At 51.0% G+C, this 60,948-nt stretch overlaps 1 protein-coding gene across 1 annotated transcript; it reads left to right on the forward strand.

Annotated features, from left to right (window-relative positions):
• Nucleotides 1–18,300: 18,300 nt before the first annotated feature.
• On the forward strand, nt 18,301–58,667 carry ALX4 (ALX homeobox 4; the record flags this gene model as incomplete). The annotated part of the gene is made up of 4 exons (XM_080619145.1): nt 18,301–18,700; nt 47,289–47,599; nt 55,739–55,867; nt 58,353–58,667. The coding sequence occupies 4 exons, from the start codon at nt 18,301–18,303 to the stop codon at nt 58,665–58,667; spliced, it is 1,155 nt and encodes a 384-aa protein (XP_080475271.1).
• Between the last annotated feature and the right edge of the window lie 2,281 nt (nt 58,668–60,948).

The following is a 60,948-nucleotide window of genomic DNA, read 5'->3' on the forward strand; positions in this document are numbered from 1 at the left end:
TATCGTGGTTTTCCTTTAGCCCCTTAAGCTTTCTAATAATCCTGAATTGCCTATTTGGCAGTTTTTAAAGACGATACCACTATAAACACAGCTCTTTCTGTATATGCATGCACATATATATATATAAGTATATATATTCCAAAGGCAGGTTATAAACTGCACCAAGTTGGCAGCTGTCAGGAAGGTTATTTGTGAAGCGAGCACTTTAGCCTAGGGACGTAGTGGGCTCTTAATAATAAGCGAGAAGGGGGAAAAATCCATGTTTTCTTTAAATTAAGACTCAACCAGAATTGTTTTAATGAAGATCTTGAGCTCGCAGAGGAACTCACAGGCTCCAGTTTGCTCCTACTCCAACAAAATTTCCTTTGTGGTTTTCACTGTAAGATCAAAAGGACTCAATTAACTTTCCTATAAGGTAAACAAATGGGAAACTAGAAATATCCCCGTAATGATCCGGCCGGCGCGCTCCAGCCTTTTGTTTTATTCCCGGGGTTTTCTTGGTGCTATTTCCCACATTGCTAGGACAGGGAGATGGGGGTGTCACAGACACTGGGGTCCATGGGGATCAGAGCAGAGGCTGTGCAGACTGGTGCCCGCTTTCACCTCCCTCCAGGCTGATAGCACCAGCTTGGAGAAGCCCAAGGCAGGACAACATGTCGCTTACGCCAGGCTCATCCTATCTTTTTAGATGCAGGATGCTCTTGAGCTCTACAAGGAGGATAATACAAACTGAACCGACTGCGTAATGGGGGAATGAGAGTATTTCTTCACCCATACAAGCTGCGGTCTGTCCCCTACCCGCTCGCTTCAGAAGCTTACTAAAGCCTGTGAAGTTCCACTTAAGCATAAGAGCCCAGGCAGGCTGAGTGACCGGGGCACAGCTTGTCCATGTACATGAGAGGGCACACACTGGGAGTGCTCCAGGGAAATCTGGGGTGGGTGAGAAACAGCGGGTTCAATGGCAAACCCAGAAACAGAGGGGCAGGGGTGAGGGAACCATAGAATCATAGAACAGTTAGGGCTGGAAAGGACCTTAAAGAGAAACAGAAAGCACGAGAGCAAATTTCAGCCAAATTCGCTTCAGTTTTCTTCACACATTGTAAAAAAACCCAGCAAAACACCACAGAAGTACGCAGATCCTGGCCCACACCTTGCAGGTAACCAGGAAACCTGCTCTCTTTAATTCTTTTCTTGCAGGGTGTTTGCTTTGCTCCCTAACGCTGCCTCGCTTGTCCAGTGAGCAGCTGCGCTGCTATCCCAGGCTCAGGATTGTGCCTCTCCATAGGGAGCACCATGCTGACCCCCCAAGCCAGCTCTGGGTAGCAACCACTGCTCCCACTATCCCACCATCCCTGCACTTCAGCAAAGTCACTCTGCTTTTAGGCAGCACCAGCTGTACTAATAAATACAAAGAGCGGAATAAAATCACATCTCCCGGGAAAAAGAGGCGGCTTTCTGGAGCTCGGCAGTGATTTTTAACTGAAGTGGCCATTTTGTCTTTGAAAGAGCCACCAAAACGGAATGTCCCATGGGTGGGACAGAAGGATGCTTGGTTTTGATAGGATTACAGAAAAGCAGATTCTTCAGGAAGGCAGCAAGCTGTGCTGGTGCAAACACTTTGCTCCCGAGCTGAGATACCTCTAATCCCCACCACCTTGTGATGTGGGGTTATGGGTGCTGGTTTGGAAACAAAAAGGCTATGAATCCAGCCCTCCCAGCCCCAAAAGTATTGCAGCATGGGAGAGCAGCTCCAACATCAGGCATCAAAATATCGGGGTGTAGAAGCCCCAGGAGTTCCAGTGAGCACAATGTGTTACCTTAGATCATACAGTCAGAGAGTCTGGTTTTGCAAGGCAAGTAGGTCTTGGGCATCCCTGCAATCTGATATTCATTGTCTTGCAGTGTCAGAGCTAGAGATAGGAGTAAACTCCTCGTAGCAGTGACACCGAACTCCTCAGCTCTTGGGATAGATGCTGGTTGGATGGGGCTTGGAGCAACCTGGTCTAATGGAAGGTGGCCCTGCCCGCGGCAAGGGACTGGAAATGGATGAGCTTTAAGGTCCCTTCCAACCCAAACCAGTCTGGGATTCCATGCTGCAGTCGCCAGCACCATGGAAATAGAGCAGATGATAGACAGGCTGAAAGATGCCAGGACGCAGATGTGACTCACATACTTTATCACTGTATAAATATCCCAGAATACTTCCAAACCTCTGAATAACACAGAAATACAACCAGCTCTGAGATGGGGGCAGCAGGCAGCAAACTGGAGCATTACAGAGCAATGGCAGGAAGGAAGGATTTGGCAAGCTCCTGCTCTCACCAAAAGGCATCTGTGGTGTTTGGTGTCTGTGCAAAGCTCTCTCCTGCCTTCTGGTAGCACCAGGAAACTGAAGAGCCATCTCCATCTGTGTGCCAGTCTTCAGTGTTGCCAGCTCTGGGATCCTATAGAATAGTTTGAGTTGGAAGAGACCTTAAAGCTCATCCAGTTCCAACTCCCTGCAATGAGCAGGGACATCTTCAACTGGATCGATTTGCCCAGAACCACATCCAGGCCTTGAATGCCCCCAGGGGTGGTGCATCCACCATCTCTCTGGACAACCTTGCTGGCTTTCGTTTTCAGTGCAACAGCCTCAATGAACAAACGCAGAGAGGAAGGAGAAGGTTCTCCTCATGCACACACGGTTCAGGAGCACACAGAGGGCTGGGTCCATCCAAGTGCTTCTACCCTGAGCAGTGCTTTAGGGAGAGGGGGAAGCAGGGTGATGACTGCATCCAAGTGAATAGATTGCTATTTTAACCCCCAAATGGGTTTCATTACTAGCTTTTTTCTTTCTTTTTTCCCCCTATTCCAAGGGGCAGCTAATGGTTTCTTGGGTTTTTTAGAACAGGCTTTCCTGATCGTGTCACCAGTAAGTGAAATTAAGAGTTTCTCTACCCCCAGCCCCCACATCTTCCTGCCAGATCCCTTTGGTAGGGAAGGAGAGTTAGCAATATTCACAGATCCCAGTCATTAGGCCTTTCCTGCATAAGAAAGGGGTAGGGAAGGGGGGGGTAAAGAAAAACCCCTTTATTGTGCTGAAGCTCATAAATTCACTGCAGGATGATTTATAGCAGCAGAGCATAGCACCTAACTCAAGTCAATGCAAGAGGTTAATATGAAAGGTTAAGGAACTCGGTTCTGGCTGATTTATGGTTGGTCTGTCGGCTTTTATCCTGACCACAGCTCTGCAACTGTAGCTTGGGACTCTACAAAGCACAAGAGGGGGTGGTGGTGTTAAAAAAATAATGTGTATTTAGACATTATCCCTGCCTATAAAATAAAGACCCCAAAATGCTTAAATGACCAAGGAGCTTTCGGATCACCACATGCCGCTGCAAAAGCAAAGCACCTCCACTCTTTTATTCCCAGCCTTCCAGACCAGAAGGGACTGCTGTGAACATCTTGTTTGCTTCCCATATTACTCAGGCAATAGGGTTTTCCCAGAAGCTGGGTTAAAGTGTCTCTTTCCAAAAGCTGCCCAAGCTTACAGCCTCCATGTACCAGGAAACCCCTCTACCCCCACGACAGGCAGAGATGCCTTTAGTGGCAATAACACGATACTTAGCCCTAAGGGTGAATTTGTTTGACTCCAGCATCCAACCATTGCATCTGATGCTGCGTTTTTGCTTGCAGGGTGGAAAAGCCCTGTGTACGCAGAGATTTCTGTTTGCAAGCATGCACAGGCAGTGATCTCCCAACCTTTCCTTTCTAATAAGATGAATGGATCACGTTCTACACAGCCTCCAGCTACGAGATTTATTTGCTTACCTTGCCAAAAATCTTTTCCACTTCCTCCACCACTTGTACAGTGAGAGGAGAGCAGAACTGGGTGCAACAGTTGAGTTGCCTTACCAAGCACTGTACAACCTCTCCTCCCAGAAACACGCGTTAGTAACAGCGACACAACTGGGAGCATTTCCACTAAAATCCACAAAGAAATTTGCTTTTACTTCAAAATGTTCCATTCTAACTCCACACACTACAAGTTTTTAATCTGGCAGTATTAAAACAAGCATTAAAACGAGCAGGGAGATTTAATGTAAGTTGACTTTACCAAGTCAGGATGTATTCCTGTTGGAAAAAGACAAGCAGTTCCTCTTACAAGACCCATTCCTGTGAAGCCATGTGCTGGCGAAAGACTTTTGTCAACGCTGTTTACCATAACCGTTGCACTATTTAATCCATGACCGATATCAGACTACCCTGTCTATAGCTGCCCGAATCTTCTCTTTCAGTCCCAGACTTAGTATTGTTTATTCTTGGAGCCTTGTGGATTTGCCCTAGATTTACCTCTGTGTAACTGAGAGCCCAGTCTGGGCAACTGGGAGCAGTTCTGTCTAACTGTACGTGCAGGAGAAGAGACATAGGGAGGATACTTTTGCAGTAATACTTGGCAGTATCCAAACCCACAAGAAATTCCTGTGCCTGTAAATCTATTACTTTGTTAGAGAAAATTGGGTTTGTCCTTCGATTTTTCTTTATAAGAGCATCTGTCTGTCAGGTTTTGAGAGCTGGGCTGCGTTAGGCTCCAGCTCTGTACTGGCAAAGAGGTTTTCCCACTTGGAATGACCGGGAGCCTGAGGCACTGGTTCTTCCTTTCCCTGCCGTGCAGGGCTGGGGGTAACTCAGCTGCCCCAACCAAGGCACAGGGTCCTCACAATGAATGCCAGAGCCTTTGGCCATCCTGATCTTCACCCTCTCCCACGGTTGCCATTCCCAAGCTGCTTTTCCAGCTGCTGCCTCCCAGCACGGCACTGAAGGGATGTTCATGTACCAGCTGGGCAGCAGCGCGGAGGGGAGAGTGTCACTCTCTGTTTGCAAATGCTCTAAGGATACGCTCCTGGTCAAAAATAGCCTTTGGGTTTACATGCTTTGGCTAAACAAATCATAAAGCTTTTAACCCCACTTGAAACCTAAATCTCCTGAGGATCTCTAATCAGAGAGAGAGAAAGGTACCCTTACGTGCTTGGGAAAGACGTTATTTGTTTCTTAGCTGAGTAACTAAGCTTTTTGTTTTCACTTCATTTTCCTTTTGCTCAATTATGGTTGAATGAGCTCAAATCTTAATATCTGCGTGTTTATGCTACTAGCCACTGCTCCTGCTGCTTCTGGAGAATAGAGGGATATTGGTTTATGGCTCATATGAGGCACAGAGAGAGAGAGATTGAGGAAAGATAGTTAGCTTTAACCTTAGACTACTCTTTGCCAGTTTTTGAAGAGCAGTTCATGGGCATATTCCTGCTTTTGGCTCTTAAATGTTTTGCATAATATTCAAAAGGCTGAAGATACACAAATATCTTTAAGAGCTATTGTCAAAGGTGAGGTACGGAGTAACTTTGCCAAGTTATCCTGATGTGGGAAGGTAGATAGCATAAAAAACTCTCAGTTTTGTACACAGGGGTCTTAAGATGCTTAAATATATAGTATTTCAAGTAAAAAAAATCATCTCTCCATCTTCTCTCACCTTCCCTATCATCAGTTGACATCAGTGTTTAAAGGCCTTAGCAGAAAAACTAACTCACAGATAGAAAAGTAATACAAACAGAAAGCCTAATCCTGCTGTCATGGAGTTGAATAGCAAAATTTTATTGACTTTAGCACAGGCCACATTGGTCCCAGACACACAGAAATTAGGACAAGTAGTTATCTAGTTTTTATGAGCCAACATAATGCAGTCTTGGGACATGAGGGAGAAGATTTCCCCTTAGAAATACATCCACTCAAACGTTTGAACTGCTGGAGTTTCATATGACTAAGAGGAGGAGATAGCTCCCAAAATCAACGTCCTTCATAGACATGGACACGTTTCCTGGACAGCTCCAAAGAATACATATATTTCACTTTTTAGCAGGTAGAAAAACAAACTTTAAAGCCCAGCCTGTACCAGTTGCACATCCATGCATTTCTACTTCATCTAGAAAGATGTGCTGGAGAAAGGACGTTTCTGAACGCTTGTCAGAACTGTTGCATGCTCTTGCACCCCTCAGCTCAGATATCTCTTCAAGTCACTGGTTTAATACCATGAGCAGCCATACTGCTGTACATGGTCCTTTATACTCTTATCAGAGAAATCCCTCAAGAGTTTTACAAATCAGTACAAAGACCTTGAGTTGGCCTCTGGTTCTGTAAGGAGACAACACAAGAGGTGTATCCTCAGCAGACCTGACTAGCAACATCACTGCACTTAGCTTTAATGAAGGGTTTTTTTCCTCCAGGAGCTTAATTGTATTTCCAATAAATTCAGTTCCCCATGACCAGATTTGCAACTCAAACAGGGCACAATCTTGCAGCCCTGGTCAAAACCACACCACCTTTCTTTGGCTGCTGTAGTTATCTAGGAATTGCAAAGGAGGACAATCTTCCAGGCCCATTGTAAGGCTGTTGGACTAGATGAACTTTGATGGTTCCTTCCAACCCAAACTATTCTATGACTCTAAAAGGATCAGTTTAGCAAACTCAGAGTAGCTTCTGGTAACAAACCAAGAGAGTGCCTGACAGCCTGTCATGTGCAGGTATGAAACAGAGGTCAGGGACAAGCATCCAAAAGGACACCACCACATCATCCCTACTGCTCCTGAAGCAGGTTTCCTGGGCAGTTGCCAAAGCCAAGGCACCAGCTCAGCCTGGTTTGCACCCCAGGTAACACAGAAGTGGTGTCCTTGGGGAAGGGGAGCTGGACACGATGCAATGTATAGAGTTTCATTTCATCCTCGACCGTGGAAGCAACCAGACTCTTGTTTCTGCGGTATCTGTGAGGTCTCTGTTCATCCGTGCAGCTCAGTGATCTCATCCTTGCTGCTTGTCCCGAGGTAAAATAGATTTATGGCTTGAAGGCGGCTGAAGGTTTTTAAAACAAATCTCTTCTCGTCCCTCAAGAAATCTAACAAAAACCATCATATTTCAGCTTTCTGTTTTGTTTAAATGGCATCACACAACTCCTTTGCCCTCCCGGAAATATCACCCAAGAGCTGCCTCAAATATGAGCTGGAAGAGTGCTGATGCAGTAGAAGTAAATCACGCCGGTCATCCAGAGTGAACTGTTATTCCCATTCTCCTTATAAAAACCATATTAACCTAGTAAAGGAAAAAATAATAATGATAATAATCCAGAATAAAATGCTGAGTTTCTTGGAACTGGCTATCGGTCCACTGGGTCAATTTAAGGTTTTTAGTGTATGTATTTCCTTTGTGCTGCTTGAGGCCTTGAAGAGGAATTACTATACCTCTTCCAATATTCAGCAGTGCCATGTGTCGTATAAAAGAAGAAGTCAGATGGACACATCCCTGGCCTCTCGTCTCTTGGCCAGGCTGGCTGGGAATCTTGCTGATTCTGTCTGTTGGAATGAAATCAACCCAGATCCATGCAGCCCTCCTTCAGAACAACATTATCCTTTTTAAGCATCATTAGATTTCCTCTTTTTGGAACAGAAACAAATACCAAGGAGTTAAATGCCTTGTGTGGAATAGCCTGGATATTCAATGTGCCAGGCTTTAGAGAATTCTGCTGGGAAAGAAGATGTGAAAAACACAAAACAGATAAAAAGGTGTATCTTAACCCCTTAGAAACAGCAGGTTCCTATTTCAGACCCATGGGGTCACAGACTGATGCATTTCTTCAAATGAGTCGAAAAGTCCCAGATCCTATTCACTGAGCAGATGTTCTCCGGTTAATAGCAAAGACATGTTTGATTAATACCATTTTGCCAGCATATTTAACACCCTACAGAGCTGTAGGCTGCTCAACTAAATTTCTGCTCAAGAGAAGAGTGGAGAGAAAGCAAAGCACCAACTTCTAGGTGTAAAACTGGTGTTATCCTTATTGAAACCACTCATCAGCACTGAAGTCAATAGAGTTAAAAACTTGAAGTAAGGGAAAAATTACATCTGGCTGTAAATACGGTTTTGGCCATCACTGGCAAGGAGCTAAGAGCTGTTTCTGTGAGCAGCGAGCTTGCTGGTGAGCAGCTCACCATCACCGTGAGCCTATTGCTTCCAGTACAGTAGTGTGAGTTCACACACACCTTATGCATGCTTTGTGTGACACGTGTGTGACAAGGACTAATTCAAATGGAAACGATCTCATTAGCTCAAAAACGGACATCAGAAAGCCTTATGAGCAGTGATACCTGTACTCTAATCAGAGTGCTCAGGACCAAGTCCTGAAGCTTGTTCCATACCACTGGAACAGCAGAGGCCCGCTGGAAGGCTCTGTATGAGCTATATATTCTGGCTGTCTGTGATTTGAACTTGGGGGTTCCTGCCTTCAATTGCATGACATTGTAGTGACAGGACAAGGGGTAATGGGTTAAAACTTAAACAGGGGAAGTTTAGATTGGATATAAGGAAGAAATTCTTTACTGAGAGGGTGGTGAGGCACTGGAATGGGTTGCCCAGGGAAGTTGTGAATGCTCCATCCCTGGCAGTGTTCAAGGCCAGGTTGGACAGAGCCTTGGGTGCCATGGTTTAGTGTGAGGTGTCCCTGCCCGTGGCAGGGGGGTTGGAACTGGATGATCTTAAGGTCCTTTCCAACCCTGACTATTCTATGATTCTACGACATGACTGGATGTTATGTAGAAGTCCCCTCAGATGTCATGGAAATTTCAGCAAGTCACAGACAGCACAAAATCCCCTTTAAGAGAATCAGGATTCATTCCTCTGAAGGTGCTGTGGACACTTCCTCACAAATCTGTCATTTACATTGAAATATAAGAATTAGCATAGATCACTCCACTTCTGGAAGTCATGACCATGACATCTACCTTGGTACCACTTGCCCAATGAACCTAATGTTATGAGCATCACAGTGGAGGTTGAATCTACAGAGTAATTTTGTCCATGGAAACTCAATGTTGTACATGAATCAAGAGTGAGGTTGGTCTGACCACAAGAAGGGATTAAAATAACTTTTGTACCACCATAGCAGAACATGTTGGTGACAATTCAACATCCTTGACCCAGGGCAGTGATTCTCCTGGATTTCCCTGCTGAAAAATGGGGAGATGTGAATACCACGTATAAGTACTCAGAGACCAGCTTCTGGTCTGCTGCACAAAGATGGGTTTCACATGCCCTGAATATGCAGTTCTCCAAGCTTAGCTCATGAAGAGTCCATATACACTCCTCGCTGCAAGCCTGGGACACATCTCTCACTAGTTAGCAACCTGGTTACGTAGTGCTGCTGCTCTCAGCACGTTTTTGTTAACCACATCTGAATCAAGTCGAACTCAAGGGTTGCTGCTTCTGGGTAAGCAATCAGGACTTCGCATCGCATCTGGGTAAATATTCACCATTGGATGAGGGTTTAAGTTGCTGTCACTGGAGTCACAGTCATCTCTCTGCACGCTGGTTAGGACATTGGCTTGTCTGAGTGAACTGCTATTGGTGTCCATGGTTTCACCCTTCTTCAGTAGCAAGTATGGGCTTAGTGCTGGTGCATGTGAAAGCCTGGTGGCTCCATAGAGAAGCAGGTGATCTGAAAGCTTTAAATAGCTCTGCCACGTACTTCAGACATGACTGGCAGCACTCCTCATGTTCTGCCCTGCGTTATTTGGCCAAGAAGACTCAGTCTTACTTCCAGGCTTGGCTATTTAAACCTTGAGCCTCCATATGTCTCAAACCTTTGGAGCATCCCACCACTGAACGTTGCTTAAAACAGGTACAGCTCCCTGGGGTTCTGTTCAAACATGCCAAGGGAGGAGGCCATAATGAGAACCCATGGCAGGACATCTGTAATTTAAGCCAGGATTTGAACCCAGGCTTTGGCAGATGTCTAGGAGAATTTTGCCCAAGTGTGCTTGTTTTCCTCCTTTCTTTTTTCCAAGTGTTTGTTTCCCAGTTTGCACTAAATTTTATTGAAAACATCAGGCTAATAGCAATGGGGAGAGCGGCTGAGTCGATTTTTGCCTCTTTTTTTCCCCTTTTCTTTCTGGAATGCAGCCATCAAAATAAACATTAAATACAAAATGCTGGGGCTTGAGTTATTACTTGTGAGGGTGCTGGGAGGGAAATTTATAGCAACATTACTGTGTTTTGCTAGAAATCTCTTAATGCACCAAAGTGGAGAGGTGTGTGTGTTTTTTATTAAAATGTGACACCCTATAAATCTCAGCAGCAGGGAGGACACAGGTGGCCCTGGGGCTCAGCTGACCGCACTGTCACTGCTAGCTTGGGCAAGGTCTGACTGACTGTCCTCCTGCCCCATCCCAGCATCAGCGCAGCCGCAGGCTGTCTCCGTCCCAGACTGCTCTGCATTGGTTTCATTATAGCAGCCTAAAGGGGGTCTGCACAAAAGACGGAGAGGGGATTTGTACAAGGGCATGCAGTGATAGGACAAGGGGGATGGCTTGAAGATGAAAAAGGGGAGATTTATATTGGATATTGAAGAAATTCTTCACTGTGTGGTGGTGAAGCACTGGAACAGACTCCCAAGTGACGCTGTGGCTGCCCCATCCCTGGCAGTGTTCAAGGCCAGGTTGAATGGGGCTTGGAGCAACCTGCTCTAGTGGAAGGTGTCCCTGCCCATGGCAGGAGTTTGGAACTAGACAAGTTTCAAGGTCTCTTCCAACCCAAACTGTTCTATGATTCTATTGTTCCATGATTCTATGATTCTATGCTATTGTTGCTATTGCATTTACTTCCTTTTTTTTTTTGCCCCACCAATCTTTAAACCACCAAAGATAACAAGTCACATTGAGTCATTGCTTCTGCCTTAGATAGTGGGTTTCCTAATGATGTCTTTTTCAGACTTTCTCAGTGACTTTCTCAGTGACTTTCTCTTATGTCCTGGCTGTGCCCTGATTAGAAGGTTTAATGGGTGGATGACCCCTAAAAGCTGAGGCTGGCTGATGGGCAGAGAGAGGTCTCTCACTGTGGCTGGGCAAGATTGTTGGCCATACAGTTTGGAGACTGGGTGCACATCCCCAGGATTTCTGACTCAGTAGTGTGGCTTGATTTCTGTGACTCAGTATTTTAAATCACAGTGGCCTGATTTCTGTCTGTGCTGCTGCAGTTTTCACTGGCTCCAGGAAAAGCCAAAGAACCTCAGGACCTGGGGAAATCCCAGCCACTTCTGCCCCTGTGTCTGTCAGTGGATAACGTCCTTCTGCCTGAACCTTGGGAGCTGGCTGAGCCGCTCACTGGGGACTCTGGGCTCTTTCCCAGCTCCCATTAAATAGCAGACTGTGTGCCTTAGTGTGCCTTCTTTGAGACTGTTTCTGTGCCTTTAAACAAAGGTGCTTCCCACTAAATAAGTGGCGTCCTCATGGGCTGTACATCGAGGCAACCCCCCAGCCTGCTCCATTGCTTGCAAAATTGCTTGGGTACTTTCTGTAAGAGCCATCCCGCAGAGGGAATCTGTGATCCCTGTGAACCAATTCCCCCTTAATTATACACGGCTCTGACACAAGAAGCCTTGATAGGATTTTTTTTGTGGGAGCTCAATAAAAATATCCCAAAATAACGAAAAGCAGCATTTCTGGGAGGCTCAAAAACTCAACAAGCAAGTGAGGTCACAGCTATGGTCCAGGAGACCCGAAGAGCGTTACTGAGCCCCTGCTAAGGGATCACATCTGCTCCGAGATCCCGCCGCCGTGCTGCGAGCCCAGCCGGAGCTGGGAAACGGAGCCCGCTGGGGAGCCCCACTGGGGCCGGTCAGCCTGAAAGCCGGGCAGGGGGCGGCGGGAGAGCTGCGGAGCATCCCGAGGGGAGAAACCGTTCGGGGAGTTATTTGCAAACCCCCCTTGTCCTGCTCTTCCCCCTCTTCGGGACATTTCCGGGAGGGACTTTTCCATGCCCATAAGAAACCCCAAGCCCTGTTATACCCCCTCTGCGGAATAAACCTGCTGAAGCAAGGAGGGTTCCTCCGGTTCCACTGCACTGGGAACCGGCTCTTGGAGCAGCGGGAAGTGGGAAAAGCCGCTGCCGTGGCCCCTGAAGTGCTCCCCGCCAGGCAGGAGACCCGAACCACGGGGTTGAGAGCTTCAGCCGTGGTGGGTCAGTAGATATTGGCGCAAATCACATGGAAAATAGGTTTGTGCATGGTACAGTGAGCGCCTAACGTGTTTCTGTGATAACTGTAATTGGGACGCGATTATAATCAGGAAAAAAAAAGAAATCACAGCGGTTATTATTCTTAGCAGAGCATCAGGTGTTGCTTTAGGAGGAGATCAGTTCTTGTTCGGTTTAGGGGTGAATTTGGCGATTCCAATGGGTATTTTACAAGCAACCCAGCGTGGAAATACCTGTTCGAGCATCAGGCAAGGAGAGAAGCAAAGGAAATCCAGCTGCCGGGCGGCCCGAGGGCGCTGAACCGGGCACCACGGGGCGCGGAATGGGGCGCGGGTCTCGGTTCTCTTCTCCGAGTGCCTCAGATTAGGAATTAAAAATACCCACGGTCCCTCCCTGGGAGCGCTTTTCATCGCTCCCGGCAGCAGGCACCAGCTGCTCCTCTTTCCCGAGGGATGCTGGAGGTGGGTCGCGGAGCTGCGGCACAGGCGGCCCCAGGGAGGATTCTGCCCTTCACTCGGCCTCCCCGCCTGCCCCACCGTGTCCATCACACACACCCCCCCCGTTCTGTCCCGGCTCGGAAAGGTCAGGGGGAGCCGCTGACAGGTGCACCAGCTGCCATCGGATGCCTTCGGCTCGGACCCCATCCTCCGCCCCGACTTCTTTGTTTCATGCTTAGGGTGAAAAGGACATTCCCAGGCCGGCGCTCCCCACGGGGAAATGCTTCCCCAGAGGAGCACCGCGGCCACGGCCCTGAAAGGTCACTGTGGGTGCCCTAATCCTATCCCCAGGACCAGAGCCTGGAGCTGGGTCATCCTGATGGTACCTAGAGAGCAGCGCCGCATCCCTCGGGATCCGCCGTCCCGACGAGCCGCCGCTTCCCGCAGCTCACCCGTGCACCCTCCCGTGAGCCCGGAGGACCCCCACATTCCCTGAGGCAGAGCCGCTCTGCCTTCCACACCCCGGGGACTTCTGATTCCAGCAAAAAATAGCCCCTGACCTCAGAGCGAGGTCTGGCAAGGTCACACGCCAGCGGGAAGGATAGAGGAAATTAATAGCAAGTGGATTTTTTAACCCCCGCAAGAAGGGGTTTATAGATAGCCACTAAAAAATGCGGCCCTGGGATGGTATTTTAGATACAGAGACACCCTCATCCCCTAAATCACATTCAGGCGTGCTTGGAAGTGGAACGAGATGCGAAGCGGGGCTCTCACCCAGCCGGACCAGGGTCCGAAGGGGCTGCCGGCCTGAGCATCCCCCGCAGGGCTCCGGCAGACCCGGGGTGCGGAGCGGGAAGCGGGGTGCGATAGGGGTGCGGGGAAAGCGGGGCCGCCATTGGCTCCCATGCGGTGGCGTCACCGGGGCCCCTCGAGAACGGTGCCGAAAGCAGTGATTTTCCACTGGGTTTTGGGGCACGGGAAAGCTGCGATAATTGGGCCGAGGGGTTCGGGATGCTCCAGGGATCCCGGGCTTCGCAGCCCCTCACCGTGCCTCGCCGCACGGGGCCCAGCTCCGGACGCGGCGGCTTCGGGGGCTGCGTGAAGGAGTGGGTAGGTAAATGCCCTTCCCCGCCTGCAGAGTGAAGCGAGTGCGGCACTTTCTGGGCAAGAAAACAAAATTAAAAGGGAAAAATAAAATAAGAAACAAATTAAAGAAAAAAAAAAAAAAAAAAAAAAAAACAAAATAAAAAGAAGAAGAAAAAACAAATTAAAAGAAAACAAAATTAAAGGGAGCTTTGCTGGAAACCCTGACCGGAGCCTCTGCGGCCCTGGGTGGTTCTCCGAGCCCGACGGCCGAGCCCGACGGCTGCCCGGGGCCGCTTTCGGTGTAAACCCGTAGCTACACAGACACATGTATCCACGCAGCAAACCGTGCCCAGGGCAAGCGGGGGGAACGCCAGGGGAACGCGGTAGCAGAGCCCTGGAGCAGACTTCCATGCCTCGGTGAAGCGAGGGAACCTCGGAGGACGTGGGGATAAGAGCTTTGTCTGCACACCGGCCCGACTCCGAGCCTGCTCCTTTACATTGCCCAAGGAGAGGAGCGGGTCAGCTCCAGTTCTCTGCAAGCCCATTCGTGACACGAGGAGCGTGGTTATGTATATATTGCATATAATGACGATATTACATATATATTGTATATACATGATCCCCAAGGAAAGGCGTCCAGGGCAGGAGAGCAAAGCGCCGGGTCCGCGGGATGAGCCACAGCACAGGTACCAGCGGCAGTGTCACAAGGCAAACTCCGTTCCCTAAATAAAGATGCAGCCTTCGCCCTGCTACGAAAAACAAACAAATAAATAATAATAAATTTAATAAAATAAGAATCTGGGGAGATCAGCACGAATATTTTTTCCTTTTTCCCCCTCTCTCCCCCCTAGCAGGGGTGTTATAAATAGGTCCTCTTCAGATCTAGCTACAAAAGCAGCTCTGAAGTGACCACACAAACCAACCCAACGGGGGAAACACGCTGGAGGCAGTTTCCAAGAGCAGGGCTCTGCCAAAAAGCCGGGAGGGAACGGTGTGAAAGATCCCCCCTCATCTCCGTTCCCCTCCCCAGTAAATGACCCCACTCCCTGAACCAAGATATTTGCTCGGAGGGAAGGGGAGGACCTGGGGTGCTGGACCCGCCGCCCCTCTGTGCCTCTTCGCAGCCACCCCGCAGGTGTGCGGGGACCAGCGGGCGCCTCTGCCTTATCCCGGGATGTGACACAAGCGTCAGTGTTTCAACCGCACAGGAATAAAGAGGGAGGGGGGAGTTCTTGCAGAGATCGAGGTGCAGGATGCACCCGTTATCGCCAGCGCCTCGCACCGCGTCCTCACCGGAGAGCGGTGCCCGCTCCTGTCCCGGGGGAAAGGGAAACAAGGCAGGCAGGGCTGTTCTGGACTGCTCCCTTCTCCAGGGGGTATTCCGGAGCTGGAGACCCGGGCCATTCCCGCAGCAGGGACTCGCTGGGTGGGAGCTGCCGTCCCTAAACACGGGACCGGCTGGGTCACACCTGGGCTCCTGCGGCTCCGTATGGGAAGGGACCCTCGGGGGTGAGTCCTTCCCAAACCAGCAGCGACCGGACCTGGAAAGCAGTCTCGCTATAAAGCACACGCACACTGAACTGGCAACGGGGTGCTGCGGAGCGCAGACCTTTCGGCCGCTCTTTTTCCCCTTCCCTTATGGCCGCATTTGAGGCAGGTTTGGGGTCACTCGGAGCTCGTGTTTCAAGAGGTGCGTGTCCCTTCCGACCCCTGCTCTGCCGATCCGCGCTCCCGCAAACGAGGGTGTTCCTCTCTCCCCGGAGGTGCGGCGGGACAGAGCGGCCAGAGCCCCATCGCCGGCCGCGGCAGCGTCGGGACACGCAGCCTCATCGCCTCGTTGAATGGGGAGGGCGCTTCAGGCTCCGTCCGCTTTTATGTTCACGAAGCTCCGCTCCCAGCTAACGGGGGCTGGGGGATGCCCCATCAAGCTTGCTGAGAGGACTTCATACAAAACCCAACCCATCCATAACGAAAACCGCCAGGAAATGCGCTTTCCCCCTTATCCCCCCCTCCAGATCGCCAGGTATTTGCGAGCACCCTTTCCCCCGGCAACGATTCCCGAATTAACCTCCCGCTTCCAGGGACACAAATTGGCCATTAGAGAGAGGGGTTTATTGCGGTCCTTTCCGCGGGGCTGCGGATTAGTTCTGATTGGGAACTAATGGACTTTTCGTTACAGTTTAATGCCGGGAGGGGCTGGCGGAGCGCTGCGGCCGAGGCAGACCGGGGCAGCCCTTCTTCGGCTCGGCCAAGTCGGAGCGACCCGGCGAGCCCCGGCTCCTCGGAAAGGAAAAAAGATCTCTCTATATAAATAATAATAAATAATAATGAATATAATAATGTTCATCTAAAAAATCATCTCTTGCCCGATCCAGGAATCTCCCCCTTCAACTTTTATTCTCGCTGTGATTTAACGTTGCCGAAAAGAACTCCCGAGGCCGAGTATAACGCCCCAGCATTGAGGACTACCCTCACATCGTTTCTTTCGAGTTTCTTCTTCGTTCGCCAGGGTAATGGCTGAGGAAATAACTGGCTGGAAAAGCCGTATTTAACGTGGTTACCCCCTCCACGCACAAATGCTTTCCCCATCAGAGCGGCTGCGAGCAGAGCCGGGAATGCGGGAACCGGGGATGCAGGAGCCGGGAATGCGGAAGCCGGAGATGCGGGACCCGGTGCTGCCCCGCGGAGGAGCCGCTCCGGGCTCCGGGTACCAGCAGCGCCCGGTCTGCCCCTGGCCGCCCCGAAGTTGGTGTTTAGAAAGACTCCTATGCGTTGGGTTTGCTTTTTATTAAGTCGTGGACAAGCGAGAGAGAGGGGGCTGCGGTGGGGTGGGGGAGTTTGGGAGGGGAGAGAGAAACCACGGGGAAAGTATTAAGCAAGGTAATAAAGAGAATAAGGAAGGCAAATCCGCTGAAAGCTTTCTTGGACCAGAAAGCTGAGTGAGCCCAGCGCTGCTCGGAGGGAGACTCGCAAAACGGTTTGAAATCTAGTAAATTAATCCGTCTCTGGCTGTTTTTAACGACGACCTCGCTTAGAAATCCCTTCTGCATCTGGGGGGCAAGGAGCAGGGGGGTTTGTTCTTGTCAGATCCGAGCTAATGGAAACAGCGGTGCTGGTCTTGCTCCTGAGGGCAAAACTCGGGGGGGCTGTGGCTGCCACGGCACCCCCGAGCCTTGGCCACCGAGCCGCATCCCGCTCCCCCCCGCATCCAGATACGCACGCACAGATGAAAGCCACGAGTCTCCCCCTCTCTGCACGGGTGGGGGGAGAAGGGAGGACAAGCTGCCCGGGCCCCGGGAGGACCCCTTTGGGAGCCCAGAGCCGCCGCCGGTGCCCCGCTCCCTGCCCGCAGGCGGCTCCACCGCGGCCCTCGATCCCGCAGGGGTTAAGGGCCTTCCCTTCTTCACTTTCCTTTCTTTTTCGCTTTTTCCTTTTCTTTCTTTTTTTATCTTATTTTCTTTTTATTTTTCCTTATTTTTTTTTCCCTTTGACTGAAGGACTGTGGATATAGTTTGCGTAATATCTTTATTACTGAAAACTTCAAGGTAAGCGAGCAATAGAAACCAGATGTGGGGATGGGAGGCAGGCAGGGTAAGAGTAAGTGTAAGGGGTAGCATGAGTTAACCGAGGGAGGAGGGGAATCAGGTTGAATGGCGGGATGGGGTGGGGGGTGACGGAAGGTGAGCATTGATTTATTTTTAAGCCCTTTTTTGGGTTGCAATTGACCCCTCCAAACCAAAAAGGGCTCCTGCCATCCTCTGTCCCTTTGCAAGTTCACCCTCGGCAGTCCCCGAAGGTCCAATTCTGTGTGCTTGCGACCCTGTTAAAATCCCTCTCCCTGCCGCCCTCCCGTTTCGGTCCAGTTGTTTTACACCTGGAGAGAGCACGTTTGTCGAGGTAAATAAATAATGACGGTCATAAACGTGCGGCGGGAGGCCGGGGGGTTGCTTCTGCCTGGGGATGTGCTGGGCGAGCGCGGCACTGCCGTGTCAAGGAGATTCGCCGGTCCCGAAGGGGTTAACGGGGGGGGTTGGGGCAACTTAAAGGCATTTAGTGCGGGGGAAATCCGTATTGCCTTTAATAAGGAGGAGGGGGCCGCGGGGGTCGTAAGGAGCAGAATGCGTGTGACCCGACCATTAAATCGTTCCCGGTGCTTCCCCCGCGTCTGTCCCTCCGCAGCGTTCACGTTGTCCGTTTGATTTGCTATCTTTTTAATCAGAAAACCTTTCTTTTGCTACTTTTTAAATGCAAAAGATGTGACCTTCACACACCACCCCCCTTGCTCCCACACCCTCCATACACACACAGCCCCCTTTCCTGGGCCCCCTCCCCTCCACTGTCATCATCTACATATTAATTGGGGGAGAGGTCTCTCCTCTCTCTTTTTTCCCCCCCTTTTCTCTTTTTTTTTGCCTCCTATGTGTGTGTGGGGGAAGCGCGGAGAAGAGCCTCTTTGGAGCGTAGATAGATTGGAGGGAGAGACGGAGGGCAAGTGTGTGTGTGCGCGAGAGAGAGAGAGGGAGGGAGGGAGGGAAAGAAAAAGACCCCTTTTACTGTGCGAGATCTTAAGGGGGTTTGGAGATCTGGTCAGCTTTCAAGAACATCTGAATCCTCTTAGAGCTCCCTGGCCCAGCTGTGAGTGTGTGTCTATGCGAGAGGGGGAGAGAAAGAGAGGTTCCTGGTGCCCCTCCAAGCGCATTAAGGACACTCGGGCCTTTTAATTTTAGGAATGAATGCTGATACTTGTGTTTCTTATTGTGATCCGGCTGCCATGGATTCCTACTACAACGCAGCCTCCCAGGGCACAGAAGGCTCCTCGCCTTTTAGGGCATTTCAAGCAAGTGACAAGTTCAGCCCTACTTTCCTGGCCAGCAAAGGACAAGGCTTTGGTGACAGCAGCTCTAAGTGCCGGAGCCGCTACAGCCAGCAGGAATGTCAGTCCCTGGATGGCAGCGTGCAGGCTCCCGGCTCCACCGGGGCTCCGGCCTCCTTTAACAAATACCCACAACAACAGCAGCAGCCGCCGCATCTCTATATGCAGCGAGGCCCCTGCAAAACCCCCCCGGAGAACAACCTCAAGCTGCAGGAGAGCAGCGGCCACAACGGAGCTCTGCAGGTCTCCTGTTACGGTGAGTCCTTGGCTTGTGGCAAGGGGGGTTGAAGAAGAAGAGACACCCGGGGCTGGAACGGGCCTCCCGAGGGTTGGGGGGGGGGGTTGCCCGGCGGGACAAGTCCTCCCAGGGTCAAGGAGACCTTGGCCGGTGGCACCGCGCCCGCCCCGTCCCGCCGGGCCCCAGGAAGCCGCGTTCCCCTCGGGAAGCCGCGTTCCCCCCTTCCTGGCTTTGCGGAGGCTTCTTCCATGGTCATTTCTGAGCGGGGCCGATGCGCTCCCGGAAAGCGTTAGCTCTTGAGCAACGCCGGGAAACCCGCGGTAAACCGGGAGAGAAACAGAAAGAGAAAGGAAGAGCGCCGGGCTGCTCCAAGTATGTCCACAGGGATCCTCTTCCACAGGGAATGGTGCCGGAAAAGTTCACCCAAACCTTCATTTTCCATTGTAATGGCCTCTCTCAAGGTCCCGTCTCTCACTTTCTCCTCTAATTGCCACTCCCCTGATTGATTTCTGCCCGACTGCAGATAACCCACCGCATCCTCTCCGCGGGTCATTAGGGGCAATTAAGGCATTCCCTTGCGCTGGCGCTCGGCAGGGACAGCTTGGAACGGGGTCGCTTCTCATGCCGTGTCCGAGCGTGGGTTTAAAAGGCTTCTTCGGGAGGTTTCTGCTCTATAGAGGCCATTAGGATAAAATGAAACAAAAACAAAACCAAAATCCAACGTAACACCCCCCAAATAACCAGAAACAAACAAACAAACAAACAAGCCCACAACCAGCCAAACAGCACCCACCCCCCCCCCCCAGTGATTTTTCCGAAGAGAAAGTGGAAGTGAAATCTGTTCCTCTGACTCCGATTACCTCTATGGGGGCAAAGAGGGGCTGCCCCGGCCTGGATTCAGCGCATCGCCTCTGATAAAGGTGGCCGCGTCCCCTCCTCGGTGCGCCGGTCTAACGGGACCCCGTCGGGCAGGAACAGTGGAGTGGGACCGTGAGGGGCCCTCCGGGGAGACCCTAAAGCGGGCGATGGGGATGCGGGGCCCAGGACAGGCCCGCGATTCCACCTTTAGGCTCCCGCCGCCGTTTTGGGCACCCTTTGCCCTCTCTACGTTCCCTTTCCCCCGTCTCTAGATCTCAAAAGAGGCCGCGTTCGGGCGCCGTCCATCACTCCTGCGAGCAGCCGAGGTGTCTCTGGCCCCGGATGCAGGTCCACAGACCTGGTCCCCCCTTCAAGGTGACTGCCTCCCAGGGGAAGGGCGTTAAGCCGTCTCCAGGCCGCCGTGCCCGGGCACCGCAGGCAGAGCCCGGCTGCCCTGCCCGCTCCTCGCCGGGCCAGGATCGATCCCATCCCGTCAGCTCGGGCCGCGCTCTGCTCCTTCCCGCTCCCGGTGGCACAGCCCGCTTCCAGCGGGTTTTTTCCCTCCGGGCCCCGGAATAATGGGGAGCTCTGGTCAGGGCTTAGGCTGTTGTTCGCTTCCTCTTTTTCCCATCCCCATGAGCGGACAACCCCGCACCGGCTCCAAGTCCCGCTCCGCATCCTCGGAGGACTTTCAGGTCCAGCCTGGGGCCCACTGGGAAGGGCATGAAGCCCCACTGGCACCAGCTCCAGCCGGGAAAAATGGGAGCGTAGGGAAGCCCCCGGTGCCTTCCCATCCTTGCCACCCTCTCCCCGCTAACCGGCTGTCCTGGTTTTGTAGGTTGCAAGGGCCGTGGCGCCGGTTTAGCCTGCCATGACACATTACACCCCCCGATAGAGCCACACGAGTTTATCACCCTCCTTAATACCGCCGACGTGTGTCCCCCCGATTCATTTCTAAGCGGGGCTCCAGGGTTGACTTCAGTGGGCCCTCAGACCCGCTCCCATTGCGAGCCCTCTGTGATGTGGCTAGGGACGGTGGCCTCTAATAAGAGACACATGAATCCGCGAGGATAATTAATAGCAATAATAATAATGGTTAATGATTGAAAAGAAAGACTCGCTAATAGTAGCCAGACCGGGGTTTCCGCAGAGCGGCTGCAGCACCCGCAGGCTTCTCTCCGCCTTCTCCCGAATGAGCGGCTGAACTCACCGCGTCGGGCTGAAGGCGATCGGGGACATCACCGACCCCTTGTAAATACCCTCGGCATGGGGAAGGGAGCTCCGACCTCGTTCCCTGCAGCCGGTATAAACGCGGTCAAACGACATGCAGCCGGCTGCGGAGAGCTACAGAACGGGTTTTTGATGGGAAAACAGGGGAGCAAGCGTTGCCCCGCTGCTTCCCGCTGCCCACTGAGCCCCCGCCGTTATGCAGAATGGGAAGGAGCTCGACGGCAGTGGGGAATGCTGTATTCCTGGTTACCCGGAAGGGAAGCGGGAGCACTGGGGCGATTTGAAGTCCCTTAATTTAAGATCCAGCAAATCACACACCCCCCATCCCGAAAAATATAAATAGAGGAAAAGAAAAACTCCAGACCCCCCGAAGAACAACTAAACCCCGAGGCCGACCAAACAGACCCATGGCAGTGCCCGGGGATCCTGCTCCACGCAGCCTGTTCTTGGTTGTGAAGCCTCAGGCTCAGTGGGCACCCCGAAAGCCGGCAGGAAAAGATGTTCCCTCCCCCCCCCCCCCTTATTTTGTGTTTAATTTTATTCCAATTCTTTAATAAACAAGTCCTTTCGAGTTATAAAAAGCCTGTCCCTGCCATCTATTGCTCTCGGCTTCTATTTCTAGATCTAAGCCCTTCCATTGCACTGCACGGGTAAATATAGGCCGAAGAGAGCTGCGGCCGCAAACACACCGAGGACAGGAGCGGCGGTCGCCGAAGCACTTCTCCGCGTTTTCCCTGCCGTACATGCGGGGTACGGCTTATCCCGCGGGCAATTAAAGCCGAACTCTTCAATAAAAGCCTTTAGAGAAGGTTATATATCTTCTTCCCTTTGGAGGAGGAAAATCTTTGGAATGATTTATGTGCTGTAGTAATCTGACTTGCTATTCCTACTGCGTGGAGCTGAAGTAAGTTATATGTCTTGAAACATATGTGTGCATATACCCGTATACACACACACAAATATGTACATATATTGCTGTGTAGAAATACTGGCTGGCAGAAAAAGAAATCATTTGGGGAGCAAAGGCGATCGCGATGGGGAAGTTTGCTCAAAGGAAACAGGAGGAAGGAAACGGGCTTTCTCTAACGGAGGAAATTCTTTAAGTGCCGGGTTATGAAAATAACGAGACCGTTTCTTTTATTTAGCGAGCAAATAAAAAGCGCAGCCTAAAGTGCGTTATTAATAGGAGTGCAGAAAGCAACTGCCGTAGGAACCGGAGGCTCGCTGAGTGCTTCTTTAAATTGACACTTTTAATGCATTTCTCCTCCTCCTCCTCCCCCTAATGTAATGTAAACTGCAGGCACGGCAGGAACGAGCGCGCTGGCGATCCCCCCTCCGCCTCCCGTGAGACACCGCTGGCTGCCAGGCTCGGGGCTCCCGGCCGAGCAGATCCCCCCCGTTCTCGATGTTCAAGGGCTTTGCGGAGCTCTCCTTGCGTCGGGGCTCACCGGCGGCAACTGCTCCCTTGCCGCGGCTGCCCGGGATCCTTGCAGGGCTCCTCCACACCGAGTGATGCCGTGTCTCTGCACCGGGGACTGCGAGCGTTAACCCCGCTGCGCATCCCACAGTGACCGCTCCAACACCGGCCCGTCCGCGATGTGAGGTGGGCTCTGGGAGCGGGTCCCGGTCCTGCCTCCCCTTCCCTCTCCCCGCAGCTTTGGTTTCGTCTCTCGGCTCCTTCCCCAGCGCCGCCGGGGAGTGCGCGGGTTCCCTCGCACCCGTCGGGCAGAGATGGGGGATAGGGGGGATGCCGCTGCCCGGATCCCCGCGGGGTCAACGGAAGAGTGTAAAGGGGAGAAGTGTGCGGTGGGAGGCGCGAGTAGGGCCGCGGGGGAAGGGGAGGGGGACGGGCACCGTGGCGAGGAAGCGGGCGAGCGGGGCCGGCCCTTCCCGGTGCTGCGGGACCACGGCGAGGCTCGGACGCCGGCCTCCGGCGCGCTGCTGACGCCGCCCTGGCAATCGCCCTCTCTTTTCCACAATAGGGCCACCAGATCTGCCATTCAAGGGCTCCGGCACCCTCCCAGGGAGGGGAGGGAGCTCTCGCCAGGAGTTTGGCTAAGCCTCTGTTTGAGCAGACACTCGGAGGTGCGGGATCTCCTCCGCGGAAAACCTGCGGGATTTCCTCAGGGAGCAGGACGCGAAGGTAGGGCTCACGCCTCTTCCCCTGGCTGCGCAGGAAGATTTGGGTCTCGGCTCTCTTAGAATCATTCCCAAAGATGTTTTTGCGCTTCCCTAGACTTGGACGGTAGATCTGGCTGGAGGCTCTTCTAGGATTCCTGACCCGAGCTGTTTATAACACTCATGTGTCAAAGAACCGGGAGCCTCCCTCCCCCTGTATTCCTGCCGCTCCCTCTTTGCAGGAAGGTTTCTTTTCGCACTAGAGCTGTTTATTTTCGACTTGTCCCGCTGCTGATTGGGATTAACTCCTCTTTAGCCCCACGCTTCTGCAGCGCACGCTTGCAACCCCCAACAGGACGTTACCAGCAAGGAGAAGGGAGCGGAAAGAGGGAGAAAGAGTCTTAAACCTTTTACTAGTCTGAATTGTTTTGAAAGCAACAGAGTGCGATGCAGACGAGAAAAATACTGATGGGGAAAGAGATTTGGAGATGCTTACTTGCGTCTTTTCCTAAGGGTTCGGTGTAGGAGTCCTATTAACAATATACGCTGATGCCAGATAGGGCAAATGAGCTCTATGTGTGTTATCTGGAGCTGCAGGCTGTTTATTTTGCGCAGCCTTTTGAGTGTACGTTCAGTGTGGTTGCATGACTAACTGGCTGGAGTGATTCACTGGCTGCTTTATGGGTGACTGCTCAAAACAAGTTGTGAATCAAAAGAGATTTCTTTGGCTGTGGTTTCTAACCTCCCAAGTTAAATGCACTCAGGGTTTAAGGGGAGCTAATGTGCAGGCTTCAATCCCTCAGATCTTGAAGATTTATTCCTTTTCCAAGCCCTGCGTTCAAAGCGGTGATGAGTTTCCCTTGTAAGAGAGAGGTGGTGTCTGGGAGGCTCACAGCCAAGGTCTGCTGCTGAGGGACATCTCCAGCCACAGCCCCATCCATTCCGTCACCCTAGTTCCCAGCTCTTTAGCTAGTTTTGCTCCCTAGAGTCCTTAAGCTGCTTTATCATCTTGTTCAGGGCATTGGGTAGCTGTAGCAATTCTCATGCAAGAAGGGCGATGCGTCCTGCAGCAGTAAGAGACTTCTCTTCCCATTCTGCAGTCAGAAAAGCTGAAATTCAGACTAGTGGCCTGTGCAAAGTGAAGCTGTCGCTGCTCCATAGCATCAGCGTGACCTACCCAGAGCTATGGCTCCAGGAAAAGGAAGCCCTTAGCGGCTGGGGAAGGAGCCCAGTGCCAGAGTTGGAAAACTCATGGAGTAGGGGCCCTGTGTGTGATTTGGAATGGGGCTGAACTCACATTGCCTGAGAGCCAGGTCCTTATTCGGTGCAAGAAGCTGGAGCAATTGGTTTGTTCTTGTACGCTTGGGTCACTGCTTTTCAGAAAAGGCTGAGAAATCCCTGCCCCTAAAGTCCCATGTTTCTGAGATATTCCTCCTACACATTTGGAGGAAACCCCAAATTCCATCTCCATTGTTAATCAGCTTGGAAAGCATGGGTCTAATGTCTTCATGTAGATACATTTTCAAAAGGAAAAGAGAAATAGATTAGGAGAAGCCTGAGCAGTAGCGCAGCTAATACAGGACCCCTGTGACTTGAGAAATGTTTAGTAAGAGATGGATGGGAACGTTTCATATGACTAAAGCATTAGAGTGATTTACCATAGTTACATGTCTCTCAGCTGCCTCAACTTGTAAATGAAAGTTCATAAGTAAAGGAGGAAAGCTGCTTACCTATATTAAATAAATGACCTCCACTTTGTTTTCTGTGCAAGTTCAGGTGAATCAACATTATTACACACACTGGTGAATCTGCTTTTCATTCGTGCTTGCAAATCATCTTCCTATTTGGAGTGTCACATAAGTAGACGTGATGTGAAAGAGCAATTGTGATCAGTGCAGTACCTCTAGCACCACTTTTTGATCAGAAAGATGGGTCAGTGAGGAACAGGGGAGAAGGATTGTCCTGGTTTCAGAGTGAGCAAGCGACTGTGTGGTACTTAGTTGCTGGCTGAGGTTAAACAACGATAAGGGTGGAGGGAAGAAGGAAGGGAGATGAATGAGAAGAGGCAGGGGAAGAAAAGGAGGTATCTTGGATGGGTGATAAGCAGCGGCAAACTCAGCACTATTATGGAAGGCGGTCTGCAACTGATTTTATGGGCTATGTAAGTATGAATCCACCAGCATCATATTTTTTATCTCTGATGAGAATAGCTGTGATTCAACATTTAGTAGCTGCTATCTTTAGGTCCCAGCGGGATTTAGCCATGACAAGCTGGTATGTCATGAGCTATGGTCACTCCTTATCTGCACAGATCAAAGGCCATTGCATTGCCTAACTCAGCAGTTAAATGCCTATTTACCTCTGATACTTTATTTTCTTAGTGAAGATGCAGTTTAAGGGTTTATCCTGTTGTGGTTAATGTTTGCTGGAAACGGATGGTTGAATCAGTACTAGCTCTAAATATATTCTCTATTATCAATAGCTCTGTTCATTAGCTGTAAGGCAAGTGGCTTTTCAGCTGATGATGGAGCCTGAAAGATAGATAAACTGGTTTAGTCCCTGGTAGACATGCTGCATGCTGAGGCTGGGTGAAAACTCTACAAGGTTTACGAGGACAGCAACCACCTTTATCCAGTAGAACTCTGAAAACACCACAGAACCAAAGGGAGCAGTCCACAGAATGTCAAGGCCCATCAGAGAAATGTTATCAATGGGAAACGAGGAACCTGAGGAAAAGATGGAGCAAATACTTGGGGCAGGCTTCTGGCTGGGGGAAATAAAGGAAACTTGTAATGGCTCAAAATAACTCTTATCCAGCTACTGTTGTGTTTAGGGAAATGGTGTGCAAGCACCCTGCATAAAATAAATCAGGTCTCCTCAGTTCCTCCGTGTAGTGGAAGCTGCCTCCTTGGGATTTGGGATGGCTTCAGTCAGGAGTAGTAACAGTGCTGCAGTCTCCAAAGAGATAAACAGGGAACTGTATTCATTCTTTTGATGCAAGAGGGATCAGATAACAGAGGTGCTTGTTATCTGCATCCAGCCTATTTGAGAGCAGTGGAAAGCGAAAGGAATTAATACCAGAATCAAAGCAAAGCAAAGCAAAACAAAACAAAACTGTAAATTGTGCACAGGGAGAGGGCAATGTTGGGAATTCTCCCAGAAAGGGCCAAAACCTATCGAAGAATGACTCTGTGCTGAGATAGTGCCCAGAGAGAAGGCTGAGCTGCAAGACCCCAACCCTGTGAGGTGCTGGGAAATATGTGTGACACCAGCCAGAAGATGCTTCACAACACAGGGGAAAAAGGAAAATGCTATTCAGCCTGAAACTTAATAGGAAGCCTGAGCCACAGCAAAGGTTGTGGAAGAATAGAAAATCATCTCAGAGAATAGAAAACCGTCTCAAAGAATAGAAAACCATCTCAAAAGGGAAACCAAAGGCTCACCAGGGTACCAGCCTGCTGGGCCTGGAGCTGGTCTCAGGCTGTTGGGTCTGCCAGGCAGGGTTTGGGTTGCCTGTAGGACTGGCCATTCCCAGCATGTGTGCTCTGGAATGCAAGCACAGGGAGGCCCCACAGCATCAGGTTTTTCCAGCCTTAGCGATGCCACTAAAGAAAGGACCCCATGGGAGGCTGATGTATATCCATTCCCACCGCATGGCTGGCTGGAAAAAGGAGTTGGATGGAGCCTTGTTCTGCAGTGCTTGTTCAGAGAAGAGCCTGAGGCCAAATGCTGGGGCAGGATTCACTCTGTAGCCTGGACCATGGTGCTGGTCTCTAGTTCAGGAGGCTGCAAGATCTTCTGGAGCACAGTGTGGTTCTTTTCCAGCCTTTCCTGGGATGCTGCATGCCCAGACCTCATCCTGGAACGGAGTCAGGAACACAGCTGTGGCAAGGACCCATACCTGAGAGCTGAGAAGCACTGCATCATAGACATAGCCAGGCTTATCAAGATTTGGTCTGAACCTTCGTAAGCAGATTGGAGCCAGATATCAGCCTGAGCTAGACAGGACACAGCCAAATGCTAGAAGGCAAGAGGAAGAAGAGACCCACCTAAATTGGCAGAGGACCTGCAGACACTTTGTATTCCTCATGTCTCCAGATGCCAGTGAGGACTTCCAAGATAAATAGCCGATGGACCAATTGCTAGACACATAGGCATATTGTGCAGAAGGCCAGGAACACTCCATGGAGCTGCGGGATTTATGGCAGAGCTTAAATATTGCATTTCAGCCCTTGAACGGGAGTCAGAAAGCTGCTACTGGAAGAAGGGAGCTGGTTGCTTTATATAGCTATAAGATCTTTTGCTAGAGAGAAGAGTATTTCCATCCAGTTCATACCACTTCTAAGCTATTAGAAAAAAGGACTTATGCAGGATAGAAAGCAATGGGGGATTGGCTACAACATCAAACATGCGTGCAGTGGCTCAGTTTAAGTGTGAGGAAATATCCACAGAGAGGGTTGTTATAAATACATGGCTATTCAGGACAGAGCCTCATAAAAATCCACTGAAAGGCCCAAACTTAACTCAGGAAACAGGGGGACCTGAAGCTGCACATGCAAAGCTGGGTGATGCTGCTTTCGAGTTAAAGCTGTAACAAGGCTTTGTGGTGCCCAGGGTTGGATATTAAGTTGGTGTTCAGAGAACCCCACTCTTCCCTTGTAGCCTTTAATTAGTTTGCTTTTGGGAAGGGCTGGTTGTGCTGTAAATCCCCTTTTCCATGGCTTTGGTGGCAAATATTGCAGTTCTTGGTTTAATGACATATTTGCCTCCATTTGGCAGCGGTCCACTTCAGAGGGAGGGCTACAGGGGAAGCCAAGCAACAAGAGAAGGGATTATCACCTGTGTAATTTACAGGCATCACAGATGCTCATTCAGGTACTGCAGCTGGTAATTGAAAGTAGGCAGAGAGGGAGATGATGGGACAATCCAAAATGGAGGGACGGCAAGGAGTGGGGAAAGCATCCATGCAGGAGACCAGACCACTGGGATCCAGGAAAATGCTCAGCATAGCCAAGGTGGGGGATGAACTAATCCTCATCATGTGCATTACTGTGGTTGGGGACCTGGTCAGTGAGTACCAAGGCTTTCAGCCTGGGGGTGTTTTCCTTTAAAGACATGGCTCATGTGAAAGCAAGAGGTTTGGGCAATCTGCCTGCGGTGCCTGCCTCCCTGGGCAGGCCCCTGAGCTGTCTCTTTGAGCTTGTAGCCAGTTCTTGGACCTCCTTTGTTGTCCTGGTTAGAAAAAGAGGCCAGCAAGAGCTTCACTGTGCAATACATGAATCAAAGGGTGCTTGCGCCTTGCCATTAATAGATAATATCTGGGATGTGCCTTGCTAGGTTCATTTTACTTTCCACAGCGGATATCGGGAGGTGAAAATGGCTTTCGTGTTAGTACACGTCCATAGAGAACTATAGTGTGGGTCTTCCATCACATGCTGAAGGCAGCCCTCACTTAAAATACCAACACAGCAGGTACTGCATGACTAGCCACAAGTCCCTGCATTATAGATGAGGCATATGGTGTCTTATTTAAGTGTCTTTTGGGGGGAAGACACCTTCTTCTTGCAATACAGCAAGAAACAATTGAGACTGCATCCTTGAACAGGAGGACTGCAGAAAGGACTGCATCCTTTCTTTCACAGTCTGCAGGAATGAAAACTACATCCCGCAGATGTAGGTTTGTGAAAGCAGAGTTCAAGGAGCTAAAAGTGTCACTCAAAAAGGCGCCTGGCATTGAAAGAAGGTGTGATTGAAAACCACCCTCATTTGGCAGCCACTTTGAGTATGGATTCTCTTCAGAGTAACAGGGTAAAAGCTCTCTGGTCATGGTGGGAAATCTTGGCATTTAGAGATGAAATGTTGTATAGGAGAAGGGGAAATAAAACAGTGGGTGATGAGTATTCATGAGAGCTTAATGAGCATACCCATAACGCTCAAAAAGGAGCTTCTGAGGTTTCATTCTGCTGTCAAAACCATTGGCCGTCTTGAGGTTGTAAAACCTTAAGTCAAGCCAAGCAAGAACTGGTTTTGAGGAAAATGCAGACAGACAATGGAAAATCACTACAGGAAATGTGCTGCATTTCTTGCATGTGTTCTGTTTCAAAAGTGGGTCCCCAAAGATTGGGAGAAGCCCTACTGAGCAGTGTCTCCTGGGGACCTTATTGCAATTCACTGCTGTTGATGTTGTTGGGCCTTTGCCTGAGATGGAATCTGCCAGACAATATTTGCTGGTAGCTATGGATTTCTGTAGAAAATGACCTGAAGTTTACCCAAAAAGGAGCCAAGAGGCTGTGATTGCAACCAGGCTTCTAAGGGATGAATTTTTCACCATATTTGGGGACCTAGACATGAAGAGTGTGCAACAAGACAGCGGCCAAAGTATTTCGGCAGGTTTGTCAGATGCTGGTAAACGCAATAGGAGGTACTACCAAATGTCTTATGGATGGTGGAGAGGGGAGGACGCATTGAGGCAACTGTATGACACTTGGCCTAGATGCCCCCATTTACATTGCCTGGTGCTGCTCCTCAACGTGCCTGCCTGCCCCATGTCAGCATCTCAGAGACCTTGGTGTGTCTTGCACCAGAAACCAACTGAATTACCCCAGATCATAGAACTATAGAATAGTTAGGGTTGGAAAGGACCTTAAGATCATCCAGTTCCAACCCCCTGCCATGGGCAGGGACACCTCACACTAAACCATGGCACCCAAGGCCTCATCCAACCTGGCCTTGAACACCGCCAGGGATGGAGCATTCACAACTTCCCTGGGCAACCCATTCCAGTGCCCCACCACCCTCACAGTAAAGAACTTCTTCCTTAGATCCAATCTAAACTTCCCATTTCATTAACAGTATCATTTACAAGAGAAGGACAAAAGGACCAGGACTAACCCAGCCAGGAAACAGCATAATCCTTGCAATAGATCCATAAATTTGGGCCGTTTGGTATGGACTGGTCTGGCCAATCTGGAGTCTACAAAAATTAGGTGGAATGGTTAGGGTTTTTCTAGAGAAAAACAAGTGAGAGCATTGCCTCCCATTGCAGGCTTATGTTTGGGAACCTGGCTGAGCACATATCCCATGGAGGTGGAGAGATTAGGAGCTCAAAGCAGATAAACCATGGTGTGTGGCAGTGACCATGGATGTGCATTAACACGTAAAGGGCCAGTGGGTCCTGGCCCAGGAGGAGTTATGAGGGAAACTGAGTGGGTCCCGAAGGCCAAGAATATGGCCGTGGTTGTCGAATCTGACAGAAATTAGTTCCCTCCTGGGAAAAATAGAGAATGGCCTGGTTTAACCCATAGATTTCATTAAACCCAAACCCCTGCTGAGAACTCCACCTCAGGGGGTCAAAAGGAAAGGGAACAGCAGCTGGAAGCCTGCAGTAGCATCCCAGTGGGAGCAGAATCAGTCCAAGCTGGCTCTATGAAAATGGCCTGATAGGAAACGCAATTTGAGTATGTAAATAGCTAAATCAGTTGCTTTGATCTTCCACCTATGTCTGGGATGAAGCAGGTCCATGGGGCTGGCAGGAGGCTGAGCAAGGGATGGTTTTGCCTGTTGGTGGTGGGTAAAGCAGTTCCCTTTTGCTCAGCCCTGTGCCAGAAGTACTGACACAGCCATGTGAGCATGGGCAAACTGATGAAACCAGCAGATTAAAGCACCTTAGATTGCTTAAATCACATCCCAGAGCAGGGTAATACCCAGAGCAATGGGTAAAGCCGTCCCTGCCTATTATTTGCCCTGTTGTGTCCTGCACAAAGGGGCATTGGCCATGCCACCCCCCTTCCCCAGGCAGGTAGCTCTGCTCCACAGCTCCCTGCTCTCCTCACAGAGCTTTCTCCGGGGGGATAGACCCATTAAATAGAGAGATATTAGGAACGATTCCTTTCCCAAAGGGTGCTCAGGCATTGGAACAGGCTGCCCAGGGCAGGGCTGGAGTCACCGTCCCTGCAAGTGTTCACACACCGTATAGACGAGGCCTCATTGCCATGGGTTAGTGGTGGCCTTGGCAGTGATGGGGAATTGTTGGACTGGATGATCTTAAAGGTCTTTTCCAACCTGGTTGATTCTATAATCACAGGCTTACACACTGTCCCCAGCTGGTAATAATCTATACAGCTTCTTACTGCGGCATCTCAACATCAGTCTGTCTATTGACAGGAGACGGGGCACCAGAGTTTTGTGTTTATGTCAGATCATGATGTTGACAAAGTTACCCCCACACATCACCCATCCCTCTCAGCTAGGAGTTATTTCACAGAGGAGTTGCTTACAGGAGAAGGTTATTTGGACTTGATGATCTTAAAGGTCTTTTCCAACCTAGCTGGTTCTATGATTCTATGATTTAGTCCAATATGTATTACAGTTTGAAGCAAATTGGACTGTATAGCAGTCGTGCTATCCCTGTTTGCTACCCTCAGGTTCATCAGCTGCAGGAGGTGTCAGTGAGAAAGAAGGGTGTGATTTAAGCCAATTCTGTTTCCCAAAGCATATTTGCTTTGGAAAACAGAGAAACTGAGCTACAAATAGAGAGTCCCTAACTCCAGGCAAGACCCTTGGTACCAGCAGGCACAGCACAAGGGCTATTTGACCCGTTCTTTGGGAGGGAGAGCTTCCACAGCTTGCTCTAGCACTAAAACCTTGGCCCTAAACCCTGGCTTGTTGGAAGCTACAGCCTCATAACTGTGTTCACTAAAGGAGTTTTGCAGTTTGGAGCCCCATTATTTATGTGCGACTGTATATCTTCTCCTGAGAGCCTTCTGAACAGAGCGGATTGCAGCAGAAATCACACATTCCCACACAGGCATGTTTGCCTCTCATGAAGTCTGCAAAAACATGACCCAAATGTATGGTGAGATAGTAAATCTGAGAAGACAGTGTGCGGGAAGCCTAGTCTGAGACAAGGAGGAAGGAGAAAGCAACCCGTTGCAGCCCGTCTGCAAGCTTTCCTTGCAGATGCTCTGAGCCCAAGACCTGGGAATGCTTTGGGAAGCAGAGGCCTAGTGGCCCCACTGATGCCAAGAGTCTTCAGACATTGGAAACTGAAGTTTTTATCTGTTCTTCCCAAATTTCATTCTTCCCAGACAAGCTTATTTTTTAAGAGTAGAGAAAGATGGAAAGCTTGAAAAGGGATCTTGCTTACTAGGAAACTCTGAAATAGTATGTACTGTTCAGATCAGTGCTTTGACATGTATTGATTCATATATTCATAGCATGATTTGGATTGGAAAGGATCTTAAGCTCTTCCAGTTCCAACCCCCTGCCATGGGCACGGGCAACTTCCACTAGAGCAGCTTGCTCCAAGCCCCTGTGTCCAACCTGGCCTTGAACACTGCCAGGGATGGGGCAGCCACAGCTTCTCTGGGCACCCTGTGCCAGCGCCTCAGCACCCTCACAGTAAAGAACTTGTTCCTTATATCCAACCTGAACTTCCCTTGTTTCAGTTTGAACCCATCACCCCTTGTCCTATCGCTACAGTCGCTAATGAAGAGCCCCTCTCGAGCATCCTTGTAGTCCCCTTCAGATACTGGAAGGCTGCTCTGAGGTCTCCACGGAGCCTTCTCTTCTCCAGGCTGAACAGCCCCAACTTTCTCAGCCTGTCTTTGTATGGGAGCGATTCCAGCCCATGTTTTATGACTCTGTATTTTATTCTCCTCTCCAGGCCATCCTGCCTGCAGTCACTTCCCATGTGCTGTTGAGGCCTCCTACTGCTTCCCACCCTGATAGAAAAGGTGACTTAAACACTGAAGCTCTGGCTGTGGCACTGGTGTAAGGATGGCATCTTCTTTAGGCAGACCCCTTCTGAGCTGGGGGCTCAGCACACAGATGCCCATGTGTAGATCAGAACCCCCCCAAAACAAGTGCTTCCCTAAGGGAATATTTTGGGAGACAACCTTTGCATTCTATTTACAACTTGTGATCAAGGTATGATTTTCCAAGGTGTGTTTGAGACCCAGGTTTTGTTGTTGGGATGATGTTTGTGAGTGCTCTTTGGTCAGTACATTGTGTATATCAACCAGTGCAAAGAATAGCACCTGAATGGTGACCTGTGGTGGTGAGTGGAAGGCAGGTACATGATGAACACATGAGATAAGAGGCTTCCGTTTCCTGGTTGGATGAGCATCGCTGGCAGAAATAGGTTTTTCTGGGGCAAATACTTCATTTTCACGAGTTCCTAAAGATGATTTCTGTAAATATTTGCTAATGTTTGCTTGACATTTGCAGTCACTCGTGTCAATACGATCCCATCCTGGAATGTTAACTGGAAACAAACACAAAAGTGGGCATGAGCTCAGCTGATGCGGATGCAGTTTTTAATTTAGGCTGATTTTCATGGTCATCATCTTTCACATAATCACCCAGTTCTGCTGAGAATTAGTGGTGCTCCGGGAGCCTCACTCTTTCCAAGAGCCATGATTTTTGTTCTCTGTTAGGAAGTGCATTGCTAGAGTCCCTGTTGTTTGTGTCTACTGTCTGACACTTCCTCCCAAAATCCTGCCTCCAGTTGCTTCTAACTTAATCAAAACTGAACAATTTGGCCTTAAAGCTCCCACAGCAATTGTTTGCCTCTGGCTGTTTTTATAATACTATTATTTTTTAAAGTTCATCAGAATCAAAGGAGCTGTTTCCAAGAATGCAGCTAAAACTGAAGCACATTTTTGTGCTCTCCATGTGAGGGGGATAAAAATCTGACAGTGTTTTATTTCATAACTTCTGGTGCACTGTGCTGTGGAGCTGGGCTTTGGGTGGGAAATGTGCTCCGTGCCTTTCCTCTGAACAATTATCTAAGAACAAGCCTTAAGGAGATGTAGTTCTCACTCTGTAGCAACAGCTTTGATTTTCACACCTAAACACACTGCAGATTTCCCATGTCCTGGGCATGGTTCCAGCCAGGTCTGAACTCACTCTCCTTGCACCAGCCGCTTACCTCAATTGATGGTCCAGCCTTGCTTGGACCCAAGCAAAGCAAACTGCTTGATGTAACTGAAGACACAGGAAAAGCTGTATCTGGGAAGCAGCAGAGGGCTGGGATAAGAAATGGTGATGTGGCAGAAACTTGATCTGAAGACTGGGGAGTGTGTTAGATTGAATGGGTGCTTAGGACTGAGTGACTGAGATACAAAGGTATTGCATGATTCAGGGCATCTGAGAGACATAACTGATGCCAACAGGACCCTCACCTCCATGCTACAAAGATACTGGACAATGCAAAGTACTCTTTAAAGCTTAGGCTTGGATATCTCAGTGGCAGTTGTGAGCTTGGTGACTCTCTAACTGGGTTTACCATCCATACAACATGAGCAATAACAGTGCCTTATCTCACTGAAACCATCGTGGTTCAGGCATCTCTGTGTAACCTTCTGGTATGCCCAGTGAATGCTGTGTGAAGCCCAGAGGACACAAGCAAGGATTGCCTTCACACTCTGGGCAACAAGAAGAATATGGGGAACTGCTTTCTGGGGGTAGAGGTCTAGTATATATGATCTAAAGACCTTGGAAGAAAGAAGTACGTTACAAAACAGGCTGAGTTGGGGTTGTTCAGCTTGGAGAAGAGAAGGCTCCAGGGAGACCTTATTGTGGCCTTTAAATACCTTAATTTGATCTACAAGAAATCTGGAGAGGGACTTTTTATGAGCCTATGTAGGGACAGGACAAGGGGGAATGGTTTTAACCTGACAGAGGAGAGATTGAGATTGGAGAAGAGGAGACTGAGGGGTGACCTCATCAATGTTTACAAATATGTAAAGGGTGAGTGTCAGAATGATGGAGCTAGGCTTTTCTCAGTGATGTCCAGTGATAGGACAAGGGGCAGTGGGTGTAAACTGGAGCATAGGAGGTTCCATGTGAACATCAGGAAAAACTTTACTGTAAGAGTGACAGAGCACTGGAACAGGTTGCCCAGGGGGGTTGTGGAGTCTCCTGCGTTGGAGATATTCAAGGCCCGGCTGGACAAGTTCCTGTGTGATGTACTCTAGGTTACCCTGCTCTTGCAGGGGGGTTGGACTAGATGATCTTTTGAGGTCCCTTCCAACCCTTGGGATTCTGTGATTCTGTGATATATGGGAAAAGTTCATCCCTGTGAGGGTGCTGAGGCGCTGGCACAGGGTGCCCAGAGAAGCTGTGGCTGCCCCATCCCTGGCAGTGTTCAAGGCCAGGTTGGACACAGGGGCATGGAGCAACCTGCTCTAGTGGAAAGTGTCCGTGCCCATGGCAGGGGTTGAAGCTGGATGAGCTTTAAGGTCCCTTCCAACACAGACCAGTCTGGGATTCTATGAAAAGAGATAAGAAGAAAAGCCCTTCACACTGTGCTCTTGCTGCTCATCCTCCTGTGTCCAGCAGATATGTTTGGTCCATGGTGCTGAGCAGCCAGGGGCCACCCCCAGCTGGCAGAGTCAGTTCTTCAGTACCAGTGGAACCACAGTGCTCTGGGTGCCATCTGTAGCTACAACAGCACGAGGGGCAAATATCTCCCCCCAAAAATCTGCTCCTACAGCAGATTTATAGAGGAATTGGGTGCCTCAGGTGATGCTGAGATCCACATCTTGGCCTGGTTCAGTCACCACCAAGTGCAGGCAGTGGCCAGATGCTGGTAACTTCAGTGGTCAAGTGGCTGGAGGGTAGGATGCTGTGAGAGTGCAGCTCACCAGGTATGGGCAGTCTGGGGGGAGAAGTGAACCCCAGAGGTGGAGAAGAAAGTAAAGGTCAGATTCTCTTGGCTCATGCAAACCTACTTCTGTTCGGTTGGTTTGGGTTTTCTTTCCCCTTTTCTTTCCCCTGGTGACAATTAAATGTGTTGCAAGGTGAAGTAGCCCTCAAATGAAATGAAATCCCTTTTCCTTCCCTGACCTCAGAGTGCTCTGAATTACTCAACAAGCACAGTATACCCTTTGAGCAATTCACAACCCGCCTTTCCTAAGTAAGAGCACACTTCTGTAGGTGTTTTCCTTGCTCAGTACTACCTAATGTATTTTTTCCCTTAATAACTGTTGTTTGCCCTGCATCTTGCTTTTCTCAACTCAAGATGAAAAATGGAAGTTGCTGGCTGTGAATACCATTCATTACTCATTTACCAGGGGAACCTTAGGCACATTCATCCCATTTCCTCTTAGTGCCTCATTATCAATAAACCCTTGCCTCACTGCTTCTGTAAATCATTTTCATCCCTTTCCTTTGTGAACCATGTGGTTGGGCTCTTGCACAAATGTCTCACGAGAGTAATTGGCCAAGCCATGTAGTATTGTTTTTACTCCTTGATAAGATGGCAAAACTTCATCAAGAGATTACAGAACTACACATATACGTACATATACATCAATTAATAAAGCACTATATTTAAATCATTAAGTGTTTCCCAGTATTTGCCCTGAGCACAGCAGCTATCGATGTCATTCAAAAGACTTAGATTACCCCGGCTCCCACAGACCTTCTCTCTGCTGTGATACAAAGGATGTGGAGCTAAATCTCCAGAGCTAGGCATGTACTAGGCTGTGGGTTAGATTTCAGGGCTAAGGAGAGAAGGGAGAGAGCTTCAAACATCCTTTCCCTCCTCCTCATGGCCCCAACATGGCAATGAGAGAGAGTAGCACCCATGACTGATGGTGGGCTCACATCAGAGGCAGGGGCATCACTGGTGGCTCCCTACCTTGTTGGAATACTAGTGGATAGATTCAGACTGGGCTGGAGGGATCCTATAGAGGCCAAGAGTTTATTAAACTTAGGTTTAACTGGAGCTGAAATATGTGCCTCTTCAGCAGGGCAGCAAAGGTTAATGGAGCTCTTTCTGTAGATGTTTTATGACACTCTTTAGGGATACATATAAGAAGACTGGGGCGTTTTGAGTAATTTAGATCACTATTTGTTTAGACTGTGTAAGAGGCAGCTGGAGTTTCCAGGCTAGTCAGTCTGGGACAGGTTTCCCTTTCTTTGCCGTTTCTCCCCATGTCTATAGTATAGACATGCTGCAGCTCATGGCCAGGCGATGCAGTGCAGCTATATCCCCCCAACACCTCAAAACAGCTCTTGTGCATCCCTCTGAACTGCATGGGGGGCTTATGGGGACAAAAGACATCAGCCCCTGTCTAGCACGGGTGGTCACTGCCCTTGGATCCTGTTGGGAGTCCATAGCTCCCCCATCTCCCTTGGTATCAGCATCTCCTCAGCAGGAAAACCCCACATGGATGCAGCACCATTCCCATCTGGTAACCCCACATCAGGGAGATCTTCTTGCAGCGGGTGACCTGAGCAATGGGGTGTAGAAGGAGGGATATGGATGGGGGGGAAACAACCTGACATTGTCAGGTCTGCGTTAGTTGTTTTGTCTTCCTCCTCTGTTGGCAGGTTCCCAGTTTGGTTGTGCCACTTCTTGCTCCAGTTTGTGATTGTGCTGCCCTCTTTCTCCCTGCCAGTAAAGCTGATGCCAGGCTGTTGCCCAACCCCAGTGACTGAATGGGTGGGTTTGATAGCCAGGAACCTTGTTTTTTTCTGCAATGCTTCTAAAAGCCCAGTGCTCGTAAGAACATGAGCAATTCCCAGACCTGGCTGGCCTTGTGCTTTGCAATGTGCAGTCAGAATGGGAATAAGCTTTAGCTGTGCTTCCAAGAACAGGCAGGTTTGGGGAAGGGTGACTGTTTTTCTTCCCTTGTCTGGGCCCTTCTTTTTTAATCAGCTGTATAAAACTGAAGAAGGACAGGGCTATTTTGTTAAAGAACCTGGCTCAAACGTTGGCCTAATGCTTAAACTCAACCCGTTCTGTGGTTCAGTGACATTCAGCCAATTTTGGGTGTTACTCTAGTTTTCCCATCACTCCTACTTTCTAGCTTCCAAGTGAAAACAGTAGCACCCAGATCCCCCTGAGATGCATTGTACTTAGGTGGTAATGTGGCTGCTGCAGCATCTCACCCAGACTCAGAGCTCTTCTCCACAGGGGCATCTGGGGACCCAAACTGGGAAGCACGAGGAGCTGTGCTGCTGGGAGTTGTTTGGGCTTGTCTGCCTGCCTGTCTGAAGTGCATAATGCTTCTCTTTAAGCATAAGGGTAGTCCAGGGACACACATTTGCTGTATTAGGGCCGCGGGCTGGGTGCTGTAGCTAAGCAGAGCCCGCTCAGACACCTCTCCATGCAGTGCCTGCAGCTCTTTTGAAGTTGGTCTGGCACTAATTTGAACCAGGACTCCACAATGCAGGAGCAGCTGAGTTCTTGCTCAGCTCCTGACAAAATGGCTCTAAACCCTCCTGTCCCCTCTGTGCTGTGCTGGTCATTTCATGTTGCAGCCCCAGCCCTGCTGCCAGCAGCACGAACCAGGCAACTTGGAAGTCACCTCTGGGAGGCAGCTGAACTTCAGCAATGCATCGCTGCCTCTTCTGCCAAGGGGTTGCTTCTTCAAAGCAGACAGACAGGAGAATGCAAAGAGAGACAGACTGACCAACAGACTGACGGTGTGAGCACTGTCCGGGCAGGCACAGGCACATAGGATGGGGTGAATAACTCTCTAAGCTGGCAGCAGGGAATTACTGTGCTATAGTCAGACATCAGAGCAAAACTCAACTCCCTACAGGCAGTTTTGCCTCTCCAGCCTTCCCCACCAGCTTGAAGGAGCGTCTCCCTGCTCTCCTCTAGCTAGATGGTTGAATTACACCTGCTGTGGTATGCAATGGCTGGTGGTGCCTCGCATCATGTGCAGTGAATGGGGAAGGTGACACTCATTCAGACCATGGAAGGTTGCACCGGTGCCTTGTGCCTCCATCTGTCCCCAACGGAGCGGATGCTCTGCTCATCCAGTGCCTTATATGCAAATTATAGGGAAAACATCCATGGCGTGTTGAGGGGAAGAGGGAGCGCTGACTGGTTCCAGGGAAAGATGTGGAGGAGATGACAACTTGCAGAGCCCCCTTTCGTCTTGCAGTACTCAGACAAGGGGTCTGTTCAAATCCTTGGGGTTTACAAAGGGCATGGGTGAGGTTAAGATGAATACATAAATCTATAGCTCATGGGGAGGTTTATGCTCTTCCTTCCAGATGACAGCTTACCCCTAAGCCCTGCATCACCCTCTAAGCCCTGCATCACCCTCATTTGTCACTCACATAGAATCATAAGAGGATCATAGAATGGTTTGTGTTGGAAGGGACCTTAAAGCTCACCCAGTTCCAACCCTCTGCCACGGGCAGGGACACCTTCCACTAGAGCAGGTTGCTCCAAGCCCCTGTGTCCAGCCTGGCCTTGAACACTGCCAGGGATGGGGCAGCCACAGCTTCTCTGGGCACCCTGTGCCAGCGCCTCAGCACCCTCACAGGGAAGAACTTCCTTATACCTAACTTGAACTTCCCCTGTCTCAGGTTGAACTCATCACCCCTTGCCCTATCACTACAGTCCCTGAGGACATCTGAGCAACCCTCAGTGTTCACACAGGCACTGAATGGCACTGCCTGCCGTCAGCCCCAGGGCTCCTCAATGCTTACAGCATTCCCTGCTGCCGGTATAGGGCTGACATCGCAGTGCCTTGAAGGAGAGATGGGGCCTGAATCTTGGCTACCTTAAGCACTGTCATCATATTGCTCAGATGGAGTTTACTTCCAAACTGGGGAGGAGCAATCTTGCTCTGTCTAGAGTTTTCTCAAGGAAACGCAACCCTTGAGACTGGGAACTGGATGATCCTGAAGTAAGACAGCCAGACGGATGAGGAAGATGCTCCCCCAGAAGATGACAGCCAGGTAGCAACTTTCAGCTCAGATGGGAGTAGGAGAGAAGCCCCACATTGGGTCAGTGCATCAAGGTGTGCAAATTGTGTGTGGAGTATTGTGTGCAGTTCTGGTGTCCTCAACATCAAAAGGACATGGAGCTGTTGGAACAAGCCCAGAGGAGGCCACGAGGATGATCAGGGACTGGAGCACCTCCTGTATGGAGACAGGCTGAGAAAGTTGGGGCTGTTCAGCCTGGAGAAGAGAAGGATCAGGGGAGACCTCAGAGCAGCCTTCCAGTATCTGAAGGGGGCCTACAAGGATCCTGGGGAGGGACTCTTCATCAGGGACTGTAGTGACAGGACAAGGGGTAACGGGTTCAAACTGAAACAGGGGAAGTTTAGATTGGATATAAGGAAGAAATTCTTTACTGAGAGGGTGGTGAGGCACTGGAATGGGTTGCCCAGGGAGGTTGTGAATGCTCCATCCCTGGTGGTGTTCAAGGCCAGGTTGGATGAGGCCTTGGGTGCCATGGTTTAGTGTGAGGTGTCCCTGCCCATGGCAGGGGGGTTGGAACTGGATGAGCTTAAGGTCCCTTCCAACCCAAACTATTCTATGATTCTAAACCGTGTAGTGCAGAATGAAAATCTTCAGCAAACAGCATGGAACCTGCCTGTTCTGCCTTTCATTTACCCAGGGGTCTGTGGACCCTTTTGGACTTCAGTCCCAATAAACAGCTGCTGGTCAGTGTGTAGGTGTAAGCCTACAACTGAGACAATCCCATTCAAGATTTGTCCTATATTAGAGACACTGGGGGGGGTTCTGATTTTTTTGGATTTGTTTTCTTTATAAGCTCCCATATTTTGTCCTATTCAGCATTGAACCCAGTCTTCAGAGCAGTTAGGTCCTTATGTTTGGTTCTGAGGAACCTGAGAAAAGCCAACACCACCAGGAGACAATAGCCATGGCAAAGCAATGCAAGGCTGTTTTGGAAGGAGAAGACTACTTATCCCAAAGGTAACAGATTCAGAGCCAAAAGGAAACTGAAAGCTCTTTCAAGCCCTCTTCTGCTCCTTCCCTTCCTTGCCCATCTTCCTTGGCAGGCAAGCACTGGGGATATACCAGTTCAGTGGTACTAGGTGGCTTTTCGTCCACATGCACTGTTTTAGGGGGAGATACAAGTAGGACATAGCAGAAACCCACAATTATTTCCTAGCTGTTTGTGACATGCTTACGTCTTTACTGCTATAATTTCAAGCAGGGCTTTGCACAAAGCCTGGTGTGCTGAAAACCCAAAGGTGCCCACCCTTGGCTTGAAGACCTTCAGGTGTCAGAGAGAAGAATGAAGTCAATAAGAACTGGCTCATCAGAGAGAACCAAGATGTTGGAGTAAATAAGAACCATAGAATCACAGAATGGTTTGGTTGGAAGGGACCTTAAAGCTCACCCAGTTCAATCCCCTTTAACAGGCAGAGACACCCCCTACTAGACCAGGTTGCTCCAAGCCTCGTCCAACCTAGCCTTGAATCCCCTTTCACATTCAGTAGTGACGAATCGAGCAGTTTCATTTTCTCCCCATGGAGACAATGGCAGTGCATTTTCTTGCTCTTTCTCTTTCCCTATATCATGTTCTGGGAGCCAGAAAGTCAGCTGCAATTACAGCAAGTTGCTAGAAGCATTTTTCGTGCCTCCAAATTTCGCTAGTCAGCTCTTTCCTGCTGTTCAAATGAATATGCCACATGAAGAAGGACTTGGGGCATAAACTGTGCCTTTTGACTCTAGCCACAGCTTCTATGTGGCGTTTTCAGAACTGATTTGTTTATGTAAAAGCCAGTTTTGTTAGTGCCCTTTAAATAACATGAAAGAGGAGCAAGCAGCACATGTTGCATTTGTACAGACGATGCTGAGCTCTCCACAAGTAGCCACAGGGTGTTGTGAATTCAGCTAATCAGACAATAAAGCAATATGTGCCCTTGAAAGCAGATGTTTGTATTGGAAAAAGAAAGCTAGTTCAGGGGAAAAAAGCAAGAGGAACAGCAACTTCCACAAACAAATAACACACACGTGGGCACCCATAGTGTTCCCCAGGCTTGCTGTGATGTAAACCTCTCAGCAGCGCTAGAGTTAATGTTTATCAAGCTGTCTGTCTCCAGACCCACGCAGTGATTTACTCCAGCAGGATGTAACCAGCCAGGCACAAAAGGGTTTAAGTGCAGCCAGGGCTGAGGTGGTTTTGACTCCCAGAGAAGCATCTCCAAGGCATGGAGTGGAAATGGAGTCAGTGACTTGAGTTTTATGCTGGTTGCAGGGCCATTGAAAGCCTGTGGACCTACCGGTGCTGTGTGGCACCTTTGGCACTGTCCCCCGGCTGCCTTTCAAGAATAGAAGGAGGTTTTGAGTACTTTCTGCTCCAGGCCTTAGCATTGCTCCTGCTGTATGATCTGCTCAGGAAAATAAGTCTCTTCTTGAATTGAGGAGCCTTAGGTATGGTCAGGAGGAGCACAGTAGAAAGAAATGATCTTCTCCCCAGTTTCATCCTTCTAAAACCAGGCTTTTCTGTAGGAATTTGCTGTGTCTGTCACTAACTCCCCAGGGTGGCCAGGTATTCCACGGCTATTTTTATGGCTATTTTCATGGCTATGTTAGCAGCACCAGCAACTTTGGGCAGGCTCAGAAGAGATTCATGGTGTCCATGGAGGTGAGCACATTCATGTGGTGGTCTCTCCTCTGCACAAAGGGCAGTCGGTGCACGTTGTGCCCTGGAAAGGAGCTGCCCCGACCATGTTCCAGCCTTCCTTCATGTTCTGTGGGATCAACCAAATGAGCTCCCTGGCTGGGTTAGATGGGCAGATGTGCTTTCATATAGTAACCAGCACTGATTTATGCAAACTCAAGGAAACCGCTAGTACTCTGGACCCAAGGTGATGTACTCATCCTTATCCAGATTGGAAATAGAGATGCTCCGACCAGTTTCTGCACAGCAGCAAATAAATGAAGCTTCCAGAACTATGCCAATGGCTTTTGTCTTGTGTAGACTTTTATCACCTGCATTTAAGAGGTGAATGCTGCCCAGTTTCACTAGTTGGGCTCAATAGGGAAACTATGGTTAAGTATCTGATCATTGCTAATAAAATCAGTGATGCCACATTCAGCTAAAAAAAGTGGGTCTTTTCTCCCTCTTTAAACCCTTCCTTATATCTGCAGACTGCAAGAACACTCACTCCTTGAACAGAAATAAACCTAAAAATATGGCCCTTTCTATATCTCAAATCCAGCTGCTCCATTTTATCCTGTATACCCCAAAATGTGGCTATTTTCTTAAACTACAGCCTTGTGCTGACTTCTAAACTGCAATGACAGACAGGAGGCAGAAGGCTGCAACAGACAGCTTGGGAACAAGTATAATGGCTTCAGCATGTGTTAAGGCACGATCACAGGGACTGGATAAGGTTACTACCGCCAGCCAAGTGCTGGAGGTGTGCTGGCTGGGCTGTGGTGTAAATCTTCCTCGTAGAATAAACTAGCCCAAACCCTACCTAGGCAACATTTTAGCACTGGTATTTAAGCAAGAGTTGAAAGAATGACGTTAAGAGCCAGAACTGGGTTTTTAAAGTATTTTTAAACATCTGCACTATAGATTTGTTGGGGTTTTTTTTCTTTTTAAAGCATTGTTGCTGTGAAAACTAAGAGTCAGAACATGGCAGGGAGAGGCACCATGAAATGGCCAGTGCGGGAAGCCATAGGGATCCGGGGATGGGCAGGGAGAAAACCCCTGGTCAGGAAGGCAGAAGCTTGCTATGTTATTTAGTGTGGGAGCAGAGAGGCAGCGTGGTGCCCCTCAAGGCTGGGATAGCATGGGGTTCCTCATGGAGACCTTGATAGCTTGGACAAGATGCTACCAGAGCAGAACATTGGCAATGCCAAGATCCTGTAGGCTTCTTTGGAGCCCAAAGGGAACTGCTCTGTGCTGGTGAAGTCCCTGGGTTTTGCTGGCTACGTAGATGTCTTGCAACCTCGTAGGATCACAGGATCTATGCAAAGGAGTCTATCTTTGTGGTTTGCCACACATGTGCCTTGTAAAGGAGACCCATCCTTTCACATTGGGCCCGAAGCTGTGTATTTGACACATCCTACTCTATTCCCATGCGGATGCACGAAGATGACTTTGCTCTGATTATGTTTCATACAAGGGCAAGGACAGAGTTATAAGCAGCGAAGAAGGCACCGAGTGGTCCTGTTGGGCTTGTAAGGGTGCAGTGATGCTCACATTACCTCCTTGTCATGGAGATCTTCACAATATGTAACTCAAGGTCTCTTTAGGTTTGATTAGAAACAGACACCCCAAACTTTGCACTGAAACTTTGAGGCCATCTCCAGTTACAGGAAGTCTGGGCATATCCATATGCAGATGTATGCAATTTGTTTCACTTCTGCAGTTAGCATGACTGGTTTTGAGGTCAGGGAGCCTTTTCCTAGGGAATGAGTTACATCTTGGGATGCTCAGCCAAGGGTGGATGCACGCCATCCCCTCCATACACTGCCATCCATGCTCCCTGCCTCCTGCCCTCCAGTGACAGCTCATTTCTGTTGGTGCCCATATGGGCTGGAGGTAAAGAAGCCCATATCTGCTCCATGGCTGAGTGGCAAGGAGGGCTCTGAGCTGGTGGCAGGGATGGGTGGTCGCTTGCTCCTTGGGGCAGATGACGGCGATAACCATCACTGCTGAAAGCCCAGCTCCCAGCTGCAGTTTGAGCTACACAGTTGATGGAATTAAATCAGAACCAGAGCTTTTCTGTGTGTGTGTTTTGCAGACCCTTCTCCAGCCACTTAGGCTGCTTGAGTAGATAGGAAACAGCAGAGGAGTTCCCAAGGAAAGGCCTCAGATCTCGTGTTTGCTGCTTGTTGGATCGCAGGGGAGCTGGGAGTTAGGGAGAACCAGCACAAAGGCAGGGGGAGAATGTGCTGAGCTTCCTGACACCATCAATAATAAAAAATAAGGAAGAAAGGAGGAAAAAAATTCCTGAAATACTTTCATTTATTTATTACTCCATCCCTACTGATGCTCATAGGCAGTAGTCCATTGCTGCAGGCTTTCTGGAACTGTTTTATTATCATTAGGTTTGAAAAGTACAGATATCATGGCCATAGCATATGATGTACCCAGGTTGTTGTGCAGGGCATGGTCCCAGCCTGGTTTGAATGGGCCTGTCCACCTGCATCCCCCAGGAATGATGGAAGAAGTCAGCCAGTTGGAAAGTGAAGGTGCTAATAGGAGGCAGAGTGTGTCACTGGCCTGGATACTGGTCCCAGTAGCAGGGAGCATAAAGCTTGGCTGAATGTTCCCAAGGATCAAAGCAGAGAGAGTGGAAATATACATCAGGCTTTGCTGAGCTTTATGGGGAGCTCTTCAAAAGCCTGAGGGAAGAGTATTAGAGAAAGCAATAAATCAGAAAGCGCAGTGGGATGGCAGTGGCAGACAGCTCCTGCACCTCTGGTGCCTTCATCCCACATCTGCCTTTGGCTCCTCTGTAATAACTGGGCATTCTTTCCACAAGTCCTTTTCATAGCTCATCCTCACAAGCTTAAACCTGGGCCTTCCCCTTTCCCTCATGCCTAACACCTGCGTCTCATCCTCCTGTTTGTATCCCAATCACTCTTTCAACTGCAGGAGTGAGAAAAGGAGAAGGATGCATACACCTTTCCACAAGCCCGCTTATTTGGCTGTGAAGGCATGACAGAACTGATCACAGAAGGGCTAAGCCAGGAATATACAGCGAATTAGGTGGAAGGATGTTGTAACAAGGGATGACTGATGGAAAGAATGGGGATTTCCAAAGACACAGGCTAAGATGCCTGAACCGGCATTAATGACACTGCCGGGAGAAAGCTCCCAGTGGGAACATCATTAGATGGTGAAGCCACTTCCCAGAAAGACTGATCCTGGGCTGAGAACATTTAAAAATAGGCTAATGTGAAACTGACTGAAAAGGTTCCCCCTTGGCGTGGTCTTGGCTTGGTAAGGAGAGCATGGGTAGGGAGTACCACTGCACCCTTTCCTTCCTGGACCTGCAGGAGCTCAGTGTCGTGGCCCGAGGTCAAACCTTGCGGTTGGGCACCATGGCTTTTGTTCAGAGATGTGGCAGGTATGGCATGGGCTGTGCAGCACAGGCTGGGTGGACCAGTCCCAGCAGGCAAGGGCATTGCTATGGGTCCCATCCAGCATCCTGCTGATGTGGCAGCACTCTTGCTAATGAAGGGCACACCGCTGGCACTGTAGGCAAGAGGTGGACAGGAGAGGATGCCCCATTACAGCACCTTTGCCTGTGGACACATATGCTCCATTACAGAAGCTCAAAGGTAGTTTTGAAACTTGAAACTCAAAGGTGGTTTTACTTGTATCTACTAAGCTTTAGAGAGGAACCAGCTCACTGCAGTGGTTGAAATGTCCTCCTCCTGCTTCACCCTATTGGTCTTGTATGTCATGGCCTATTGGGTATTGATTACTCAGGGAAGCTGGGCAAGAACAGCCCCCCAGGTTGCTGTCAGACTCTTCTCGTCTCTCTGCTGATGTATTTCTATAGGTGTCTCACACCTGCCTTTTCTATGGCACTAAGTGCCATTCACAGCCTCTTTGCTGGAAGAAATTCAAGTCATAGAATCATAGAATCATAGAATGGTTTGGGTTGGAAAGGACCTTAAGATCATCCAGTTCCAACCCCCCTGCCATGGGCAGGGACACCCCACACTAAACCATGGCACCCAAGGCTCTGTCCAACCTGGCCTTGAACACCGCCAGGGATGGAGCATTCACAACCTCCCTGGGCAACGCATTCCAGTGCCTCAGCACCCTCTCAGTAAAGAATTTCTTCCGTAGATCCAATCTAAACTTCCCCTGTTTAAGTTTGAACCCGTTACCCCTTGTCCTGTCACTGCAGTCCCTGATGAAGAGTCCCTCCCCAGCATCCTTGTAGGCCCCCTTCAGATACTGGAAGTCCTCACAACAGGCTGTGGGGTGACTGGCGGGTGCAGAAACACCTCTGCTGACATCCACCATTGCATGGGGATACATGAGCAGAAAGCAAATCCCACCAAGCACCAAGCGTGGCTGCTCCGTGCCCCTGGGTTTCTACCCTGTGTTATTGAGGAGGGGAGCACAGATGGGCTGGGGGCCATCCTCTGAGCCGCAGGTTTGGGTCCCCCTGTCCTCAGACACCTCTCCCGTGACCAGGACCAAGGAATGCAGTGTTCCATGGGGTTCAGTCCTACTGTGGGTGATGGGAGAGTGAAGGAGGATGTGCATGCATGGGGTGTATGCACATGAGTGTGCTGGGCTCATCCTTCCACCCAGCTCCTGGATGGGCAATGAGAATAGGTAGCAGAGCTCACCATAACCTCCCCATGCCATGCTGGCATCCATGGGCTGGGACCAGCCCCTCTGCCATAGCAACCACGTCCTCCCTTAACAACAGCACATCCTGGTGAGCTCCAGCACCCTCAGATGCCAAGGCCAGCAGAATTCCTGCACCTAGGGCAGCTTTTTGCCTCACCTCCCTCCTCTGCCCGGGGTAGTGTCACCCTCTCTACCTGCATTCGGTGCCCAAGTGCCATGGCTGTAGCTTTAATGGGTTGAACTAAATAAGGGGTTGATTTACGTCTGTTGCCTTCTCTTCCCCTTCCTCACCCTGCTCAAACCTGCCCTTCCCCATGCTCCCAACCCAAATAGGTAAGGAGAGCAATTTGGGAGAAGCCGACCTGCAGCCGAGCTCCGATCCTTCGGGAATGGACAGCAGCTACCTCAGCGTGAAGGAGGCCGGGGTGAAAGTGCCCCAGGACAGGGCCAGCACGGACCTGCCCAGCCCCATGGACAAGGCTGACTCGGAGAGCAACAAGGGCAAGAAGCGGAGGAACCGCACCACCTTCACCAGCTACCAGCTGGAGGAGCTGGAGAAGGTCTTCCAGAAGACCCATTATCCAGACGTCTATGCCAGGGAGCAGCTGGCCATGAGGACAGACCTCACCGAGGCTCGTGTACAGGTAATGGGGAACGGGATGATGCTGGGCAAAGGGAGGGAGAATGGAACCATGAGCCTTGCTTGTCCCTGCAACCCCGTCACAGCCTGCAGGCAGACAAGCCCTATCCAGAGCTCTGACACAGCCTCTCCAACTGTGGATGGGGAGGTACATTCATGTCTGACACTAGTGTCAGTGCCTTTATTCGAGTTGGTGGCTCCAGTCTTCATAGAGATGCCTCTTGTCATTGAGCTAATGGGGACGGTAAAACCTCATTGTCACCCTAAGCAAATCTATTACAAGATATACTTTCTTCAGGAGGTTCAGCAGGGGACACAGGTTTGTTAGTCTGAGGGGGACCAAGGTTTCCCATGGTATGGGCTCTTTCTGCCTAGATGGGGATGCAGAGGTGACCAGGATGTTCAGTATCAGAGAGCAGTAAGTGATACAGGAGAGCCAGCTCTTGTCTGCTTGGCTGCACAGGCACCGAGACTGCACAACACCTGGTGATCCAAAGCATAAAGATGCTCCCACCGCCTTGGGACGAGCAGGAGTCCAACAACCACACTGTGGTCTCAACCACCCCCATCACACAGGTCCCAGCTCCCATGAACTAGATCCCCACGCTAACCTGGGTAGCCAAACTCACATTGAGAGTAAATGATGCCCCGAGTGCTGCTCTTTCCTCTGAGTCAAGGTTAAACTGAAGGCCTGGCAGAGCTCAGAAGCATGTGCAAGAAGGAGCACCATCACTTGGAGCATCCGCAGCTCACTCCATGATGGCCATCAGAGCTCGCACTGAAGCTTAGGCTCTCATATTCAGTCTATTTAGTCCTGTGACTTCTGTCTGCGGTCATTTATCAGCTCACCATCCCCAGAACCTTCATTAGCATCAAGAATAGCTGGCCTGCGTACACATGTGGTTGTAACTCTTATACCAGGAGGACTTCCAGCCTGGTTTCCCATCTGCACTAACCTTTACCAGTCGTTGCAAACAGTCAGAGCAGTGAGGCCAGCATCTTGCGTAAGTCCCTTTTAGTCTGTACATTTTACTTGGAAGTAGCTGCAGGACTTTTCTTGTCTGCTTGCCTAAGCTGGTTTGCAAGGCTGGGGTCCTCTTCTTCCCCACAGCAGTTTCTCTTCAGGCTGGACTCAGCTGTGTTTCAATAGAAAGCATCACAATTCCTGTTAGTCCCACACTTGGCGTGCTGGGCACTGCGGGATCGGCAGGGAAAGGCAGTGCTACAAACATCAGCTCTTTTCTTCTCCCACTGGATGCAGGCTGTGATTTCCCATGCACACATCACAAGTGCTGATGGGGTCTCCCGGGAGGCCAGGCGCAGCATTGGATTACCGGCTGCACAGGGCATGAAATTCCTTTTGCTTAGGAATGAGAATGAGGTGCTGGAGGGTGGCAAGCTCCTCCTGCCTGCCTCAGAGCCAGCTAACACATCCCAGCTAGCGCGCAGGATGCAATCCACAAGTTCATTCCATATGACCCGTGATCCCAGGGGGTTTATTCCCCACTTTACCACTGGATAACACTGGGGACAAGGGCAGAAGAGCCTCCCCAGGGGAAATCAGGCACAGCCTGAGATGGGAGGTTTCACCCTGCTCTGAGATAAGCACCCCCAGAAGCCCAAGAACAGCCCCTTGCAGCCTCTCGCATGCACCTCACGCTTGGGATGGTGATGACAGGGCTCATGTAATGGAGCAGCTGAAGAGCTTGTCTAAGTGGCCTGGCCGCTTATAAGCACTTACCCCAGGGTGAGAGGGGTGAGAACATGCATTTCAATCATTCCCCCAGCCCCACCAAGTAGGACCCGTTCCCTTGTGCTGCGGGCTGGCATCCGGCCACTGCCTTGTGATGAAGGGCTGCGGTGCCCCAGGAGAAATGGGGCACAGCCTGGGGTGGCACAGGGTCTGCTGCTGATGGAGAGGGAAGCTTTTGGTGCTGGGGACCCAGTGAATCACCCCCGCATCTGTTTTCAGCTCTGGGTTGTGTTATAGCTTGTTTAGGGTTGGCTTTGGCCTCCCACCCCTTTGAGCAGCGCTGCAGTACTGAGAGCCATCAGCTCACAGCCAGAGATGGGGCATGGGGCAGCAGGAGACTGATGGAAAAGCAAATTCCCACTGCGAGGACCTAGAACCCAACCAGGGCCAAGGCAGAGGGTGCCAGTCACAAATAAACTATCAGCTCCTTACTTTTTACCTCCAGCAAGCCAAATAGCTGCTTATGTACTCAGATAGCAGGGACTCCGACCGCTGTGGGGTGTCTGGGCACACACCTACTGCAGCCCCATGGGCTTTGAGAGGAGCCCAACTGTCCCTCTCCCAGGGGAAGGAATTGTCCTCAAAGGAATGGTGAGCATCCTGGGAGGCCAGGTTCAGCAAGGCACCGATCAGGTCTGAGGTGTGATGCTTCCTCCCATGGCTGAGCCAGCTTTGGCTGGAGGTCATCCATCCCCTTTGGCCAGGCTCAGCTCCCTGGGGAGCACAACCAGCCATGGCACTGCAAGAGGAGCAGATGTGGAGCCGAGGCAGGGAAGTGACAGCTCTGGTTTATTCCATCCCTTTCCCAAGCTTGTGCTTCATTAGTGGAATAGCTGCTGGAGATCCCTCTGCCTGGAGAAGTGCTCATGCCAGCAGCGGTGGCATCCTGCAGCCTGGCTCCATTGCTCTCCCTGCCTTGGTTTCCAGCCTTTAGTGTTACTGTCTGACAATAGCAAAGCTAATTCCCACTGCGATGCAATGCAATATTTCCCTTCCTGCCTCCCACAGCCCAGTCCCTTATTGCCAAGTGCTATTAAGCTACTGCACATCCCTGGTTTTAGAAGTGGGAGCCATGCATAAGCCATCAAAAGCATCCCATTTTTTTCCTTCTCCTTTTCCATGTCCGGGGCTGCAGAAAGAGCTCCTGCTTGGTACCAGCAACAAGCTTCTTCCAGCCCATCCATGGCTGCAGCAGATGGTTTGAGACATGGTACACACATGTATTCACACATGGCTCCTTGCATGCACACACACATACACATCACAAACCTGGCCCTGGCTGCTCATCTCTCTTGTGCTGTATCCCTGCCTCCTGGCCTGCCCTGTGGCAGAAGAGAAGGAGAAGGGGTTGGAAGGAGGATTCGGAGCCAGGGAATACAACCGCTCATCCAGCTGCCCTCGGAGCCAGCCTTGTGATGATGGCTGGGACCGCTAATGAAATGTTTTTGGCGGTGACCCTGTGATGCTTGAAAGTGAGAGGGAAATGTCAAACTCTGCTGTAGCAAAATCACCGCCTTGGAGGGAAAAAAAAGGGCAACAAAAAAAGCAAAGCAAAGCAAAGCAAAGCAAGCAGTAATATATCTTGATCCCTTTTCCCCCATAAAACCCTGGGAGGCTGGTGGAAGGAGCGGAAAGACTGAGCTAAGCCTGCAGGAAATTAAACATGAAATGAAAACAAGGTCGAGTTATTCAATTCTCTCATCCCAGGCTCCAATTTCCCATTCCAGGCCACTGATAAAATGGTGTCCAGTTTCAGCGCTCAAGGATGAATTCTGGCTCTGTTCTTGCAGCCTGGAAAGCAAAGGGGCTGGTGGCCATCTCCAGGATGAGGAGAGACAGGCTGGCCTTTCACAGAGGGATGGGGTCCTGGAGACAGAGGGAGATGGAGCAGAGGGATAAGGGCAGCAGGGATGGAGGACAGGGATGGGGAGAATAGATGTGGTGAGGCTGCCAGGGTCTTGAATGCAGCGAGGCATTGTCTGCATCAGGGCAGTGATGCAGCAAGTGGGGCTTCAGCATAGGATGAGGGACTCCAGGTTAGATCCAGCTCCATGGATGCCCCCAGCCCATCACCAGGTGTGCAAGGACCATCCTCACCCTCCACCACTGCATTAGGGTGGATAAGAGAGGGGAAATCACCTTTTCCTTCGGCTGGGAGGAAGAACAAATGCAGGGATGCAGCTCCAACCATCCAGAGGGGCCTAGGTGAGGTACCAGCTTGGCGCATCCATCCATACCCAGAGTGGCACACACGGGGCTTGGTGCCAGGGTAGCAGCAGCAAGACAGCGAGCAGGAGCCTCCTGCTTTCTTTGTCCGAGGCCATTCCCAGCCTCCTCATCCCCCCCAGCACATCAGCTGTGTGTGCATATGGCTTTAGGTACCAGCATATGGCTGGATGTTTATGGAGACATGAAACATTTTGTGTTCTGTAGATTTTTATAGGGCTGATTCGGTACGTCAGGGCTTATCAAAGCATTGTCTGCGGGAGCCAGATTCATGACATTACCCTCCACTCCCACTCTAATTGTTAACACCGAGATGCAGCCCACAGCGACTGCTTATCCCACAGAGTACCCCATCCTGATCCCAAAGGACACGCTGCATCCACTGCTGCAACCTCCACTGTCACATTTGCCTTCTATAGCATCCTCCCTTGACGGAAAGTGACAGGCAATGAAAGGATAAAGGACTTCTGTTAGGTTTAGATTTGCTTTGTAAAAGCAGGTGTCTCCTAAGATTGAGGGAACACTTGCGATGAGTTGGTTTTCTGCTGACAGCTTCAGCATCATACATTGCCCTGCCTGCCCTGGAGCACTTTGGTCTAGGGAAAACCTACAGCAAGATACCAAGCAGCCTAAAAGACCTGGACCAGAGGAGAAAGGAGAACATTAAAGAGTGGTCCCAGCCTTGTCACAGGCATTCGGGAGCAGTGGCTCACTGCCAGCCCTCAAGTGTTTGCAGTGCCTCCGGCACCAGTACTTGTCTTCTTTGTTCAGCCTGGAGGACGCTCCAGGGAGACCTTGTAACAGGCTTCCAATACATAAGGGGGCCTATAGGAAATCTGGAGAGGAGCTTTTTACAAGGGCCTGTAGGGACAGGACAAGGGGAATGGATTTAAACTGATGGAGAGGAGATTTAGGTTGGATATAAGGAAGTTCTTCCCTGTGAGGGTGCTGAGGCGCTGGCACAGGATGCCCAGAGAAGCTGTGGCTGCCCCATCCCTGGCAGTGTTCAAGGCCAGGTTGGACACAGGGGCTTGGAGCAAGCTGCTCTAGTGGAAGGTGTCCCTGCCCGTGGCAGGGGTTGGGACTGGGTGAGCTTTAAGATCCCTTCCAACCCAAAGCATTCTGTGATTCTGTGATTCCTTCCCAGCCTGATCTGATGCTTTGCCACAGCCTCGCAGCCCACCAGCCACATGGGGATTGCAGTTTGGGAACTGCCAGTTTAAACTGTTTCATTCTCCCGGTGCCAGTTCAAACCAATGCATATATGAGAAGAAAAGCCTGCACTTTGGACCCCGCTCCACCTTGGAAAGCATCCCCATGGCTGCTTTGCCATTGTGGGGGATCCAAGCACACAAACCCCATGCTGATGGCTTGGAGGTCCCACCGCAGAGCCAGGCACTGCTGCAGGACCCTGTGCTGGGGAACCCCGCTCCGATGGGATGCTCCATGCACGGCAGTGCAGGTGTGTGGGCAAACCATGCAGGAACAGCCGCATATGCCTGGCACATGTTCACGGCGGCCGGCGCTGCGCTCCCTACCTGCTCCGCACCCCTCTGTGCACAGCAGGGCCTCCTCCGCCCGAGGAGGAACCGGGTCACCACTGCTAGCTTTGAATGTGCAGATCAAAGAGGCATCATGTGGGCCAGCCCTGGGACTGGCCTGCAGCTGGGCTGCAGCGGCCGTGCCAAGAAGGAAAGCAGACGGATGCCTGGGGCACCAAACCTGCTCCAGTCGGATGCTCCTCTTGCGCAGCGTGTGCTCCGATGGGGTAACGTGAGGAGCTTTCTCATGGTGCTTTGTGCACCCGCTGTAAATCCTTACAGGGCTTTGGATTCAGGGGTGGGGGGTTAATATCAGGTTGCTGCTTTGGGTATGGTTAGACTGGTTGGCTTGGGGATGGACCATGCCAGTGGCATTGTGTGGCAAAGCACTAAACCCTACACCATCCAACCCTGCACCATCCAACCTTACACCGTCCACCCCTATACCATCCAGCCTTAAACCATCCACCCCATACCATCCTTCCCTACACCATCCATCCCTACACCATCCATCCTTACACCATCCACCCCTATACCATCCAGCCTTAAACCATCCACCCCATACCATCCTTCCCTACACCATCCATCCCTACACCATCCATCCTTACACCATCCACCCCTATACCATCCAGCCTTAAACCATCCACCCCATACCATCCTTCCCTACACCACCCATCCCTACACCATCCATCCTTACACCATCCATCCTTACACCATCCTTCCCTACACCATCCTTCCCTACACCATCCATCCCTACATCATCCATCCTTACACCATCCACCCCATACCATCCTTCCCTACACTATCCATCCCTATACCATCCACCCTTACACCACTCACCCCATACCATCCATCCCTATACCATCCACCCCATAACATCCACTCCTACCCCATCCATCCTTGCACTGTCCATTCTATGATCCACATAGGGAAGACATTGCAGTAATCCCCCCTCCCTGCACTGAGACACCCACTCAGTTACCCACTCGCATCATGAGGCTGGCAGCAGTGGGGAGATGTGAGAGACCAGCACAAGGCTGAGGAAGGGGAAACTGAAGCAGGAGAGGCTGAAACAGCTCCTCCAGCACAAGAAGGTCAGCTCAGACCAGAAACCATGGACCCCCAGGCCTTTTTCTCCCTGTAGCAGCTTTTAGCTGCATTGATGCAGGCTGCCAATACCACTGTTCTTTTACCTCCTAAACCCAGCTTGCTGCCCTGCTGCCCTCCTAAGACTATCCACCATCCTCCATGAGCTTCCCCAGCTGCCCTCCAAGCAGCAGAGCTGCCCCATGGCCAGGCACAGGCAGGACCAATCTGTTCATTAGTGATGCCCCCCCCATCACCGTGTAAAACTCGAAGCAGAACCAAGCAGCTTTGGGGCTGCTCCTTTCATGCACTGGCGTGACCTGCACAACCCAGCCGCTGGTGATCGCCTGCATCCCTCAGTGCCTTCAAAGCGGCTCTTGATTGATGCGTTTCCCTGACTCACAAGCTTCAAGAGGCTTTGAAGACACTGGGCCCGGCTCTGATCTCTCTTAGGCTGATGCAAATCAGGAGCAATGGTGCTGACAACAGTGCAATCATCCACACTGATGTCAAGCCAGTAAAAATAAGAGGAGAAGCAGAGTTTTGGTCCTTCCTCTGCCTTGAAGGGATCTGAGCAGCGGTGGGAAGCAGAGAGCTGCAAGCCCTGCAAAGCAAAGTCAGTGTAAAGCTAAGGACACGCAATGCTATAGAAGAGCACTTGTCCTGCACCTCAGGAGGGGAGGGGTGTTATGCTGTGTATTTGGTTTGTCACAGTTAAGAAAATGAAGACTTCAATGAGAAATGCAAGCTCCCAGCCAATGGCACTGTCACAGCCAGGATTAGGCCTAAGGAAAGCCCCGGTGCTGCTGGGTTCAGGCACACACGGATGTGTTCCCACTTCTCATCTGAAACTGGCTGATGGCACAAGGGCTGCACATGGGTAACACTGATTTAGGGATGTGAGGAGCATGGGGTACACCAGGCTGCGGGAGGCAAGAGCTGTGGATGTGAAGGGGCTGGAGCACCTCCCATATGGAGACAGGCTGAGAAAGTTGGGGCTGCTCAGCCCAGAGAATAGCAGCCTTCCAGTGTCTGAAGGAGGCCTATAAGGATGCTGGGGAGGGACTCCTCATTAGGGACTGTAGGGACAGGACAAGGAGTGATGGGTTAAAACTGAAACAGGGGAAGTTCACGTTAGGTATAAGGAAGAAGTTCTTTACCGTGAGGGTGCTGAGGCGCTGGCACAGGGTGCCCAGAGAAGCTGTGGCTGCCCCATCCCTGGCAGTGTTCAAGGCCAGGTTGGACACAGGGGCTTGGAGCAAGCTGCTCTAGTGGAAGATGTCCCTGCTCATGGCAGGGATTGGAACTGAATGAGCTTTAAGGTCCCTTCCAACACAAACCATTCCATGATTCCATATGCCCAGACAGGCAGATGGGCATTGCCTGTTGCTTGGGATGCTCAGACCCCCTAGGGGTACCCAGCACTGCTCATGTGCCATGCACAGCCCCTGTCTGTGATGCTCTGCCTGCTGCCGGGGGCTCCCCATCCACCACCAGCATCTCCCCTGTTCACAGCCCCGTGTTGCCCTCTCCCCAGGTCTGGTTCCAGAACAGAAGAGCCAAGTGGCGCAAGCGGGAGCGCTTTGGTCAGATGCAGCAGGTCCGGACCCACTTCTCCACCGCCTACGAGCTGCCCCTGCTCACCCGTGCTGAGAACTATGCCCAGGTGAGTGCATCCCCCTGCCCTGCTCCGGCTGTCCTGGTACCTCTGATCACAGGTATCCCCGGGTGATGCTTTGCTGCTTGGGTTCATCCATCTGCCCTCAAGAGTGCAGGGGCTGGGGCTGTACTGCCAAGCACTGAAGGAGTTGTACAGCTGGGTGTCCTGCTCGGCTCCTTCAAGCAGGCACCAAAACCATCCCTGCTTGACGTGCAGCCATCCTTTGGGCACAGGTCACCCTGCTCAGCACATCCTATTAGGGGGAGATTTAGGTTGGATATAAGGAAGAAGCTCTTCCCTGTGAGGGTGCTGAGGCGCTGGCACAGGGTGCCCAGAGAAGCTGTGGCTGCCCCATCCCTGGCAGTGCTCAAGGCCAGGTTGGACACAGGGGCTTGGAGCAACCTGCTCTAGTGGAAGGTGTCCCTGCCCATGGCAGGGGGTTGGAACTGGGTGAGCTTTAAGGTCCCTTCCAACGCAAACCAGTCTGGGATTCTATGATGACGTTGTCTTTCCATCACGTATGCTGCTGCCCATTAACATCCTGCTGATTTGGAAAGGTTCAAAAGGCTATTTCATGCCAAAACCCCCGCAGTTCCCATCAAGGATTCCCATTATCATGCCTGGCTTCCATGCCCCTTCTTTAGGGAGTTGGACAAAGCATTTTCCCCTGGTAGATCTCCACAGCTGTCTCCCAGCAAGAGGCTGTGGTACCCGCATCGTTCTTGATGACGTCTGGGGATGCTTCCCAAGGGATTTGTGGGTTTGTGCTCCAAAGGAGGGGTGGGAGCAGCCTTGCTGGGGTATCTAGGGCTGCTTCCAGGGCCTGATGAAACCATTCCTGCTCTTGGCCAGGAGGCAAGTGCCACCTTAGCTTCCTGCCCTGGGGAACCTGCCGCCACAGCCTAAGCGTTGAGCCAGGCCCCATTTCACAACGCTGCCTTCAGATAATGCCAGGGCACCATCAGGGTGGTCATTAGCTCGAGGGCTATGCTGTGCCCCACAGAGCATTCCCTCCATCCTGCTGGCTCCTCTTCCCATCACCCGGAACCCCCTCGGGGATGCTCTGAACCCAACTTATCCTCACAGATCCCCTTGGAGTCCTTCTTCCCCCTACACCCTGGCTCCCAGCTACTGCAGCACCACACCAAGAGCATTTGACCTCTCTCCCGCTTGGCATCTCCTCCGAGCTGAACAAGAAGCCCTTATGAAACAGCTGAGAGGTGCCAAAGCAGCTCTTCAAGCAGGGGACACTCTCAGCCGCCTTTTCAACGCGCCCTTTGTAACTTACACTGGCTCCCTCCCTCCTTAGTGCCCTCCTCTCCCTGCCCTGGGGATCAGAGAATGAAATCAAGTTGCGGGAGGTGGGAGATCAGAGAGGGCCCAAGGGTGAGCAGTGGCATGAAGGGCCCTTTGCTCTCTCCAGATGCTTGCCTCCTCCCTGCTTTCATCCCATGTGCCCATGTACCCCCACCACACACCTATTCCTGCTGGTGGATCCTGGGCCCCCTCTCTTCTTCTGCACTATCATTAATGAGTGATGCTGCAGGAACCCAAATGCCGCTCAGTTGCTTCCTCAGTGGGCAATGAGTGTCACCGGGGAGAGGGGAAAGTGCCAGCGCTGGGGGCTGTGGGCAGCTCTGCTCTGTGTGATACAAAAAGACCCAGTTTAGGCAAAGCTGCCCTGTGATGGGGCAGGAGGGTGGATTGGCAGCCTCACAGCGCCCCTTTCTGCCTGCTCCCTGTAGAGGGTAGGCCCAGGGAAACACGATGGAAACACCAGGTCTTCTATGCTGAGAGCATCCCTGCTCCAAAAAGTGATGATGGTGTGAAGGAATAAAAGAAATGGCTGAAAAGATAGCACAGAACAATCAAAACAGAATATGAATAGATGGAAAAGACCTTTAAGATCATCAAGTCCAACCATTCCCCAGCATTGCCAAGGCCACCACTAACCCATGGCACTGAGGCCTCGTCTACGCTGTGCATGAACACTTGCAGGGACGGTGACTGCAGCCCTGCCCTGGGCAGCCTGTTCCAATGCCTGAGCACCCTTTGGGGCAGGAATTGTTCCTCATCTCCATCTAAACCTCCCCTGGTGCAGCTTGAGGCTGTTTCCTCTTGTCCCATCCCTTGTTCCTTGGGAGCAGAGCCCAGCCCCTCCTGGCTCCATCCTCCTGTCAGGCAGTTGTAGGGAGCGATCAGGTCCCCCCTGAGCCTTCTCTTCTCCAGACTGAACCCCCCAGGTCCCTCAGCCCTTCCCCATCACACTGTGCTCCAGCGACTGTGTCAGAGGAGGGCCCATTCCTGCTCACTGTAGGTTGTTCTCCCACCCTCCCTGCCCTTGTCCATATTGACACAGATTTTGGAAGGGCTGTAGATCAGATGCTGGTGGCGACCAGCACCACATCCCATCCCACCGCCGCTTCTCATGCGCAGCGCTGCCCCGCGGGATGCCCTGTGACACCCCTGATGCTTCTTCTCCCATCCCCAGATCCAAAACCCCTCCTGGATCGGCAACAACGGAGCCGCCTCCCCGGTGCCCGCCTGCGTGGTCCCCTGCGAGACGGTGCCCTCCTGCATGTCCCCCCATGCTCATCCCCACGCGTCCGGCGGCGTCTCCGAGTTCCTCGGGCCCGGCAGCCACGTGGGACAGACTCACATGGGCGGCCTCTTCGGCACGGCCGGGATGAGCCCCGGCCTCAATGGCTACGAGCTGAACAGCGAGCCGGACCGCAAGACCTCCAGCATCGCTGCCCTGAGGATGAAGGCGAAGGAGCACAGCGCCGCGATCTCCTGGGCGACATGACAGCCCAGCGCCGCGCCAGGCACGTGGGGACAGCCGAGTACATCCACCCGCTTGGACTCCAGACAGCAGTTGCCTCCTCGGGGATTGGAATGCAGCACTTTTAGCTACCCTTATAGGCATATAAAGTACATATGTTAACGTAAGTGGAGTGTTCCCAGCATGAACGCGGCGGCTCCCGGCTTCCTGGGATTCAGGCGCGTGGAGCATCACCAGTGAGATCCGGGTTGGGATGCGTCCCTTCTCACCTCCCCAATAACCTGGGCATTTTTGTTCTCCCTGCTCCTTTCTCTGACACCAGATCTGCCTTTCCAAAGAGGAGGAGCTCGCTGGCGTGTCAGCAGCTTCTCCCATCCCACATACACACCCAAACACATCTTCTCCTGTTGTTGGCAGCGTTGCTCAGATCTGTTCTGCCTTGGGCAGGGGACTGGATGGGGACTCTGGCACCAGCAAAGAGACACTTCTGCTCCCATCCTTTTAGCGGGAGCCACAACCGGGAGCAGGGCTGGGAAGACACTAAAGGCTAGAAAGAAGGCAAATTAGCTCACCTTCTACCTTGCTTCCTTTCCATCCATAGCACAGAGCTACTGAGCTAGCTATAGAGCCATATAGAGCTATAGAGGCCGGTGAAGGGGATGCCTCTCTTCCCAACCCAGCACAGTGCCACCACACTGAGAGCCTTTGCCTCTAGTTGCCCACCCCAGCACACAATAGCTTCCCAGCACAGCTCGCTGCCCCGGGAACCAGCTGGGGTTTGCTTTGCCATGGTCACGGTGAATGCTGAGGCTCATACGCATGGTGGGGTAGGAGAATGTTTCCTCTGGCTTTCCCTGGGTCGGGAATTGCGATCCTCAAAGGGAGGGGAGCACAGCTGCTGAGCGAACGCACAGCTCCCCAGTGAGACCGCTCTGAGGAACACAGAGCCACGGGTGTGAGGCCATCGCATTCCTCATGTCCTGGGGTCAGACACAGCAGTGACAGCCCCTCCTGCAGCCCTTCACCCCTGCTGCACACAGACACACGGGGAATGGGGAATGGCACAGGCAGCAGGCCGGGAAGGGACCCAAGGCTGGATCTGCTCCATCTCCAGCCACTTGGATCCTCTCCGCTGTGCAGAGGGAGCAGGAGGCAGCAGAACTTGCCTGGTTCAAGCCAATGTGCATCCCCACTTCTCCTCTCCAGCGCTCTCACCTGCACGGTGCTGCCTGGTAAGATCCCCTTTGCTCCCAAAGCTTTCCGATGATGTTGTAGCGCTAGGAATGAGTTTGGAGCATCCTTTTCCTCACTGAACCCTCGCCAAGGAGAAGCTGAGGATCAGCTGAGCACCCACACAGCGTGGCTACACAGGCTGAGCTTGAGCCATCTCCGAGATTCATAAGGGAAATACAGGATTTTACTCCCATGAAAATCTGTGCCTCACCTGCCCTATCTCCTCATGCTCAGTGGTAGGGGATCTTGTAGTTCAAGGCCCAGTGGTGTTGGAAAAGCCTCCAAATAAGCTACAACCAAATGGTTTCAAACATTTCTAGACTGCCACACACACTACCTAAATGGCACACCATTGCTAGATCAGATGTAATACTTATTTATTGGCATAAGACCAGGAGTCCTGTCTCTTTTCTCTCCTCTGAAGTGATGAAGAGATGCCTTCCTTGGTACTCACAGGGCACCACATTTGACCACACCATGTGTACAACCAGGGCATCTCCCATCACAAGCAGCCAGGACCTATGTCCCAGGCTAAACGTTCATCTGAGCCATCGGACATAATGGTTTAGGTGCTAGAAGTGATGCTCATCACTGAACCAGGCAGGATCACTCTGAGCAGATGGAGGTGGACATCCCCTCACCAAGCACCCAGAGACCGGTGGCAGGAGGTGGATCTCCAGCAGATACTGTGCAGGCAGCTGACCACAGCATCAGGAGCGTCATCCCAAGTACAACATGATGCTTCCCATGGTCAGGAAGCAGCTTTCCATGGCCAAGAGGCAATCCTGGGAAGGTCTGCTGCCTGAACAGCCCAAGACAAGACAAACTAGCAAGAGGCAGAGCTGAGGAGGGGCAGTGGGACAGGCAGGAACATGGGGATGGGTTCCACATGGTCTGCAGCTCCAACAGAGGGATGTAGCCATTCAAGACCTTAGCTGCATTCCCTGCTGAAGTTAAAGGGTAACTTTTCCTCGTGGACTTACACAGGGCTATGGTTTCACCCAAGCTGTTTAACATCCCAGAGGAATGTAGTGATAGGACAAGGGAATGGCTTTATACTGATAGAGGGGAG

Source organism: Psittacula echo (genome assembly GCF_963264785.1).
Source record: "Psittacula echo genome assembly, chromosome: 5".
Lineage (NCBI taxonomy): Eukaryota > Metazoa > Chordata > Aves > Psittaciformes > Psittacidae > Psittacula > Psittacula echo.